We start from the raw sequence: 60,948 nt of genomic DNA, 5'->3' as shown, positions 1-60,948 counted from the left end.
AGGACATCTCATCTGGTGTACCCCCCACCCCAGGGAAGCCTCTGCCTGGCCCAGGAGCACCAGTGCTGGCACTGGGTTCCCCAGTGAGGACTCTGCTTTGCCCAGGAGTGGCACTAAGATACCCAAGGGCTGTACTGAGTTGCCCATTGATGGCACTGAGGGCTGTCCAGGGATGGGATCAAGTTGCCCAGGGGTGGTACTGGGTTGTACAGAGTTCCTAGAATCCTGGAATGGTTTGTGTTAGAAAGGACCTTAAAGCTCTTCTAAAGCCATGGGCAGGGACACTTCCACCAGCCCAGGTTGCTCCAAGCCCCATCCAACCTTGCCTTGAACACTAAGGTGGCACTGGGTTGCCTGGGGTGGCCCTGGGTTGCCCACTGAGGGCACTGAGTTCATAGGACCATGCAATATCCCAGGTTGGAAGAGACTCATAAGGATCAGTGAGTCCAGCTCCTCACAGGACTACTTTCAACTAAATCAGGTGGCCAAGAGCATTATCCATCATCCAACAGCTGCACATGGTTGCCCAGGGGCTGCACAAAGCTGCCCAGCGAGGGCAGGAGGTTGCCCAGGGCAGGATCTGGGATGCCACGTGAGGGTGTTTACTGGCCCCAGGTTGCCCCCCCAGCACCCTGTGCTGCCCTGTGGCCATTGCTGTGGCCATCACAGGGAGGTTCAATGGTCAGAACAGGTCACAGAGCCCGGTCACAGGTCACAGAACCCCTTCACCCACCGTAGAACCCAGTCTCCCTCTGCAGAACCCCACTGCCCATAGCAACAGTGCCCTGGCCCTGTGGTGCCAGCACACTGGGGCTGGGGCAGAGCCAGGCAGTGCCACCACCAAGCGCAGCACCACAGCGATGAGGAGCAGCACCCCCACAACCCCACACCCCTGAGCACAGCCACACTCACAGCTACAGGGGAGCCTGTGCTTCCACTGGGACGGGAGGACCAGCAAAGCAGGTACTTCTCCTCAGCCCCAAATGTCTCTTATAGCATCCAAATATACCCAAACTGGGTGGTCAGCAGCTCCTGCTGTGTGTCTGTGTTCAGGGAGGGTAGAAAGTACCACCCTGGCATGGCTTATCCTGAGGGGGATGCAGGGCCATTTAATTCAGCTGGAAATGCACGGAAAAGTAACTCCAGGCCATTCCCAAGGGTTTTTTCTCTCCTGAATGCTTGTCTGTCAGTGTCTGAAAGGGAAGGATTTCTTTGCAGGGGTGGGAGCCAGGGAAACCATCTCCCACTCTCTGAATGCTGTTTCCTAGGTGTGAGTTTATAATAATAAAATGGATGATAAATAATAAAATTTTTGATAAATAATAATAAATAAGTGGCTTGGAGCTAGGGAATGGCAGTGGCTTATCCCTAGCAGGGAGAAAAGGGCTGGAGTGACTGGTTTGTGGGAACCCCCACACGGTGGGTTTTGTTGGACCTGAGCACAGACATCTCATCCTCAGTTCTGCCAAACTGGCTCAGAGGGCTGCGTTTGTGAAAGCTTTTTTTGCTAAATTTAAGGGTATTAGGGGAAGAACATGTCCCTGCCACATAAGAACTTCACTAGATTGAAAGGGAAAATGAAGGTATAATAGGAAATACGGAATAAGAAATAAAGGAATAAGGAAAATGAAGGTATCAGATCTGTCATCCTTCTTGGCTGCCATGATTTGTTCCTCTCCTCATTTCAAGACCTGACACTGGATACCACCAGCAGAGTGAAATCCCTGTTTATCCAGGTACTTGGGATGCTGTCAGAAGGGATTTGTTTTTGAGAGATTTAGGCCTGTACAGGCACAGTGTGGGTACCTTGGGCATCACTGGCTGTATCACAGGTTGTGTGTGTTGCTGTGAGAAGTGAGACAAGGGCAGGAACTGACTGAATGAGGTTTTCTTCTGCCTCCTTTGTGCAGGACACGTCCCTGACAGCAGCATTCCACAATGGAGCTCTACGGCTATCCCTTAAAAGCAAAGTTTACCTATCCAAAACCACCCCCCAGCAAGATCCTGCCTGCCACCAGCACCGTGGCTGCAAGCTACAAGAACCGGATTCCTTACCAGCCGGAGAGCATCAGCCTCCCCTGGATGCCCAACGCCTACTACAAAGCAGCTGCCCTCAACCCAACTCTGGCTCCCCTTTCCGAAAGCTTCCCAGGGCTACCCCCCACCAAGATAATTCCCTTCATTTCCGAGAGGCCGGACGGTGTCTTCACCCGGCACACCCTCGACGACTGGCACAGGTCCAACATGACCAACTACAAGGAGTCGGAGACCACCCGGCACAACGCGGAGCGCCTGCGGGCCGACCTCAACCGCACCATCAAGGACGTGTACCAGCAGGCCAAGAGGACCCAGGGGGAGAGCACCAAGAACCTGGGAGAACGTGTCAATGACATAGAGTACTGGAAGTCGGAGCTCTGCCTCGAGCTGGATGCCATGATCAGGGAGACCAACTCCCTGACGGACATGCAGAAGCGGCTGGAGAGAGCCCTGGCCGACACCGAGGGCCCCTTCCAGGTAAGGACCCTGCCCTGTGGGCCACGAGCTGTGGCCTCCTGCCAGAGCATCTGCAGCCATTCAAATTCGACTAATAAAGTTTCATTACAGCTCTGTAACATCTAGAAAGTTTTTATTAAGAGCCCATTAGTTCTGTCAGGAATAAACAAATCCCCTGCCATCTGCTGCGTCCCTCCCCCCCGCCACCGGCGCAGGCTGAGCACATCAGGACAGGATTTGTTTAGCCAAATATTTTTATCTCCAAAATCCTGGTTTGGGAGATAAAAGCCCGTGTCTCACCACGAGGCTCTGGTGAGGTCAGCATCGAGCCTGACACAGGTCCCTGTATTCAGCTGTGGTGGCAGCAGGGACACGTGGGCTCCCTCGCATCGATTTAATGCTGATGTTGCACTCGGCTGCTCGTCGTCAGCTAAGCCAGAGCAGTTTTTCCCGTGCTGTCATCTCTGTGCACACCTATAATTTCTTTTCATACATTACTTGACATGGGCACCACCCCTGTAGGGAACCCTGCCCCTGCAGCCAGCACTGATGGCATGGCATGTCCCCAACAGGTCGCTCACAAGTGCTTGCTTAACCGGGAGAAGAGGATGGGCATCGACCTAGTCCACGACGACGTGGAGAAACAGCTCATCACAGTAAGTCTGGCAGCACACATCATGTGTTAGAGTTATTTTTACCTAAACTACCCTAAACAGGTTTTGCAGCCCTGTTCCCTGCCTGGCTCCTTAGTGCTGGTGAGGTGCTAAGCTCTTCAACCCCCCAAAACCTGCTGCATTCCCCCCAAAGAGAGGAAGGAGTAGCTGAAAACCAACTGTGTTCGTGTGGCATATTGGGGTCCCCTGCCCTTCTTCATGGAGTTTGTGAGACAGCCCTGCCAGCACAGGAGCAGTATCTATCTGTGTGATATATCTCTGTATCTATAGAACATTATATATATATTGCACACAGATGCACACACAGATATGCAGAAGGCACTGTGTGCCCAGCAGCCTGTCTGGTTTTCCCAGCTATATTAGCTGATCTAATAAAAGATTTTACACCTCCCCCCAGCTTTGCTTTGCTCAGAGCAGTGTGGCTGCAGTAGGACTGTTGCTCTGTGTGCTCAGGCAATGGATTTGATAGAAATTGCAGAAACATGCACTCCTGCCTGCCTTTATATAGTCTGCTTTAAACTGTGAATAAAATCCAACACAATGAGAGCTGGCACAGCAAAGGGGATCCTAATGCAGGGAACAGTGAAACAGAATCACTGCAAAAGCATCACAAAACTGGGAAGGGAATTGCAGCCCCTGGGACTGTGATGCCACTGCTTTGTTGGAAGATTTTTCCTTGTAAGTCAGGCCCTAAAACATTAAAATCTTGGTTTAAAAGTCACAAGGTTTTAGGAAAGTTATCAGAGCTGATATCTCCATAAAGGCATTTTGGTTTTTAAGTGTCTGGCTCATATTCAGGCTATGGTTTCAGCTGGCTCCTGCACACAGGAGGGCTTAAAAATTCCTGAGTTTGGAGCACTGATCACCTGCCTCTGGAAGCTGGGGCTTCACAGGTGCAACAGGTTTGTGCTGGAGTCAAGTGAGCTGAGAGCAGCACATGCCTTCCCCTGGTAGGGCTGAGTGTTTCTTAGAAAGGACTGGGGATTTTGCACCAAAGGCCATCTCCTCTTGTCCCATATGGATGGGATCTCTTGTGGGGAGGAAGATATGTTGGGACTGGGGATGGGGATGTGCAGCACTGCTGATCCAGGCAACCACTGTGCCTGTTCATAGCAGGTCAGAATCTGGACCCATCTCCCTGTAGTGGAGCTAACCAGCCCTTGACATGGATGTCAAGATGAAAAAACACTTGAGAGCCCACCCTGAAAGTGATTTCAGAGGCCATGGCAGTGGCCACAGCCCCCTTCTGTCCCCTCCTGTCACTGGTTTGGGCTCAGCTGCACAAACATGTGCATTGGGGCTGGGGGGCCCTTTCTGCACCCCCTGTTTGCTTTGGGGGAAAGGCAAGCAGGGAAGTTCTCACTGTGTGCAAGGTTGGAGAGGCTCGAGGGGATGAGTGTGTCCAGGCCATGGATACTGATGGAGTTGTGTTTTACCTTTGCCCAGGAAATCAAGATCATCAGGTCCGTCCGGGAGAGGCTCCAGCAGTGCCTGAGCACCGTGAATGCCCAGCTCATGTAAGGAGGGGCTCCTCGTCTCTTGCTGCAGGACTGCTGTGCATTTTAATGTGAACCCCAGCAGGGCCCTACCCCACCCACTCCCTGCAGGTGTCAAACCCCTGCAGGCTCCATGGGAAGCGGGCAGGGATGCACACAGCGGGGTGGGCAGGAAACCATTCCCCCCTACACCCCACTGAGACCTGCTGTGTCTGGGCTGAAGGTGCAACAAGGAGGCCCGGCAGGAGCTGGAGAAGGACCTGGCTGACAAGCAGATGGGCCATCACATCGACAACAAGTGCTACCAGCTGAAGAACACCTCCAGAGGCATCCACTACTACCGAGGGGTGGAGCGGATCGATGCCACGTGAGTGCAGGCTGGGTGGCACTGGGGGGCCCAGGGAGGCACAGTGCCTCTCCCTGGCAGGGAGCTGGGTTTTCCCAGGCACATCCATCCCACCATCACCTCCAAGGGGTCGTTTCTCTCCGCTCACCATAAAGGGAGAACAGCCCTCCATCCAACACTCAGCAGGGGAGAGCGAGTCCAGCCTAATTAAACATTACATCAGGGTCCAGAGATCAGCCTGCAAGTGAATTCAGCCCAGCACCTCTGCACAGCCCATTAAGTTTGTGCATGTTTTCAAAGATGTGTCAGTGCTTGCCTGAGTGCTCTTCCCTGACGTAAAGTCTGGGGGGTTCACCCCTGCCTGGAGAGAGCCTGGCAGCGAGCTGGAATGACACACAAGATGAAGAAATAGAGACTGTTGTCCTGGGACAGGGTTCAGCTGCTTTTGGGTGCCAGGAATTCGGCTTTGGCTCTGTAGTAAATGAACTAAGCACTTGCAGAGATATGCCCTAAGTGGCAAAGGGCTGAGGGAATAAATCTCCTGCTCACACAGACACACACAGTTTATGGAGAGGCACAGATTGTTTCAATTTTTCTAACAGTTTGAGTGGTTATTCACAGTAGAGCTCAGATGTATTTAGACAGGCAAATGAATTGCAAGGGATTGATGCTAAAATTCAGAGGGGGGGTAAAATGTGCCGAGAATCAGCAGGTTTTAAATGGAGCTTATGTGGTATTTAAGTCTTTTGTTGACCTTGTTCTGGACTACTGCATAGGCAGGAACTTCATCCCAAACACGCAGACAGGGAATGGAGTGGGATCTAATGCTTGTTCAGTTTAGTGTGAATCTGAGATGGGCTGTGAGCAAAATGAATTGACTTCGATCTGTGTGTTGTCATGGAGCTGGGAATCCCTTGACAATTAGTGCCTCAAACATGGAAATAGGGGATCTGTTTGGAATCTCTGCTTTTTCTGGGAGAATCTTTGGTTTGTCTGAGCTTTCATAGGTTGTCTTCATGAGCAGGTCATCATTTAATAAACATCATTGAACAAATAGGGTCCAGATGTTTCACTTTCATCTGATTTAATTAAGAGCATCGATTTAATCTACATTTGACCCTCACTGCTCGCTGGCAGGATCCATCACAGAATCCCAGGATATGCTGAGTTGGAAGGGACCCACAGGGATCATCAAGTCCAACTCCTGGCCCTGCACAGGCCCATCCCCAAGAGTCACCCCCTGTGCCCCAGAGGATCAGCCAAACCCTCCTGGAGCTCTGGCAGCCTTGGGGCTGTGCCCACTGCCCTGGGGAGCCTGGGCAGTGCCCAACCAGCCTCTGGGGGAAGAACCTTTGCCTGAGATCCAACCTGAGCCTGCCCTGACACAGCTCCAGCCATTCCCTGGCTGCTGTCCCTGGTCCCCCCAGAGCAGAGCTCAGTCCCTGCCCCTCCTCTGCCCCTGCCCAGGAAGGTGGAACTGCAGTGAGGTCTCCCCTCAGTCTCCTCTTCTCCAGCTGAACACACCAAGTGCCCTCAGTGTCCTCCCACGCCTTCAAATCAAGGCCCTTCCCCATCCTCACTCCCTCCTTTGGATGCTCCACAAGAGTTTAATATCTTATACAGTGGTGCCCAAAACAATATTCCAGGTGAGGCTGCCCCAGGTCGGAGCAGGGCGGGACACGACCGCCCTCCGCAGCGGGGGCTGATCCGGGGCCTCTCCTTTCCCCCCCTCAGGATCTCGGTGCCGGAGACGTGGGCCAGGTTCACGGACAACAACATCTTCCGCTCGCAGAGCCAGCGGGCCACCTCGGCCAAGCTGCGGGCGAGCACGGAGAGCGTCCTCATGGGCACGGCCGACGAGATGTGGCGCCAGTTCAGCAAGGTCAACGACGCCTTCACCAGCCGCATCACCGAGACCGCCAACGCCAAGAGCAAGATCCAGACCCACCTGGCCAAGGTAGCCTGGCACCCCTTCCCGCTCTAGCTTCATCCCAAGGGATGGTTGTCCGTGTCCTGCCTCTGCCAAGCAGAGGAAGTGGAGGTCAGTGATGGGCTCGCCAGTGGGTCTCATGGGAGGCTTCCTGAGAAGTGCTTGAGGCTGTGTTGATTGAGGCTGGGCTTGCTGATGCCACATCCTTAAATGAGGAGCCATTAAAAACTTTCCCTCTGTTAGGGATGATGGATGGATGAGCAGTTCTTGCAAGCAGTAATTTTGGGAAGCTGGGAATTCAGTAGGTCCACCACTGCTCCTAAACCTCCTCTGATGTGACAGCAATAGCAAAGAGATGCTTTTCCCTGAAAACTCTGCTGGATCTGTGCCTGGATATGTGGCACAGTGACAGTGGTCTGAGCCCAGGGTCTGCTTATGGAGCTTGGTTTCTTTCCTGCATCCAGGCAGGAGAAAAGGGAAATGATGTCATCACTTGAGCAGATATTTTTCAATTAATACACATGTTTGTGTTTCACGCCAGACACGGCAGGAAATCTTCCAGATCGAGACGAAGATACAAGTCATCCAAAAAACCATAAAGGACAAAGAGGTTCAGTTAAAAGTGGCTCAGACCCGGCTGGATGAGCGCACGAGGAGACCGAACGTGGAGCTGTGCCGGGACACTGCCCAGATCCGGTAAGGCAGGAGGGCAGGGTCCCTGAGGAGGCACTGGGGGTGGCACTCAGGAGCATCACTGGGTGACAAAAATCAGCTTTTTTTTCCTTTTCCTAAATCATCCTTCCATAAGTGCCCTGGTGGAATCCAAAGCAATGAGCAGTTGTCCCAGCCTCGGGGTGCTGGGGCAGCTCTGCACCCATGACAGAGGTTGTGCACCATGGCCGGGTACAACCTGGTGCCACCCCACAAGGGACTGGATTTTTCCCACTTGGGTAAAACTCAGCCTCTCCTGCCTCACCCAGGTGGCTGGATGTGCTCAGTTTTGAAGGATAAGCCCTTTATTCTCCCTATTGTGGCCCTCCAGTATATGAAGGGGGCTTATAAAAAGGAGGGAGAGGGACTTTTTATATGGGCAGATAGTGACAGGACAAGGGGGAATGGCTTCCCACTGCCAGAGGGCTGGGTTAGATGGGGTATGGGGAAGAAATTCTTCCCTGGGAGGGTGGGGAGGCCCTGGCACAGGTTGCCCAGAGAAGCTGTGGCTGCCCCATCCCTGGAAGTGTCCAAGGCCAGGTTGGACAGGGCTTGTAGCAACCTGGGCTATGGAAGGTGTCTCTGCCTGTGGCAGGGGGTGGAACTGGATGATCTTGAAGGTCCCTTCTGACCCAAACCATCCTGTGATTGATGTCTGTGATTCTATGATTCAACTCTCTGACAAGCTCATGTTGAGAGCCCTTAGCTCCTTCCTTTTGGGTAACTCCAAGAAGGGTGCACCACATGGAGAACCAGTAAGAGCTGTCCTCCCCACCCTGGGGACACTGGGGACACTCCCCAGAGGGCTGTGGCAAAGCAGGTTGCCCTCAGTGCCCTCTGTGAGGCACCCAAACTTCACACCTCCTCCAGGAAGCCCTCTGAGCATGGTTCCCTTTAAATAATGATTTAAACCCAGCCCCAGAGCTGGTTCAGCATCTCACACGCTGTTGTTTTTTCCATCCTCCACTTGTTTCACATTCACTTTTAGCCTCTCCCAGCTGCCCTGTTCTGCTGTGTGAGCCTGTGTGGGTGTGGGTAGGGCCCCAGCACAGGGAAGTGCAGGAGGGTGAACCAACAAACCCTCAAACCCAAGCAGAGGTGGGAAACCACAGCTGCTCATCCCTCTTCTCAGTGGGACGAGCTGCTCTGGCAGACACTGCACACACCCAAAGCCTGGCCCTGAGATCAGGGTCAGGTTGTTGTTTGGAGCATGGTGCTAATAACACCAAGGCTGTGGGTTTGACCCATGTATGGGCCATTCACTGTCGTCCCTTCCAACTCAGAAGTTCTGTGAAATCTGTGAAGTTTGAAAGCTGAGTAAGTTTGAAGCCTTAGAGCAAACTTACCCCTTCCTCTCCATGGAGGAGCTCTTCCCTCAGCATTGTATCTGGCAGGAATGGGGGGTCCAAATCGGTCTGATCCTGCTGATGGGGGAAATCCTGTGCTCAAAGGGCCCATCAGCAATGCTCTGCTGGAAACCACTGCCGTGACGGGACTGCTAATGGGGGTTCTTACTGTCTTCCAGCCTTGTCCAAGAGGTCAATGAAATCAATGAGACCCTCAGGAACCTTCACCAGTGCCTCAGAGCCTCTGAGGACATGCTGCAAATGCTGGTCCGTTCCAAGGCTGTCTTGGAGCACGACCTGGTCATCAAGAACAACTCGCTCTTCATCGACCAGGAGAGGTGCATGGGGATGCGCAAGACCTATCCCAGCACCGTGCAGATCCTGGGATATGTCTCGGCAGGGCTCACCTGAGCACGGGGAGTGTCTGCCGGGGGACACATTCCCAGTTTTGTTACGGTTCTTTGCAAATAGATTGTTACGATTTCACGGCCGCGTCAGAGTTTCATTTCCTCCTCTAAACCCTGAGTAGAAGTCGAATGATTGGTTGGTTTGGTGTGTGGTTCATACCAGGATAATTCAATCCCCCCCCCTTTGGTTTTTCTCTTTCACTCTGTGCCAGAAAGGAGCTGAAAATATCCTGTATGACACTAAGAGTAAATCCACCCACAGGGATCCATTCCTACCCTTCCAGTCTGTGATTTTAGGACAAAAACTGTCGTGTCTTCCTCTTTCTGAGTGTGTGTGATGTGGAAAAAGCACAAGGGGAAGTAAAGCTACTTGTCAGAGTAATTAGCTGCTGACATCCCTGATGTATTTTTAATGGTGCAGCCGAAGAAACACAAACTGTCCCGGAAAGAGCTGCAGGATGTGCTGTTCCTGAAGAGAAAAATCAGCGGTTTAAGCTGATTTCTAATGATAATTGTCTTGCTTTGGAAAAATTTAGAGTGCCATCGAAAATGAGGAAGTATATTTGACTAGTTAATTGTAGAGAATGCTGTGGATTTAATTTTGGGTTCCTAATTTAGCCTCCTGTGTGTAGTTTGTTGGTGGAAGCAGCACTTTGAAGATATAGAGATGAGTCAGTGCTGAAGTCAAACCCCCCAGCTGACACACAACCTGCTCTCTTGCTGTGGATCAGACTGATTTGACCAAGTATTGGAATTTTCAGAGGGATAAGTCTTCAATCAATCTGAGGCTCAGTGTGAAAGTCACTTTGCAAATTGTCTCCTTAGACTCACGTGTCACTTAGACACTCTGGAGTCTTTCACCCTCAGCAGCTGAGCTCAGGCTAAAGCCTGTAGGCACCAAGAATCCCAAAGGAGCAGAAGCTCAAATCCTTCCCCTCCCTCAGGAATCCAGGGCAGGGACCTCCCAGCCCAGTGTGGGGACTCCCAGGAGCTGAGAACATCTTTCCTTGTCTCACATCCCCAAGGGACTCCACCTCACCTGACAGACCCCTCTGCCCTCCCTGCTCCCCCCGGGGCAGCTCCTGAGAGCTGTACCCAGGTCCTGCCCAGCCTCAGTGTCTCGGCAGGATCTCCCTTCCCAGCAGCCCTAAACAGGAAGCAATTGTCTTTCTAACATTTTATTTTTTTTTTTACTAGCACTTTTGTCTCAAGGAGACTAAAAATAGATTTCCTCTACTTTGTGTGTATCTTGGAGCCGGAGTCCGTCGGAGGGAGCAGCCACCCCTTCTAAAGGAAAGATCCAAATGTAAGCAGGAAAAACTGCCCAGCTGATCACACCTTCCCTTTTTCCACTGATCTGCCTCCCCAAAATAAACTGATGGCAGACTGAACTCACAGGCACCTCTAGTTTTTTTAGCATCCTCCCCAGCTCTGTGCTGTTACTCTCCCTGTATTCCTTTCCTGAAGCCTTTCCCAACCTCTGGCGATTTTGGCTGCTCCACTGGTCTGAAGCCTTGCTCCAGACAGCTGGTTTTCAGGCAGAGCTGCCTGTTTTTTGGGTAGTGGGCCCTGTGAGTTTGTGCCCAGCTCAGTGTGGGGCAGCAAAGGCACCCAACAACCCCTTCCTGAAAGGTTCCAGCTCTCGAGTACCTGGAGCCAAGTCCTGGCACCAGCAACAGCTTCGCCTTCATTTCACTTCATTTCACTTCATTTCACTTTCACCTTTGTTTCTGAGTCATGTAAAAAACATCTGAGCTCTGTTTTTCAGCGAGGGCACACCAGTATCAGTCAGCACTTAAAGCCTCCTATTTCCTCCAGTGTTGCTTTCAGAGCTCCCCAAACACTCACCTTTCCCACTGGCCCAACTCCTTTAAGGCTTTCTCCTGACAGTATTTATGTGGTGTCACAATTCCCCAGCTCTTCATTTTCCCTTGCTGTCCTGCCCTCCTGATGCTCCTTTACACAACACTGCCAGAGCATTTCTTTCCTCTGTTCCAGCCACGACCAGAGGAATTTCAGTTGCAGCTTCTCTAATTTCTCTCACAAATACTTTCCACTTTCCTGCAGCAGATTTCCCAGACGTTAGAGAATTCCCAGGTCCCTTTGGGGTTTTGTTCTCTCCACGCCAGTTTTCCATAAGTTGACAGTATTGATGTTACTTCTGGCAGCTGATACTCCCAAATCTCCCCCAAACACTTTGATCACTGAATCCTACGTGTGCTTCCATGTGAGCTTTTTTTTTTTCCCATGACTGGAGCCAGCCCTGCCACAAAACTCCTGTAAAATGGCTCTCCAGGGAGGGGTTTGGGTGAAATTCCAACAGACACGTGGCTCATGGCCGGGTCTCCTGCCCACAGATGGATTTGTCTCCCATGACAGAGCTGCTGCTGAGTGAAGCTGCTCAGTCCAACCCCTCAGGGTTGGGTTTGGGGTTCAAACAGCCTCTATTTTTGATGTATTCCAGGAGCACGAAACAACATTCTGCTGATGTGTGAGATGCCTTTGCTGCTGTACCATGATATGATTTGCTTTTGTAGATCATTTCTAAATCCCATCCCTGGCCACCTTTGTGCCCTGATGTGATGTCTCCTTTCTCCAGTCTGAGGAACAACATGCTTGCTTTTATTGCTATTTATTGCTGGTTTATTGCTGGCTTTATCAGCCAAGTTGCTGAGAAGGTTAGTTTGTGGAAATTCCTTTGTATCTTACAACCATATTCCCACCCTTCTGCATCATTCCTTTTGCATCAGTCTTGCAGAGCTGTGTCTGTAAATTAATTGTTTAGTGACTGGAGGAAAGACAATAAATTAATAAAACCAGGACACTGTTGATTTTGTCAGTCCAGGATCCAGGTGAACACTCCAGGCAGGTCTATCAAGAAGCTTTTCAGAAAGGAGGTTTTGTTGCCTAAGAAAATACAAACAATTGAATTTCCTGGAAGAGTCTGATACAAATTTGGGTGAAATCAAAGCTTGCCAACCCCCTGTTAACACTATATTACATAACTAGTGCAGATTATTATGCTTGAGGGAGAGAGAATTCCCCAAAGAGCATCAAGAGTCAGAAAAAAAACCCAAACCCAACTCATTGCTATTGTGGAAAAAAAGGGAGAAAACTTTGGCAAAATGCTAAAGGAAAATTTGGGCAGTGGAGGATCACAGAAATGATTGTGCTGGCTCAGAGCAGAGTCCAGTGAGCAGCCTCTGCCAGAGCCAACAGGAGATGCTCAGATAAAAGCACAGAAGGCAGCAAGCACTCTGTGATATTTTCCCAGTCTACTTTCCCAGCTCCCAGCAATTAGCATCTCAAGGACTTCCTGAGCTGCCAGGGCTGTCCTTGGATTTGATATCCCCCCATGGATTTGTTTCACATGCTCTCGTTGCAGTTGTTCTCTGAGCCCGTGCGGAGTCGCAGCATCCGCTGTGATCCCCCAGCAGGAGCTGCAGGGCACGGAGCATCCTCCCCCTCAGGGCAGCAGTGACCACTCTGGGGACCCCGGAGGAGACTCCAAAAGGGACCAAACCCGGGACTGCTGGAGCCAAAAGTGTAAAACTCAATAGTTTGGGCAAAACGTGGCTCAAAGGTGGTTTAGACCTGTGTGCCCTGCAGGTTCAGCCTCACGGCAGGCTGGTTGCTGGTATCTGCTCTCAGAAGATGAGCATGAACCACCAGTTCTGGAAGTATGTGAGTGTGTTCAGAGTCATGTCCCAGTTGGGAAGCTTGGTTGACTTTTTGTGGGTTTTGGGGTCAGCGGGCAAATTTTGGTTTCACTGAAGTCAGTGGGATTTTCTCCAGTGATTTCAGCCTGGCTCCATCAGTGCTGACGACTGGCTGGGAGTGGAAAGGAAAAAAGTTGGGTAAAGTTGGTTTTGGGGCATGAATGCAGACAGGACTGAGATGTTTTATAAATTCTTCTTGGTTTGGTGAAAAACAAAAGTCAGGAAAAGTAAGTAAATTCCTCCAAGATGTATTAGACCTTTTGTTACAGATGTTTGCTGACTGTAAAAGTCTACTCTCCTGTTTTTTTCTGCTTGAAATGTGTTTTCCAATAGCCATTCCACCAGTGTATATGTATTTTTATATATGTATATATATGTGCATATGTGTTGTTTGGGGGAGCATTATAGATTCTCTACAAAATGTGAGTCAAACCATATCTTGCTCTGCTCCTTTTCCCAGTTGCCCAGTTGTTTAAAAACAGGGTTTTGCCCTCCTTGTTCCATTCCCAGCCCCACACGAGCTATGGGATCACTGATGGCAGGGCAGATTTCTGCCCCTTCCCTTTGCATTTCCAATCCTCTCTTGCTAATGGTCTTGATCACCAGGATAGGAAACAGGAAGCAAGTCCCTAAAATTGTGATGACAGAGCAAAATCTTGAGGTTAAACATGAAGACATAGAGAGGAAATCTTGTCTTTGTAGTTTGAAAATGCTTGTTTTAGGAGTGGTTTCATTCACCTGGCCCAGGGTAGGGGACGAGCAGAGCTCCTGATGTGCTGGTTCAGGTGATGCCCAGACACAGTTCAATGAGGCTTAGGTCCTTTTCAATCCATCACTGCCATGTCAGATTAGCATCTGAGCCCCTTAAAGTGTTATAAACCCCACTTTCTCTCCTCAATTCTCATTAGTTTATTCCAGAATTTCAAGCTGAAGCGTTGTGTCTGGAGCGATCCCACGGAATAGATTCAAAGCAAGAAATCCACGTTTCACCCGGTGTTTACACAACCCGTCAGCCTTCAGGGTATTCCCAGCACAGCCTGTGGCCAACTTTGTTTGTACACAAAACATTTCTCCAATTTATTATGGTGCCTGCTTTCCTTTAGGCTGTGATGGCCGAGCTCACCCCGAGTGTGAGCAGGGGCAGCTTTGGAGCCCATGATGGGAAACGCCAGGAGATCCTCCAGCCCACGTTGGGTCAGGTGGTGACACCTCTCCAGCAAAACCTCCAGGGCTCTGTGTGAACATCCTCACTTTCTCACCTCCTTTTCTCTCCCTGGACAGTCACCATCCAACATCTCTGGCTCGTGGTGCTCCCTGCAGCAGCAGAGTCCCTGGCACCAGAGCTGGCACAGCACGTGCTCAGCAAGTGCTTTTCCAAAGCCCTGCTCTCTTTGGATGATGTACATTTCCAAGAGAAGTGTCCATGGAGCACAGGAGTGATGTGCGCTTCTCTCTGGGATCCCTCCACTGTTTCCAATCCATGACTCTCAGCCAAAACAGGCTTCATGACCTGCAGGCTATTCTTTCCCCTGATTTCAGTTTCAGATATTTCTGCTTTTGGCACCTTTTCCAGAACTGAAACTGCAGTGGTTTTGCTTGCCCACATTCATGGAGGAGCTGAGGAGCAGAATGTCACCCCCACACCTCCCCTACCATGCATCATCTCGCTCTGCTTTCGGAGAAAACGTTGGATATTTTGTCCAGAGACAGCAGCAACTGAGATTTCAGACCTACAACCCAAATCAGAAGAGGGTCTCTAACAGCAGACTGGATCACAGCCCCGGGGGATAAGACCCTTCTCACTCTGTGTTTGTGCAGCCCTGAGCGTGGGGGCTCCTTCTGCACAGAGGAAAACCAGCCCAAAATAGCCTCGTTAGCCAGGAAAGTACCGATGGTGGCCCAGATGTTTCAGTCCCCTGGGGTTTGCAGCCACAGGTGGCACTGGCAGGCAGCAGCGTCCCAGGGTGCAGGGGGTGGAAGCAGCAGAGAAATGGGCTGGCATTTTTTGGAGGGGAGGGCAGATTGCATCCTTTGGAATGTCGTTCCAGCCGCTGGCCTCCCTCCCCCGACCCCTACGGAGCGCTCTGAACTCCCACTCGCTGGCTAACGACGGGACCCCTTGCGTGAGTGTGAGGAGCCAGAGCCAGCGCTGCAGGGAACACGCCTCTGCCTGCCAGGAGGAGGGAGCCAAGCACGCTCCTCTCCCTCTTTTCTCCCAAGATTTCCAGTCTCGGTGGCTGGATGCCGACTTCCCTCGTCTGTGCAACAACGCGGGATTAGCTTGGAGCTGGTGTGTGAGGAGGGGAAGAGGTGAAGGGGAGGTTGGTGTGAGTGCTCAGGACTCCCAGGAGCGTGCAGGTCCCCGGGGGGTGGGGGCTGGACTGTGTGTGAGCTTTATATCAACAGATTAGCTGGGGGTGAGGAATGAGTGAGGGCTGCTGAGCAGCCACTCCTTCCTCCCCGAGCACCTAAGTCTAGAATCACAGCATAGTTTGGGTTGGAAAGACCTTCAAGATCATCCAGTGCCACCCCCTGCCATGGGCAGGGACACCTTCCACTAGCCCAGGTTGCTCCAAGCCCCGTCCAACCTTGGACACTTCCAGGGATGGGGCAGCCACAGCTTCTCTGGGCAACCTGTGCCAGGGCCTCCCCACCCTCACAGGGGAGAATTTCTTCTCAATATCCCATCTAACCCTGCCCTTTGTCAGTGGGAAGCCATTCCCCCTTGTCCTGTCACTCCATGCCCTTTGCAGCCCCTTTAGGCACTGGAAGGGGCTTTAAGGTCTCCCCAGAACCTTTCTTCTCCAGGCTGAACAGCCCCAGCTCTCCCAGTGTCCTCCAGCGTTTTGAAAAATCTCACCCTCCATTTAGTGAAAAGTTGCTCAGTTCCACCTCATTTGGCTTTCAAGTGTTAAAAAAAAAAAAAAAAAATCGAGTCCAAGAGCTACAATCCCTCCAGCACAGCCCATTCCCCAAATCCTGTCCCACGGAATCTGTTCGGGGCTGCACGAACGGGGGCGAGGGGACCCCCGATGTGGTCAGCTCGGACAGCTTGTCCTGTCCCTGCAGCCGCGGGCACCGGCCGGTCCTGCCCGGCTACCCCGGGGACACCCACTCACGGGGCCACCACCTCTCCCCCTCCTTCTTCCCTCCTCCGGGGGTGCCGGGGGTTCCATCGTGGGGGAGAGAGGGTGGTCTTCGTTCCCCCCGTCCAATCTCCTCGCTGGCCGGCGGGAGCGGCCGCGCTGTGCCCGGGGCAGGGAGCGGCTCGGGGCCGGGATGCGGAGCCCGGAGAAAGGGATGCGGAGCCCGGAGAAAGGGATGCGGAGCCCAGGGGAAGGGATGCGGAGCCCAGGGGAAGGGATGCGGAGCCCGGAGAAGGCAGCGGGGCGGTGAGCGGCTCCCGAGGGGAGCGGCGGGGCCGGGGCCGGGGCGCTGCCGCGTTTATAGGCGGGCGGCGGGCGGAGGGCTGAGCCCTCCCCGTCCCACAGACGCAAGCGGGGCGGTGGCCCCGGTTAAAGGGGAAACTTGACAGCGCCGCCGCCCGCTCCGCTCCGCGCCCCGCTCCGCTCCCGCAGCCCAGCCCCGCTCGGCTCCGCAGCGACGTGAGTACCGAGCGGGCCCCGCGATGGGCGGGGGGCCACCGGGGAGGGGAGGGGAACGGCCACACCGAGAGGGAGAGGGAGACCCTGGGAGAGAGACTGGGGGAGCCCCCCTTCTGCCGTCCAGGGTTCCCCTAGGGAGAAGGGTCGGGGCAGCCCCCTCCGCTCTCACTGAGGGTCCCGAAGGGAGGTGGGCTGGGGTGAGCTCCTTCCTTCAGCCCGGGAGGGGGTCCAGGAGAGCCGCTTTTGGCGTTGCCAAGGGGAGATAGCTGAGGAAAGTCTCCCCCACCCCTGGAAAGGGTCCAGGAGAGCCTCTGTTGGCGGTGCCGAAGGGAGATTGGCCGAGGGCACCCCCGGAGAGACGGGCCGAGGTAGCTCGCTGGGGTGAAATGGGCCGAAGTAGACGCCTCCTTCCCCCCCACCCCCACGGGGGTCGTCCGAGAAAGCCTCCGCTGGGGAGAGGGCCGACAGCATCACCCCCGGTGGTCCCATGGGTGGGTGGGCAAGGTACCACCCCCCTTGCCGCGGAGTGGGGCCGGGGCAGCCCCTCGGGTGAGATGCGCCGACATCGAGCCTTCCCGCCGCGGGCGGGGGGGCGAGGAGCACATTCCCCTTGCGGAGAGGGATCGGAGCCCCCCTCGGGGGAGAGGGGCTGGGGGAGCCTTCTCGGGGAACCGTCCCCCTGGGTATCCTGGAGAGGGGGCTGGGGGAGCGCCCTCGGTGAGGTGATTGGGGATCCTCGGTGAGGTGACTTGGGGGATCCGGCTCGGGGCGAGGCCTCGGAGGACCCCCGGGGGTATCGGGAGCGGGTCCGGGCAGAGGGCTCGGACCCCCGTCCGTCGGTGAGGCCGAGGGAGGGGGCCCGGGCGGAGGGTGCTGCCCCAGCAGGATGCCCCGGAGCCGGCGGGGCGGAGCGGAGCGTCTCCTGCTGCCCCCGGCCGGCCGGCCCGGACAGACGGACAGACACACACACGGAGACACGCACACGCACTCAGCAGCATCCCTGTCCCCCTCCAGTTCTGCCCTCCACCGCCGCCAAGATGCTGCTGTTGCTGCTGGGGATCATCGTGCTCCACGTCACCGTGCTGGTGCTGCTCTTCGTCTCCACCATCGTCAGTGTAAGTACGGATTTTCCCCTGGCACCGGGGTGCCAGAGAGCCAGGGACATGGCATGGCAAGAGCAGGAGGTGGTATTTTTATTTATGGCCTATTTTACAGCCTGGCTCTTAGCAGGAAGCTTTCACTTGCCGCTTGCTGGTCTCACTAACAGTGGGATTTGGGGATTTCGGAGTTTGTGCTGTCAGGTGTAACTGGTGGGGGGGTTTTGTTGTGTGTGTTGTGGTGGGTGCTCAGGGCATCCACGTTAGTACAGAGCAGTGTTGAAGCCCATCTCCTCATCGTCCCTGCGTTGGTCCATATCAGGGAGCAGTCTCAGAGCACCCAAAATCCCCTCCATGGGGGTGATGCTGCTTTCACTCCCCTTTCATGAGGGAGCCCCACCTGCTAATGGGCTCCAGCCCACAGGACCAGTACAGCCAGTTCGAGCGAAGCCCCTTGGCACGGGGCTGATTTGGGCACTGGCTCCTCGGCACCGGCAGTTCTGCTCCCCAGCTCTGCTCCTCTGGGGCTGTGAATTAGGCACAGACTGTTTCCTAACCCAGACGGGCTCCTGCTGGTGATTTCCAAGGCTTAAACTTTGCGAGGAGCGGGAAGACTGAGGGCTGGATGCGGCACAGAGCCTTCCCAGCACTGTCCTCGGGCTGGAGCCCAGTGAACACGTCAGCTGCTCGGGAAAAAGTTTGACTTGGTTTTAAGGCAGCCGTTCTGTGGAGCTGGTGACTCGCAGGGTTGCTTCACCAGGGGCTTCTTCGCGTATTTTTTTCTCTCTCTCTCTTTTTTTTTTTTCTTTTTTTTTTTTTTTTTTTTTTTTGTGGTAATAGTAGTGGAAGACGTTACAAAAATCTTCCGAGTCGTTAGGAATCACGTGGAAGCATTCAAATATCCCGGTCGGGAGGAGGGAAATGCGCATCCCCTCGGGACTCGCTCCGTGTTTAAAGAGCATAAAGAGCTTCTGTTTCTGCCGTTGAGGCGAAAGCAGTTAAAAGCAAATATCAGTATTTACTTTCCAAACCTCTCTCTAAAGGAAAGCGTGTGCCTGGGAGCTCCCGGCCGGGCAGACACGTGCCGGGGTGTGCTGGGCTGCTCGGGGCAGAAGCTTTGAGGGGGGGACAGGGCGTCCTGCTGCCCCCAGGGCCCTGCTCACCGGGCTGTGTCTCTCTCGCAGCAATGGCTGGTGAACGGCGAGCACACGGCAGACCTCTGGCAGAACTGCACCTCTGGAACCATCTTCCACTGCCTGGCATCATCCAACAATGGTGAGTGCTCCCTGTTGCTGCCCCTTGCTTTTATTCTCCTCCTGGCACTTATGGAATCAAGGGGGGGTTGCCTGTGAGGGTTATTTGCGATTCCTTCTTGGTTTTCCCTGTGTCCCTGAAGTTGTTCCCTCCCACCCCATCCCCTTGCCTCCTCTGCTCTGTCCCCACACGGAGGGGAATGGCTCTGCTGTAGTCCTGGAGGGCTACAAAGGGGGGATTGCTCCCCCCACCCTTACGAGTCCTTGAAGCTGTGATGGGGCTTAGCAAGGAAACCAGACTCGATGCCCATCACCCTGCCCTGTGCCCTCAGGCTCCTGGCAGCACCGTGGCAGGGTGTTGGCACACTCAGCCACAGTGCAGGTGACTTGCTCGAGGCCTTTCGAGGGCTCTCCTGTTACTAGCCCGTTTTTCCAGTTGGATGTATGAACATGAGGTGGTCCTTGGAGCAGGGCTTGCTCTGTTGCCCTGCTGGGAGCAGAGGGGCTGTTTTGGGCACTCCTCCCTCTGCTCCAGTGTGAGGGGGTTTTAAAGATGCACACGGTGCTCCAAGGACAGCCTGTTTCCAGAGGATACCCCATCCCTACCCAGGAAGCTGCCCTGTGCTTTCCTGCTGTGGTAGGCTGAGTTTTTGGGCACAACCCTTGCCCTGTGGTTTGCTGTGGGATGTGCTGAGCGCTCGAGTCCTTCTTCATCCCGCTGCTGAGAGGGCTGCCGTGGCACCCCCACATCTGGGGGGCTGAACAGCCACCTCTGGACCAAGCTGGGTGAAGGCTGATGTCACACTGGGTGACATCACCCAGCAAGCTGTTTGCTGAGGTCAGCAGGGGAGGAGACACCATGACACAGAGTTTCCAGGGCGATTTATGGTACCAGTAACACCAAATCCATGCTCAGGGGGTCAGGGAAGCCCGTGCCTCAGTTTCCCCAGAAGACAGAGCTAATGCCACTTGTTTTGTTAGCCTGGTTTTTTGCTTTCCTGTGGAAACAGATTGTCCCAGTGCAACCTCCAGTGCAAGCAGCTGTGAATCCCAGCGCTGTCACTGGAGGCACAGGCACTTCATGCCGGAAAACAGACCCGAGGTAGGAGCAAAGTGATGCCCCGTGGCCTTAGTGAGGAGGGAACAGTCACACCGAGAGCACTAGATGCTTCCAGAGGGTCTTGGAGCGATGGGAGACTGTCAGAGGGGTTCTGGAGATTGGGGATTTTGCTCTCCCTAGTGCTGCGAGCAAAACATTCGCGTTACCCCACGCAGGAAGGTGGATGCTGGTATCTTCCCTTTGCCTTCCCCGGGCTGACAGCAACAGCGTGTCCCTCCCTGCGCGGGCCCAGGCTCTGGTGACGGTGGGAGTGGAGCTCCCACCGCTGGTCTCTGCTGACGCCTGGTGGTGTCCGGGACGGCCGGGAAGCGGCTGGATCGCATCCCAGGCGAGGAGCCTTCTGGAGTTAGCTGGTGCTGGCTATCTGCAGCGTAGGCAGCCTGTGCACGGCCAGTCATGCGAGCTCCGAACTGCTGAGCTTGTGCTTTGCAGTGAAAGGCAGCGACTGCCCCCAGGAGCCCCGGAGCCGAGGGCTCTAAAACCTCCCCAAATCTTTTTGCTTTTCAAACCTGCGTGGCTTTTTCTGGATGTTTACAGGATGTTTGTGTGTTGGAGCTGCCAGTGTGGAGAGGGGCTTGTCTGAAATGCAGCTGGCTGGTTTCCTCCTCGCCTGACTGTCCTGCTGCGTGTTTTGAGTCTACGTGGAGTTGGACTGGATGGTCCTGATGGGTCCCTCCCAGCCCAGCATGTTCTATGATTCTATGACTGAACCACTTAAATTTGGGCTTCCCCGTGAACCCTTTGCAGTGATGATTTTTTATCATTAAAGGGACTGTAGTCAAGATGACCCTGTTACAAACACAGTCGAGTTGCTGAGTTGGGGTGATAGCCCTTATCTATGGAAGGTGTCCCTGCCCATGGCAGGTGGGTTGGAATGGGATGGTCTTTAAGGTCCCTTCCACCCAAAACCATGATTTTGTGACTGTGTGATTCTGTGATAAGGTGCCCCAGTGAGCTGCTCATTGAGCAGGAGTGCATCATGCCCAAGGCTTCAACAGCCCTCTGACAGCTCTTATTTATCCAAAGGTTCTGCTCTGGCATCACGAGAAGGGGGTTTTGCTTCAGCAAAAGCTTGTGCCCCATCCACCCTGGGGCAGGAGTGTGGGAGCAATGCAGCTGAGGACCTTCACCTTGTAAGGCCCTGGAGGCAGGATCCCGAGCTCACTGCTGCTGTAGGAACACAAAAGGATTTTTCCTGGGCTTGCATAAGGCTTTTAAGATCTGTTTGTAGAAACAGACAAAAAATGCCACATATCCTTTCCAGCAGGTCCTGCTCCCTCCCTCCCTGCTGTCCATCCCTTGCTCCCACTGCTACCAGGGGAGCTGCTGTCCTATTTGGAGCAGTAGCAACACAGGGCAAGGATGCTGGGGCAGAGCCACCTCTGAGGCTCACACTTGTCTCCTGCCTCATCCTTATGCTCCTCATATGCTCTTTCCTAGGAATAAGCTTACTTTCAAAAATAGGAATGATCCTCTGTCAAATACCACAAACCATCCTCGGTTCCATCCCTCTCAGGACACGGGCTGTGCTGCAGGAGGATGCAGACAGGCCTAAGAATTCCTTTCCCTGTGCCAAGGATTGTACTTAATGGTTAATCCTGGAGTGCCAAGGTCTGCTCTGGGCTAAGAGCAAGGAATCCTCGTTTGGGAACTTTGGCAGAACTCACTCTTTACACAGAGGCAGTTTTTCTTCTGGCCAGCGCAGTGGCTGCTGTGGTGGGGTTATTCCTTCCTCTCTTTTCAAAAGCAGTGGAACTCAGTAAGTGGAATTTGGGGAATTAGGTAGTGCTGGGTCACCTCTGTTCATCATGAATAGGGGCTTTGGGGGTTGGTTGTGCTGTGATGTCCCTCTTGGTCTCAGCAGGGATGAGCCTTCTCTGTCCTGTCATGGATGGGGGCTTTGGGAGTTGGTTGTGCAGGTGGAATTTGGGGAATTAGGTAGTGCTTGGTCCCCTGTGTTCATCATGGATGGGGGCTTTGGGAGTTGGTTGTGCTGTGATGTCCCTCTTGTTCTCAGCATGGATGAGCCTCCCCTGTCCTGAGGAGGCTTCAACAAGAAGCTGAACTTGTAAAACCAAGTGCCAGTGGGATTTGCTTTTGTTTAACACTGAGGCAGGTTTGGGACTGTGCCCCTAACCCTACAGATAACCCCATGGGGGTGGAACAGGCAGCAGAACAACCCAAGGGCTGAGTGCAGCACTGCCAGACCACGGCTTCCTGGGACATCAGGCCTTGGGTACAGGGTGGCCCTGGCCTCCGTGGAGGCTGAGCTCCCACCTCCCAAATTCCTCTGGGAAGGGCTCAAACCCTGTGTGAGGGCTGAGCCACCCCTGGGGAGGGAGCTGAGGGCAGGTGCCCACTTCTTCTCCTCGTACAACCGCCCGCTTGTTGCTTTGATTTTTGCATTTGCTCGGCACATAATGCCTTTTTTTTTTTTCCGAGAGGCCGAAAACTATGGAAAAAATGTTGCAATCTTTGCTTCGTTTGCGCTGTCAGACATTCCTGGAAAAGCCTTATCTCAGGAATTCGGCTCTGAATCCCAGGATTGTGCGTCGGCAGGGCCCTGTGCCAGCCCCGGCTGCGCGGTCCCGCTGCCGGCACGGGGCACGCGCCCGGGCCTGGGCTGCTCGAGTGCTCTCAAGTAGATTCCACCCCAAGTGTCCAAACGGTTTGATAGGTTTTTTTCCCTCCAAAAATGGCCTTTTTTCTTTCCACAACTGAATTATTTGTGCAGACAAGAAGACCTTTTTTTCCTGCTCTTCTTCTGATTTTGGTGGGAGCGCTGCAAGTGGGGAAGCAACGGGGGCATCCGTGGAGATCCCTGCGTCCTTCTGTAATGTCAGGAGATGTTTTTCCTGTTGTCTTTGCACAGTTCTTCCTGTTGCTGCTCTGTGGCTTTCCCATGACTGGCTTGTTCACAGGCAGGCTGGTGTTTTTTGGCTTTTTTGAAGGGAGGAGAAAACCCAAACCCTTGGGAAATGCACGGGCTGCCAGTCCACAGGATTGCTGAGTGCTGAGGGCTGTGTGATGCACCCACTGATTTACTGATGTGATGGCCACGAGCTAAGCCCAGGTGGGTTGCCCAGAGCAAAGATCTGCCCTGGACCACCTGGGCCTCCCATGGATGGGGCAGCCACTGCCACGCACCAGGGATTGCCCTGCTCCTCTGCACACCGACTCTGCCTTCTCCAGAGCCTCTTTCCCCTGGCAGATGGGTCCCTAAGCAGCACTGCTGGTGTTGTAAATGCATTTTCTTTGTGCTGGAGGAGGCAGGAAAGCTTTTCATCCCTGATACAAGGCAGAAACATCTGGACCCTGACCCATCTGCTGCTCCCAGGAGGAGTTGTGCTGCTGCTTCTCCGCTTTAAAATGCATAACTGAAACATCTGAACCTGCTGCTTTTGCTCTGTCAGCTCCCCCAGAGTGGCTTTCCAGCCTTTATTCTTTCAGACTCTTTCTTCCAGCAGTGCTGGACTCACATAACATGGGAAAGGTGGGATGGAGAGATGTAGGTGCTGTTTAACTTGTTGCAATCCTTTTTACGACTGAAAATGGTGTAGCAAGGCTTCGTTGAAGCCTTGTGCTGAGGAAAATTATTTCTCAATGTCTAATTCCATTATTGATAGTGACTGTAAAGTATCTCAACACAAAGAGATGGGAGGGAATTCCCCTCCAGCCCACTGGGAAGGCTGAGACTGCTCCAACAGGAGAACGTGTCAGCGGTGAGGGGACACTTCCTAGCACAGGAGGGGAGAGTTCAGTCACCCCAGCAAGTCAGACCTTCAAAGATTTGTTGATATGAAGATTTAAACAATGATTTCAGCTTTTTCTTGAATGCTAAAGTGACCATCTGCCTACATGATGTGCACCTGTGGCCACAGTGCTGCTGCTGCTGCCTTTTGCTTTGCTTCTGCTGGGCAGTTGCAAACTGGAACGAAATTACCAACCAGCAGGAAATTACCCTTGTTTAAAGGTGCTGGATGTGTTGGAGAGAAGGCCTACAGTGAATACTGGAGAGCTTGTTTGTGTGAGAGTGCACAGCCTTTATACTTCAGGTTCTGGCCATCAGCTGGTTCCACCCAGTTATGGACCCCATGTAGAGATATCTTGATTTGGGGACATATCTGGTCCCTCAGGCTCTTTGCAGTTGGCAGCAGAGTAGCAAAGAGGCAGCTTTTAGTGGGTCCAGGACACCCACTTTGTCATTAATGATGGGTGGCACCAGCCTAACACGGGCAGGGTTGTACCCTCTCTGCCTGCTGTGGGTGACAGTCACTTGTCCCTTAGTTGTTTGAAATAAACTGCAGGGCATTCACAAAATCCCAGAATGGTTTAGGTTGGTAAAGCTCATCCAGTCCCACCCCCCGCCATGGGCAGGGACACCTTCCACCAGCCCAGGTTGCTCCAAGCCCTGTCCAACCTGGCCTTGGACACTTCCAGGGCTGGGGCAGCCACAGCTTCTCTGGGCAACCTGTGCCAGGGCCTCCCCACCCTCTGAGTTAAGAATTTATTCCTAACATCTAAAACTCTCCTATTCCAGGAGGGTATTTTGTATTTCAGATCAGTTTCTCCCACAGCTTTGTTGCCTTTGATAGGAAAGGGATTTCCTCTGCATAAACCCATTTTTTATTGTTGTTTGTTCTTACAAAGAGCATCTGATAAAGAGAGGTAGGGAACTGGTGCTGTGTTTTTCTGAGCTGCTCCAGAGCTCTTTGGCTCCCATTTTTCTGCATAAGGGGAGGTCAGACAACCTTCCCTGCTGGATCTGTGCTCTGGCCATGGAAGAGGAGTGAAAGGAAGGACGAAGGTGACCTGTGGGCTAACGATGACTGTCAAACCAGAAGAAAGAATGAGGGAGTCCCCTGCAGAGTGCAGTGCTTGTAAAACCCTTAATCCAACATTTTTTTGGCCTTGATGAGACTCTTGGATGTCCCTGAGGCCACAGGCTGAGTGTCCCCCTACAATGTGCCTGTGGGTCAGGGCACCACCACTGCCCATCCCTGCTCCTGCTGCCTGGACTTGAAATCCCTGCGAGCTGGTACCTAAGCCCTTTGGAGGATCTGAGCCTGGAGTGATGGATCTGCCACCTCAGCTCACTCTCACACACCAGCCAAAGGGAGTCAGAGCCACCACGCCGAGGGTCTTGGAGAGGAGCTGGCTTGGGCTTTGTGGAGCTGTTGGAAGGCACTTTTCATGGTGCCAGAGCTTTCTGCTGCCTCAGCTGCACCAGAGGTTGCCCCTGTGGGACGTGAGCTCTGATGGTGTGATGGGATGTCTGAGTGTGGCAGCTCTGGAGAGCTATGGACAGCTTGGCCTCATGGACTGCCTGGATGGAGCTCCAAGGAGAAGGCAAAGGGAGGAGAGCCAAGAGGAACAGAGGAGGAGAGGAGAAAACAGAGGTTTGAGAGGTTCATCTCCTTCTGAAGGGGCTGCAGAAGAGGCCCAGGAGGTCTCTCCAGGGGCAGGAATTACAGCACTGTGTTCATTCATTACCTCCTTGCAGTGCTGGTGTTTCCCACCCTCTCATCCTCCAGCCCTTACAAACACCTTGGGAGCCCTTTTCCGGTGGGATTTCCAGGAATGCCTCAGTCCAGCACCCTGTGGTCTTTTGGGTGCAAAACCTGCTTTTCCTGGTTTGAGCATCCAGCAGCACCAGCCAGGGTGGGTTTGACTGTGTGCCTGTGGGAGGTCTGGGGCCAAAGCAGGATAAAGTTGCGATGTCATGGAGCTGGATTTCCCTGGGAAATCCCAGGGAATCTGAGCAGAGCTCAGAGGCTCTGCTGGATGGCCTGTGATGCCGTTCTCCCCAACAGGAGAGATGTTCCCTTGGAGCTCTGGGGTGTGGGAGGCAGCAGAGGGGTCTGGGCAGTGCAGGAACAGCACTGCAGGGGCTGAGCCTTTTTGGCTTTCTGAGCTGCTTCAGCGAGTTGCTGAGGGGCCTCGGTCTGAAGTGCAGCCCCAGAAGAATGAGGCAATTAAACTGATATTTCTGCATCTTCAGCTCAGCCTTTTCCAGCCATCTTAAGGGGTGTTTCAATATCAAACCTGCTGCTTTGATGCCACCTCTCCACTTTATAGGCCAAAGATGTGAGCTGGGTTCAGGTTCTTGGTCAGACCTTGAAACCTGGGAGTCTGCTCTGGCAATTCTGCTCAGAAAACATGGCTTTTCCTGGCAGACCAGGCTGGTAACTTTGTGCTGTTCCTGACCCTGCTGATATTTAGTTTGCAGCATTGAAGGGGCAGGTTTTACCATGCAGTTGTTGATCACGAATTTCCCCTCCCTCTAGCTTTGTATATGTTATAATTGCTACAATTACCTCCTTCATAGATGTTTTCCTCCCCAGAAGTGGTTGCTTTTTAAGTGTAGAGTGCATACACAGTTTGCAAAGGGAAAATCTATCTGCAAAATATTCCCATCAGTGGCAGGTCCCAGCACTCAGGTGCTTTTAAAGCCCAGCACTAATTTAATGATGTTTTACAGTGATGGAATAAGGTGATTGCTCAAATAAGCGTCTTTGCAGTTTGCATTTTATTCTTTTTCCTTGGCTGGGTCCAAAGAGGGTGGGGGGTGTGTGATTAAACCCTGGGGAGGCAATGCCTGTCCTTTAAGGCCGTGGGCATGTTTCTCCCTGTCAGTCCTGTCTGGGTATAAAACCTCCCTGCAAGCAGGGCTGGGGCTCTGCTGGAAGGGGTTGTGTTTGCTGCTGTATTTCTGTGGGATTCAGCTGCAATTTCTGCTCTAGGTACCAGTTTCTTCTCTGGGTTTCTTTCTTTCCTGTTGGACTTTAGGGCAGTGAAATGTGTTCTTCAGCATCCCAGGGGCGAAGTCTCCTCCCTGCTGCTGTCAGCAGTGGTGTGGGCACATCAGGGCTTGCAGAACTTCGGGGAAAATTCGAATTTATTCTGTAAAAACTTCTTGCTTTGTTTCTGACTGCTCTGAAAGGGCTCTAAAGCCCCTCCCGACGGGTCCTCTCCGGAAGCAGCATGCAGGGTGTTATCTGTCCTTTCCACGCTGCTTCCTTTTCTTCCTCCTCCTGAAGAACAAAGATACAAACACAGAGCAGCAGAGATGCAGGAGAAAAATGGAGCAACCGACTTGCTGGCCAGGGGAAACCACAAATAACGGGCTGGGAGTAAACAGTGCTGACAGCCCGTGGGGCAGCTCCCGGGGCCGGCCTCCCTCCGGGAAACCGTGTTTGGGAAGGGCTGTGGGCAGGACACGGCACTGACAGCAAAGGAGTTAAAAGGATGTGGGGCTGAGGAGGTGAAAATCGATCTGCACTTATAGGCTGATTTTAAACGAATTACAGGCAATTAGCTGTCCTAACACAGCTGAAGTCTGTGGTAAGCTGGGCTTGGAGTTAAAGGAGAAGAGCAGCTTGTGGATCTCTGAGTCCTGGGCTGGGGATGCTGCCCCTTGTTCTCACAAAGGAGGCCAATCAAAGTCAGCAAAGGGCTGGATGGGAGCGGGTTCAGAGCTCTGGTCTGTGGAATTGTCTCCTGGTTTCCCTGCTCACAGGCTCACTGCTCTCTGGCTGCAGAAACCCTCTGGCCCCGATGGGCTCCCCCCTCAGTGCCCACTTTTATATTCCTCTGGCACTGCCCTTTATTACAACAGGATTTTGCAAAGCCCCCATAAATCATTTGCATTCAGAACCAAAAAACAGGCACGGGGAGGCGGATGCAATTAAAGGGCAGCTCAGCTCAGCTCAGCTTTCTGTCTAGACAGACTTCTCCGAAAATAACCAGCAGTTGGAGCATCCACCTCCGAGCAGAAAGGGCTCCTCTCCGGCCCGGATCCCGTGGCCTTTGAAATCACAAAAGACTTGGCTTTCTGGGGCCTGGATGAAACTGCAGGGCTTGACTTTGGCTCAGCCAGTGCACGGGGCTGGATGTGGCTTCAGGGCTTGGGAAAGGGTGAGAGGAAAGCTCAGCTTCCCAGAGCTGGGATCAGAGTCTTTCTGTGCTGAAGTGTGGAGGGAGATTGCAGTTCAGCAGCTGCACCACCTACCCACTTCCCCAATCCCTTCTGATATGATGATTTTTGGTGGTGCTGGATCTGCCTCATCCCTGTTTCCCAGAGGTGGATCATGGCCAGAGCTGAAGGGGCAGGTGGGGGTGAGGCAAGGGGGTTTCCCTGCCCGGCTGTGTGAGATAGATGAAATATATTGGATATCTGTGTGCACATCCCACCACACAGGGCTTTCCTGGAAGCAGTGGTAGCTGCTCCTTCCTAAGGAATGGCAGCAGCTGGTGCAGGGGGAACCCAGTGCCCTGGAATGAGTGAAGTGCAGCAGCTTGTTGATGCTGCAGAGTAGTTTGGCACGGGAAGCGTGTCAAGGAGGGGAAGGAAAAGGCTGTCTGGGATGAGCAGGGGCCTCTCTGGGTGGTTCCAGGGACTTAGTTTGCTCCATTACATGAACGTCCTGAGGCAAGATGCAAAGACAAGGGGCGGAATTGCTGGTCCAAAGTCAAACAGCAGACGTGACTGAGCGGCACAGGATGTTCCCCTCAGGCATGGATTTGTTGGGAGGGCTCAGGCACGGATCATTATTGCCATCCCAGCTGAAGGCTGTGCCTCGCTCTCCAGTTCCAATTCCTCTCTCACCTCCCTGAGTGCAGCTTGCAGGGATTTGGTGGGGAGGAGTGGTCAGTTCTCTGGAGCAGACACTGCCCTGGACAGTCCCAGTGGCCTCATTTGCTGCTCCAGGTGTTAGAGGTGACAGCACAGCTTCGTTTGAAAGTTTTGCTACATTTCAGCTATTTGCTGCAGAAAGCTGGTTCTTGCAGTCAGGGAACTGAAGTTGGTGGGAGTAAAACTGAGCCTGAGGCTTCAGTACTCCCTAATCCCACCTGAGGACCCAGCCCAAAGCACGATTCTTCCGCCTTGCACTGCGTGGTTTGTGCCTCATTTTACCCGAACTGAGTCCTGCTGGTTTTCACAATGAGTTAATTGATGTTGCATCCTCAGAGACATCTCCAGGAAGGCTGCAAATACACATTTTGGTTTCAGGCTTACTAAGGAAAGGGGAAGGCAGAGGTATTTGTGAGCGTGGCCCCATCCTGGGGCCCTCAGGAGCTGCCCCTTTCTGTCAGGCTGCAGCAGCTCATGGGATGGAGCCTCGTTTTGCTTGTTTATGTGTATTTTTTTTTGCGTGGGGAGTTACACACCCACTCAGCCTGGAAATAGCTGGGCAGTGAGTCATGCAGGGGCTGGTTTAACTGGTCTGCTCTGGGAGGCAGCTGCGTTTGGCAGCTGGGGAAGGCTCTTCCAAAAGGTTTGACTCCACAAGGGCAGAGGGTGTTTTCACTCCCTGTGTATTTATTTGCCCTCGGAGCTTGGCCAGCACGGTGTCTCACAGCTTGCTGCACATGGCTTTGTGTTTGTAGCACAGCTGAACAACCAGGGCCTGGCACGGAGCTGGGGGAGAGAGGCTTTGTCTTCTGCAGGCTTTAGGTCAGGGCTAATCTCCCTGCTCCTCTTTAATGGGAAATGCTCCCCGAGGCAGTGCCCGGCCCTGTAATTTGTTTTACCCCATGGAATCCTAAATCCTGGGGAGCATCCTGTCCGTGCTGAGCGCTGAGAACCTCACCAGCTGGTGCAGCACTGGATGTGGTCTCATCCAGCCTGTCACTGTTTGTCACTGTTAACAAACTCCCTGGGATCCAGGGGTGGGATGGTGGCACAGGACCTGGTGCCAGGGCCACGGGCGCAGTGGTGGGCTGTGATGTGCAGTTCCCACACTGAGGTGTCCATCTGTCTGTCTGTCCCCAGAATGGCTGCAGTCTGTCCAAGCCATGATGATCCTCTCCGTCATCTTCAGCGTCCTGTCCCTGTTCCTGTTCTTCTGCCAGCTGTTCACGCTCACCAAGGGCGGCAGGTTCTACATCACCGGAGTCTTCCAGATCCTTGCTGGTGAGTGGGGGCTGAGGGATGGGGCTGTCACTGCTGGGGATGGGGCTGCCAGGCACAGAGAGTGGTGTGGGAATGAGCACAGTCCTGGGTGCAGGGGCAGGAGGGCCATGGAGCTGGTCCCTGCACGGTCTAGCGAAGGGAAGAGGGGTGGAATAATTTGGGTGTGTTGAGGTCCCACACGGCCCAGGATGGGATCTGTCTGTCAGGGCATATCCAGGCTCTTCTGCCCTTGCACCATGGAAGGTGCAAGAGGGTTGCTGCCCCAGCCAGGGAGGTTTTAGAGGGACAAGGTATCAGACCCACTGGGGGCAGAGCTGGGGGCAAGCAGGTCATGGGGACTGCCAGACTGAGGGCTCTGCCTGCTCTCCTCAGGGCTCAGGGTGGGACATGGAGGGTCCTGGGTGGCTGTGCTGGCTCTGGGACACACCTGTGCCGGTCTGGGTGAGGCTTCCACAGCTGCTGGTGGGGTGGGGGAAGTCCTGACAATCCTGTTTTGGCAAAAGAGGACCCAGTGATTATTTATAAACTTGCCATGAGGGGGCCTGGTGCTTTCCACATCACCAAAGAGCTGCTGGAGCTGCAGGCTGAGCCAGCTGACTTGGAACTGTCAGCTACTATTTTTAACTCTTGAAGAACTTGGTGCTGGAAACGAGCCACAGTTCATGTCCTATGTTGCAGTTCCCAAATATAGATGCTGTAAAGCCTCTCACTCTGTTTATGTTTCCACATACGAAACCAGTGGAGAGGATTTTCAAGTGTTCAGGCTAGAAAAATTTAATTGTGCTTCAAGGTTCTGGCTGCATTATGACAGGGTGTCTGGGAAGGAGATTAATCATTTCCTAGAGCTTTAGATGTTAAACTAGAAGCCACCCAAGCCCACTAAGTCAATGGTAAAACTCATCCACTGGGTATAGACAAAGTCTCTGAGTATCCTCTAAGTGCCTGGCCTTCAAAAACCCTGAAGAAGTTTAGAACTAACCTTTATTGGCATGAAATCTATGATAAGTGCATCTGCTTGGCCATAATGCAGGTGGTGAGTTCAGATCAGTTCAGCATCTCTGGAAAGGTGGATGTGTAGAAAACCCATTAGAGCCATGGAGACAAGGAAGGGAAATGGGCATTAATAATGCAATTACCTGCCTGAGAGCCTGTCTAATAGACCTGGGAGCAGAAGGCTTCTCTCTCCTGAGTGATTGCTGGTGAATCCTCATTGTCAGAGGAGGAGAAAATGGGGATTGCAGCCCTCCTGTCTGTGCTGTGCTGGGTGTCCTAAAGGGATGCAGCGTCTTTCCTTGCTGAGCCTGAGGTGTGGGTCAAATCCATCCCCAGCCAGTATGAAGGACAGAAGAAGTGTGACCTGATCCCCATGAAGCTTCCAGGGCTGGAGGAGGGGGCACAGGACAGCTGTGATCTTTGTGACCCTAAATTTCAGGGTTGTTGGTAGGAAAGTGCCAGCGCTGCCAGGAGATGCCCCTGGAGGTACAGACAGCTTTGGTCACAGGAGCTGAACCTGATGTGGTCTCCTTGCAGCTTGTTGTGGAAAGCCAGTGCTGTCTGAAGCCAAGGAAGGAAGTTCCTGAGGCCTTCAGGCTTTGCAGGTGTTCATCCATGCCTTGCCAAGCCCTGGCACCACAGAGCCCTGCAGCAGATCTGCCAGGGATGGGGTCTTACCCGCCCGAGTGCTTTGTTCTCAGCTGCAGCAGAGCTGGAGAGGACCTTCCTCCTTCTGGGAGGGGATGAGGAGGCTCTGCCTGAAGCCCTCCATCACCCTGCACCTCCTCCCAGGGTGCTGCAGCCTGGCAAGGCTGGAGGTCTCCAGTTTTGGAGCCTGGCAAACAGCAGTGCTGGACCTGAACCAGTGGGTGCCAGGGGCAGGACCACTGGGTGCTGTTGGGTGGCAGAGCTTGGTAGGGGTGTCCTGAGAGCCAGGGAGGAGGGCAGAGGCTGGTTTCCACTACAGCTTAGCTCAGGGACAGTGGGGAGTGGAGAGCAGGGCAAGAAGAGATGCATGAAGCCAGTGGGGTCTGTTGTGCAGTGGCCAGGCAGGATCATCACCAGCACCTTCTCCACACTGCTTGGAATCATGGAGACTACTTGGATTTGCCCTGATGGGATTTGCAGCTGACAAAAGGGCAACAAAAGACCCTTGACCCTCCACCTTTGCTGGGTCAATCACATCCATGGGTAACTCCTCACGGCTGTGTCATTCCAGCCTGGGAGAGACGTTGGTTGGGACTTATCGGGGTTTGACCCAACTTTTCCATTCTTCTCCATCCTCATCGTCACTTCTATCCCTTCTCTCCCAGCCCTCCCACCCTAGAGCTGTGGGGTGGAGAGGGTGGGCTCAGCCTCGAGGGCTGTGCCTGCCACATATCCCACAGCTTTTTGCAAACCCCTGGGTCTGGAGAGCCGACCTGGAGCTGGCACCAGTGCCCAGCCTGGTTCCTCTGCAGGGCTGGGGCAGCGCCAGCACACACAGACCTGTGGGAACAGATCCCAGGACACGTTTGCCCTCCTGACCTGCCAAAGCAAGACTAGAGCGTTCCTAAAATCCCGCTCCAAAGTGGTGATGCATTATTGCTTTCACTGGTGCAGGCAGCTGGATCCAGCTGTCCCTCACTTCCCAGTACGTTCTCCATGCCCAAACCAGTGCAGATGCTGTACAAGTGCAGTCCCAGCCATCGCCTCCCTTCTGCCAAATTCCTCCTGGGGACAATTGCTGCTGTGTTTTCGCTGTCTGGAGGTGACTGGGGTGGCCACACGCCCGTCCCTGTCCCACAGGCCGGGCAGACAATGGCTCTGCTCTCTGTGCATGGGCTGGGCAGTGGGAGTCGGCTCCGTGCTGGCAGAATGGAAACTGCTCCAGCAGCGCCTTCCTGAAGCGTATTCCCACTTGTGCACTTTCCCAGAACAAAAGGAGCAGTGTCAAGTGGAATTGCAGCTCAAATATCACGGTGGTTAAATGTAGGTGGTCCTGAGGTCCGTGCAGGGGATTTGGAACTCGGCTCCAACAACAGCCCCACGACTGTATAATGGAACTGCTGGGATTGACTAAAAGGGCTTGTTTTCGGGCAGGAATAGAGGTGGCTTTGTGTGAGCCCAGCGCTCACGGGGGCTTTGCAACAAAGCTTCAACTCTGCCTGCCAGGGCTGGGCCTGGCTGGACACCCCTCGGGGACCCACAGTGGCCCCTGGCTGGACAGGGTGGGTGCCAGCAGTGGGGAAGAGGGACGAGCCACGGGCACAGTGGGGCTTGCAGGGAGTGGGGTTTGCTGGGAACAGTGTTTGTAGGGAGTGGGGTTTGCTGGGAATGGGGTTTGCAGGGAGTGGGGTTTGCTGGGAATGGGGTTTGCAGGGAGTGGGGTTTGCTGGGAACAGTGTTTTTAGGGAGTGGGGTTTTCAAGGAACAGGGTTTGCAGCGGAACGGGGTTTTCAAAGGAACAGGGTTTTCAGGGAATGGGGTTTTTAGGGAACCGGGTTTTCAAGGGAATGGCCTTTTTAGAGAAATGGGTTTTTCAGGGAACAGGGTTTTCAAGGAGTAGAGTTTCAAGGTACTGGGGTTTTCAGGGACTGTTTACTGAGGTTTTCAAGGAACGGGGGTTGCAGGGAGGTTTTTCAAGGGAACAGGGTTTTCAAGGCAATGGGGCTTTCAGAGAGTGGGGTTTTTAGGATGTGGGGTTTTCAGGGAGTGGGGTTTGCAGGGAGTGGGGTTTGCAGGGATTGTGGTTTGCTGGGAGCAGAGTTTGCAGGAAACAGTGTTTTAAAGGACTGTGATTTTCAGGAAATGGAGTTTTCAGGGAGTGGTATCTTCAGGGAATGGGGTCTGCAGAGAATGGGGTCTGCAGGGAGTGAGGTGTTCAGGGAATGGGGTTTTCAGGGAGTGGAGTTTGCAGGGTGTGGGGTTTGCAGGGAGTGGGGTTTGCAGGGAGTGGGGTTTCCAGCTGAACTCCTGGCACAGCTGTGAAGGATGGGGAAATCACAGGGCACAGAACCTGCTCGGCCAGAGCACCCTGAGGCCCAGCTCTTTGTGTTCTTTAGTACCTGGACAGGTGATAAAGAAACTTTATTGCTTAAGAAAACCCCAGGTTCATGTCTGACCTCTTGCAGCACCTCAAGAAGGTGGGTCAGGCTGCAGCCTGAGTTTTAAACAAGCCACCCAGAGCAGTGGGGCTGGTCTGGAGCAGCAGCTGGACCTGGGGTTGCCCAAGGGATGGGTGAGCCCCAGCAGTGCTCCAGCTTTCTCTGCTCCAGGGCTCTGGATCTGCTTGCTGAGCATGGCAGAGATACCCCCTCTCACCTGTAGAGCCAACAGCATCATCCCCCAAATCAGGAGACAGGAGATACTCAGTTTTCCAGGAGACAGGATACAAGGGGGCAATAATAAACATCCTCCCATGCTGGTGTTGGGGCTCATCCTGTCTGGCTCATTCCAGTGGGGGATAGTCCATGCATGGTATAGGCATAAAACCTATATTGTATAAGTTTCCAGCTTTAGCTTGTTAGTACCTTTGTACACTATTCCTAAAATGCTGTTTATCATTGTTAAGAACCTCAACAGAATGAGCTAAAGAGTTTTTTTACCTCTGAAAATGTACTGAGAAAGAGACTTAACACCTGACAGGCAGTCAGAGCTACTCAGGAGCCTCGAAATTGTTCCAGAGGGTGCGACACTGTATAATGTGACTGTATAATGGACAGAGGAGATGAGGAGGAGGATGAAGAGATGAGGATAGGGGTCTTCTGGGACTTCCAGCTCAGATTTGGGAGGTGTGGTGAGGGTGGTGGGAGGGACGGTTTGGGAAGTGGGTGTAGCAGTGTTAGGTAATGCTTTGAATTGTTAATTAGGTAATGCTTTGAATTGTTAATTAGGTAAGTAAATAAAAGCAAGAGGTTTTTGTAACTCAGTTATGCACGCTTTGGAAGAAATTAGATTCTTGTGATAGCAGGGAATGTTGCTTTCTAAGCCTCACAAATCGAGTGTTAGGGGGTTTCTTATGGTCTCAAGCTGTGCCAGGGGAGGTTTAGGTTGGATATCAGGACGAACTTTTTTACAGAGAGAGTGCTCAGCCCTTGGAATGGGCTACCCAGGGAGGGGGTGCAGTCACCGTCCCTGGAGGTGTTTAAGGATAAACTGGATGTGGCATCAGTGCCATGGGCTGGGAACCACGGCGGGGTTGGCTCAAGGGTTGGACTGGATGATCTCTTGTAAGAAGTTTCAGGCAGCAGTGGCATCACTGACCCCTCCCCTGTGTTGCTCCCGGCAGGGCTGTGCGTGATGAGCGGCGCTGCCATCTTCACAGTGAGGCACACGGACTGGCACCAAGCCTCGGAAAACACCACCTACGGCTTCGCCTACATCCTGGCGTGGCTGGCCTTCCCCCTGGCGCTGGCCAGCGGCATCATCTACGTCATCCTACGGAAGCGCGAGTGATGCCCGGCGCTGCTGGGGTGGGACAAGGGCACGCGTGGCGTCCACGGAGGAGACGGAGGCGGGGGAAAATAGACGAGAAAACGGGAAAGAAAATTAACCAAAAACAAACAAAAAAAAAAACCAAAAAACAAACCATCACCCACCCATCCCCCCCCAAGAACCACCACCTCCCCCCCAAAAAAAGAGAAGGAATAAACCTTCCCACCAAACCCGACCCCCCCCCTCAAAAGGAAACACTCAAAGGGTTACTTGTTAATTGAAGATGTATATAGTATCTATGGTTTAAAAAACCTATTTATAACACTTTTTACATATATGTACATAGTCTTGTTTGCTTTTGTTGACCATGCGCTGTTTTAAAGCCTGAAGCAAGTGCCTAAGGAACTATAACTCCTAACAGTGTAACAAGAGCGCAGTGATTTTCTTCTCTCGTGCAAAATCCCCCCTGAGCTGAACTCTCCTCCCCTCTCCCAGCCCCTGTTGAACCGTCAGAACCCCCCGGCTCTGACTGGTTTCAGGCTGGTGTAAATCAGAGTTAGGCCTGTTTACTCAGCCAGAGGGCTGCTCCCTGCTCCTGCCACATGCTGTGATCCTGGTAACCAAAGGGCACGTCCAGATCTGACGGGAGACGCTTCCAAAGGGTTGGAAGGATTCCGGAGCAAAGGCTTTGATTGCCCCAAGTGCCTAAATGACTTACGTGCCTAAGTCCCATTGCCTTGCCACCACACCCGCTGGGAATTTGGGCTTTAAATCACTTAGGCTGAGTTGCAATCCAGCCCGGGCCATCCTCTGGTGGGGTTGAGGTGTGTGCCAAGCCGTGCCAGGCTGAGCCACCAGGAACTGCTGCTCCCACCCGTGAAAACGTGCTCTGTCCTTGCCATGGAGCGAAGCTGCCCATGAGAAAGAATCCAACCCAGCATTTCCCCGAAAGGAACCCCCAGATTGTATGAAATGGTGCTATCTATTTACCATTCCTTACCCCGCTAAGCCAGTTAACCTTAGTCACTGGAAATTCAGTTAACGACCTTGAGGTGAAACAACCGAGCTAGAAGCGAGGAATAATTCTGTGTAATATAATGGAGCTATAACTGCTTTTGTACTTAGATTTGCTCTTACTATTATTTTTAATAAAGCATTTATAACCGAGGTTCCTTTTTCCCCCTCCGTGGTGCAGAGGAACAGAAACAGCTCTGGCTGGAGCGGTCGCTCCCCGGTGCCAGAGCGAGATGTCTGTCCTCTGTCTGTGTCAGCAAAGTGTCTGGCCATGAATTGAACAGGCACCAGCACAGACCCCAGGCTGCCTCTGAGGACTCCAGACACTCTTGCTGTTGTTTTTTTGTTTAATTTTGGGGTTTTTTGGGGTTCTGCTTTTTTTTTTTCCGCTTTGCTTTTTCTGATTTTATACCGACTGTGTGGACTAAGAAGCAATGAAATAAAAGTCAGAATAACTCAAATGCTTCTGCTTTTTGGTGTCTTTGGGGGGTTAGAGGTGGGCTGTGCCCTACCAGCCTGCTTCCATGGCCATCCCATGGAATCATGGAATCACAGAATGGTTTGGGTTGGAGGGACCTTAAAGATCATCTCGTGGTGATGATCTCCATGGGCTGGGACACCTTCCACTAGACCAGGTTGTTCCAAGCCCTGTCCAGCCTGGTCTTGGACACTTCCAGGGATGGGCAGCCACATCTGCTCTGGGCAACCTGTGCCAGGGCCTCCCCACCCTCAGAGTAAGGAATTTCTTCCCAATATCCAGTTTAAACCTACACCCTGTCAGTTTAAACCCATTCTCCCTTGTTCTATCACTAGATACCCTTTTCCAGAGTCCTTCTCCAGCTCTCTTGGGGCCCTTTCAGGTACTGGAATACCACAGTAAGACCACCACCAACGTCCCAAAGCCAGTGGGATGGTTCTGGTCAGCATGAGCTGCCTGGGGGGATCTGTCTGGCTCTGCCACTTGGCACAAACAGCAGAAGCCTTTCAGTCCTGAGTGCCAACCCCCCCTCCCCGTGGGGGATTAGCACGTTGTGCAGTGTGTGCAGCAGGCACGGCTGGCACAGGACCGCTCGCGCTTCCGCTCCCTCATCCCCTGGCCATTAAACACCCCAGCTGATGTGGCAACTGCTGCTGGCAGAGACACCATGGCTCTTGCTAGGCTGCCCCTTGAGGCCAGCTATTAACATCAGGCCATGCCCCAAAGCCCTCAGCTCAGCCACACCCCCAGGGAAAGGAGCAGGAGCTGTGTGGAATCCCCTGTGCCAGGGCTGGGCAGCGCAGTGTGACCCTGATGGCCAGGGCTCCTGGTGGTGGTCTAAGAGCTGGGGGTATTTCATGGAGTCACAGGTGGTTTGTGTTGAAAGGGACCTTAAAGACCATCTTTTCTAACCCTCTGCCATGGGCAGGGACACCAAAGAATCACAGACTGGTTTGGGTCTGAAGGGACCTTCAAGATCATCCAATTCCACCCCCCTGCCATGGGCAGGGACACCTTCCACCAGCCCAGACTGCTCCAAGCCCCGTCCAACCTGGCCTTGGACACTTCCAGGGATGGGGCAGCCACAGCTTCTCTGGGCAACCTGTGCCAGGGCCTCCTCACCCTCACAGTACATTTCCCTTTGTGTTCATTTTGCTGAGCTCTGATGAAGCCTGGGGGGGATTTCACTTGTTGAAGCAGCATCTGAGCCCCTGTGAGCTGCAGTGCTGGAATTTGGGGTCATCCTGGGTCCTGTTGGGTTCAGCACCTGGCAAAGGGGACAAATATTTCCCTTCTGAGGAGCAGGCAGGAACACAGGTGTTTTTTCCCCTCCTGTGGGGAAATTAAAGATGCTCTTCCTCACTTTGCATCAACATCTCAGAAGGCACAAAACAGGGAGTGCTTCAGTTTTGCCTCTGCTCTTTGGCCATTCACAGTGTAAACAAGTGAGTGGCATCAGTTCAGATCTTGGGGTTGCACAGTTGCTTCATTTCAGGGATGCATTTTTGGAAGAACGTGGAACAAGGTGACTTTCCGAAGTGGAAACAGTGTGAAGGGTTGAATCTCTTTTGGAAAGGTCTGAAGGGGAACTGCCTCTGATTTGAAGCAGAGCTGACATCCCCTTCTGGGGAACTGGCATGAAGCTGTGTCAGGGCAGGTTTAGGTTGGATATTAGGCAAAGGTTCTTCCCCCAGAGGCTGGTTGGGAACTGCCCAGGCTCCCCAGGGCAGTGGGCACAGCCCCAAGGCTGCCAGAGCTCCAGGAGGGTTTGGAGAACACTCTGAGGGACAGGGTGGGATTGTTGGGGTGTCTGTGCAGGGCCAGGAGTTGGACTGGATGATCCTTGTGGGTCCCTTCCAGCTCAAGAGATTCTATGATTCCGTAATTCTATGAAACTGTCCCATCTGGTCTGACTGCTGGGTGGGATGATGCTGAACCCTCTTTCCCTGGCTCTCCACCGTGGCTGCAAACACATCCCACAGCTTGATGGCCAGCGGAGACAGGACCTGCTGGGCAAGACCTTCCACCACGGTTGCTGTGGCCTCCAACGGGCCTCTTTTGACGTTTTTCTTTGCCCTAATCCCCCCATCCCGGCTCTCCCGGTGCCGGGGCGGGACCCGGGTCCGCTCCGCTGGCGGGGCGCGGGCACCGCCCGGTGGCTGCTGCGGGAACTGCGGGACCGGGACCGACCCTGCGGGGACCCCCCGAGAGCCCCCCGAGAGCCGCCCCAGCCCCTCCGAGGGGCACGGCCAGGGCCACAACAGGGTGGGATGTCCCTGGGATTGTCGTCACATCCCTGTCACAGCATCCTGGAATCACGGAATGGTTTGGGGCGGAGGGACCTTTAAGCTCATCTTGTTCCACCCCCTGCCATGGCCAGGGACATCTTCCACCAGCCCAGGTTGCTCCAAGCCCCGTCCAACCTGGCCTTGGACACTTCCAGGGATCCAGGGGCAGCCACAGCTTCTCTGGGCAACCTGTGCCAGGGCCTCCCCACCCTCACAGCCAAGAATTTCCTCCTGGTATCCAATCTAAAACTACCCTCTGTCAGCTTGAAGCCATTCCCTCTTGTCCTGTCACTCTGTTCCTTGTCCAAAGTCCCTCTCCAGCTTTCTTGGAGCCCCTTTAGGCACTAAAAGGGGCTCTAAAGTCGCCCTGGACACTTCTCCAGGCTGAACAACCCCAGCTCTCCCAGGCTGTCTCCATAGGCTGCTGTTCCTGTGGCCACATGGTAGATGGGATGCAGCTCCCAGCGCTCATTAGCAGTGGAGGGCTGTCCCTCTCCCGAGGTATCCCTTACTGGCCACTGGGAACAGTGGCTAAAAATGCAAATAAATAATAAATTATAATTAATTAAAATTATAATTAATAAAATTATAATTAATTAAATTATAATTAATGACATAAATTTAAAAACCAGAGGGAGCTCCAGAGGTCTTTAGTCCTGTCTGCTGCTAGGGGTGGGCTCCCCTCCTTTGCAAAAAGCCTTTCCTGAACATCCCAGGCCTCAGTCTGGTTCTCATTGCATCAAGTGGCCGTAGTGCCCATACCCTAAATCCCACCCCAGGAATCCCCCCCAACAGGGATGTGGGGATCACCAGCACTCAGGCTGGAGGGCCATCACCCACAGGGTGTGCTCTGTTCCCACCTCACCCATAGGGTGTGCTCTGTTCCCCCCACACGGCTCTTCCAGCTCACAAAATTTCAGCAGACATTAAGGCAGGACCCAGCCTTTCTGCCCGATTAGCTGTGAGCACACTCAGAGCTAAATGAGTCTCCAAAATTTCACTGCTCCCTGGGGCTACAGCCCAATTAAAATCCAAACAGCCCATAAAGCAGCGAGCTGAACACAACAGCAGCAGCACGGCACGAAATGGCAGAGGGGTGAAAAAAAAAAATTAGGGAACTTTCTTTAATGTGTGTTGTGTCATAAAAGCAATTGTTTAAATGGCTTTTGCAGTGCTCTCAGCAGTAAATACTTCTGGAAAATGCGCTGAGCAGATCTCATCCTCCTCTTTCATTTATTGCCTTGTAAATTGAAAAATTATGGTGGGAATAAAAACTCCTGGGTGCCCGGGCGGTTCCAGCCCCGCTGGCGGCCGGGCGGGGGCAGCCCCGGCCCGCGGTCCGGGAGCGCTCCCGGGATGGGAGCGGGAGGGCCGGAGAGATCCCGGCGGCTCTGGAGCCCCGGGAGATGGTCCCTGGGCAGGACTCGCTGGGACTCAGCGCAGGCGGGAGCGGCCAAGCCTGGGGGGGAGTTGGGGCTGTTCCCTCTCTGCCCCGCTCGGGTGAGACCCCTCCTGCCGTGCTGCCTCCAGCTCCGCGGTCCCAGCACGGGGAGGAGGTGGGGCTGCTGGAGAGAGTCCAGGGGAGGCCACGAGCTCCTCTGCCCTGGAGCCAGGCTGGGAGAGCCCGGCGATGTTCAGCCTGGAGGAGAGAAGGCTCCAAGGACACCTTAGACCCTCTTCCAGTGCCTAAAGGGGCTCCAAGGCAAGGAGGGGAAATCCAAGAGGGGGACTTTGGACAAAGGATGGAGTGAGAGGACAAGGGGGAATGGCTTCCCACGGCCAGAGGGCAGGGTTAGATGGGATATGGGGAAGGAATTCTTGGCTGTGAGGGTGGGGAGGCCCTGGCACAGGTTGCCCAGAGAAGCTGTGGCTGCCCCTGGATGCCTGGAAGTGTCCAAGGCCAGGTTGGAACAACCTGGGCTAGTGAGAATTGTCCCTACCCATGGCAGGGGCTTGGAATTGGATAATCTTAAAGGTCCCTTCCAACTCAAACTGTTCTGTGACTCCTTGGTTCCCTGCAGTCCTGAGCACACCAGGAGTGTTTGGACTGGGCTCGACCACACTGCACATCCAGGTCAGAACAGCTGGGGAGGGTCAACCAGCTGTCCTTGACCAGGTTTCTACCAGACCTCCTTGGCTGAGGTGTCAGCCAGGTCTCCTTCCAGCACTCACAGGGCACAGTGGCCTCTGCTGCTCTTTGGCTGCAGCTCTGCAACCCAATTCCTTCTACCACCAGCGTGGGCTGTGCACAGGCAGGGAGGTGCTGGCACTTGGGCAACCCAGCTGCTGTGGTCATCACCAAGTACCAGCTAATTAGTTAACTCTGGCTTGACTTCTCTGGTCAGTGTTGCGTTAATTCAAGCAGGGGAGGTTTTCTTCAGCGGCCCCGTAGTGGCTGACAAGGAACAAGAGGCTTCAGCCTGTCCCAGTGAACAAGTCAGCTCATTCAAGGGTGGCTCAGAGTGCCCTGGTGTAGACATGTGAAGATCAACTGAATGGGAGAGACAGACCCGAGTTCTTGGGGGCATCTCCAAGTCACCTAAAGATGCCCCAGTCCCTTCTCATCCTCTTGGCTGGAATGTGCTGATGTACAAGGAAAACACCTAAAGCAGATCAGCATTTGTGACTGTGAGTCTGTGGCAGGGGCCAATATCTTGCAGAGAGTGTCAGACATCCTCCTGACGAGCTCGAGTCAATTAGCACAGTGGCAAAGTTCGTTAACAACCTGTAGTTAATTATCCTACCTGATCTGTGTGGAGGAAGCAGTGCAGGTTAATGACCCTGGCACTGGAAATGGAACAGCCCTAGCACAAATCATTGTTTGCCTTTCCTTTTCTACCTTGGCTGTACTTGGCTGTTTTTATTAACTAAACGAATGAACCACATCCACATTCGTTTCACTGCTGCCAATCAGCAAGCACTGTGCTGGGTGGCAATGTTTTTTCATCATTTTTGTGGTTTTATGTGGCATGAATAATGTCAGATAACCCATCCTGGGTGGGAGGGCTCCAGAGATGTTCACCTCAGCCCTGCTCAAGACTGGCAGAAGAAGAGACTAAAATCACACGTGATTTCAGCAGGTTTTATTATTTATTAATCAAGTAAATTAAAATAAATGTTATAACAACACCACTGCTATGACAGGGCTTTGAATAAAGCCATCCACTCCAGATCTCCCCTGCCAGACATCCCCAAGCACAGGGGTGTGAGGGCTCAATTTTCCCAGGTGACTTCAAGCGGGGATATGAGTAGGGAATGCACATTTAGATCCCTACAGGACTTGGCTGGAGTGGGCTCAGCCTGCTTTCAGCATCCTGCAACACTACTTTTTGCATCCATCACCATCTCTGAGCCCTCCCATCCCTCTCCCACCCTCATCCTCTCCCTCCTGGCTCTGCCCTCCAGCGCTGACCTTGCAGCCCTTCCATTCTCACTTGGTCAACTTTTTCGCCCCGTAATTATTTATCATGATTAGTGGTGCTGCCCCTTCCTGCAGTGATTTATGGAGGGTTTCCTCAGCTGCAGGTCCCTCCAGGCTGGGGCTGTGGCCAGGAGATGCTGAGCCCAGTGCTGGTGTGTGAGTGCTGCTGGCCCCGACTCGAGGGCAGGAGGGGCCCGTGGAGCTGCAGAGACACCCAGGGGGGTGTGGTGGGTCTAACCCTGCTTTCAGCCAAGGGTGCTCTATCCTGGGGCTGAATGGGACCAGCTCTGCTGTGGTTTTGTACCCCCAAGCCCTCGTGGTGTCTGGCATTGCCTCCACCCTGGACTGGGCTGGAGAAAGGGCACCTGTGACTGCCAGAGCTGCAGGAAGGTGCTCAGAGCTGGGCTGGAAGCAGGCAAGGCTCCCGGGCTCATCCGCAGGGTAGGAGGGAGCAGGTTGGTGGTGGCACTCCAGGATTCATCCTCCTGCTCTCCCCCCCCACCAGCCAAGGGCCATCCTGCTCCACATCCCCCAGCCTGGACTGTTCCTTGGCTTTCCATCCTCCCTGAGCTCGAGCCACTTCTCCCCGCGCTGATGAAAGGATAAAAGCGCCGTGTTGTCCCTGGTTTATTCGCTTCCTGGGGGATAATTCAACATATTTAGCTTTCCCCAAAGGGTGTGCTTTCCTGGGGGAATCTTTGGCTAGCACTTTGCAGGATGGTTTTATTGCCCCTCTGCAGGCACTGGGTGGGGAGAGGCTTTATTTTAAAGTGCTTTAACTGCTTCATTACAGTCTTTGTCCGCCGTGTTTCCTTTCATATCCACTTTTCCAGCTTTCATTTCCCAGGGCTCCCTCTTATCTGCCTTTGGAGACAGCCCTTGTAAAAAAAGGGGAAAAAAAAAAAAAGAGAGAGAGAAAAATCAAACCCCAGAGCACTCTCCCTGGGCTGCTTTCAAGAGAAAGGCCCCTGCCCCCCTTTCAAACCTCTTTTGAGAGAAATAGATCCCAACCCTGCGTACGCCAGAGCCCCCAGGAAAGCCTTTGAAGTAAATTAAACCAAATTAGTGTCTATGATATAGATGAGCAGAGGAGCTCCCCGCTGCGGCCCTGGCCTGGCCCTCGGCGTAATCTTTAACCCCTCTCCCTTGCTCCACTCGCCTCTAATTGACCGTGAAGCACCCGGGGGTGGTTTGGAGGGGATCCCATCTGCCCTGTGCAGGGCAGGACTCCCGACCTGGGAATGGGGAGTGTTTAATAGGCTGAGGACGCTGGGATAATGAATTACTGCCCACCTCCCTTGCCTCGCGTTCAGGATCTAATTCTTTTTTTCTGCTCTCTTATTCCCCCTTAATGAGAGACCCCCTGAGCCCAGGGGCCCCCCAGCACCTCCCCAGTGCCCTGGCTGTGCTGGGGAGGTGGAGCTGCACCCCACCCCTTCTCGGCTGAGGAGCAGCTGGAGCAGGAGGTTCCTGAGCCCTTGTGCTGGGGCAGCTCCAAAGGGTGGGATTTCCCAATGTCCTGAGGCTGTGACAGCCTGCAGGGTGGGCAGCTCCAAAGGGTGGGCTTTCCCAGTGTCCCAACACTGACAGCTCCAAAGGGTGGGCTTTCCCAGTGTCCCAACACTGTGACAGCTCCAAAGGGTGGGCTTTCCCAATGTCCCAACACTGTGACAGCCCTGTGGGATGAGCAACTCCAAAGGGTGGGCTTTCCCAATGTCCCAACACTGTGACAACTCTGTAGGGTGAGCTTTCCCAATGTCCCAGCACTGTGACCACCCTCTGGGGTGGGCAGCTCCAAAGGGTGGGTTTTTTCCAGCACCCTAAGCCTGAGACAGCCTTGGAGAGTGGACAGCTCCAAAGGATGAGCTTTCCCAATGTCCCAACACTGTGGCAGGTCCAAAGGGTGGCTTTTCCAGCACCCTAACCCTGTGCCAGCCCTGTGGGGTGGGCTTTTCCAATGTCCGGATGCTGTGACAGTTGTGCAGGGTGAGCTTTCCCAACACCCAGCACAGCCCTTTGTGTGCCTGAGCCAGCTCTTGAGGGACCAGCTGCGTTTGGCATGAGCTGAGCTGAGTGTGCTGGTGTTTAACTTGGCCAGAAGAGGTGTGTGTGGGGGGAGATCTGTGTGTGTGAGGGTGTGAGGGATTTGTGTGTTGAGGCTCCTTTGGCCCTTGCTTCGTGTTGGGAAAGCAGCACGTGGCCTTGCAGGCTGCAAACTGGGCAGGCCCACAGGAAGGGCAGAGAGATACCCTGTGGAGGGATAATTGAATATGCAAATTCTATATCTGCAGGAAGCTTTGCATATGCAAAGAACTCACTGTTTGCAGGAGGCCACTGTATATCATAGAATCACAGAACAGTTTGGGTTGGAAGGGACCTTAAAGCTCATTCTCCTGCCATGGGTGGGGCACCTTCCACTAGACCACGTTGCTCCAAGTCTTGTCCAACCTGGCCTTGGACCCTGAAATATGATTTATCCTTCAGCACCTGAAGATGCCCATGCTTTGGTGCTTGGCCTGGGAACGTTGTGCCAAGGGCTGGCTCCATCACCACGAGGAGCCCTACCCAGCCTCCAGGTCCTGCTCCAAAAATGCACTGACCTCCTGGAGTCTCACAGAATCCAGAGAACAGTCTGAGTTGGAAGGGACCCAGAAGGCTCTTCAAGCCCAGCTCTTAAGTGAATGGCCCATCCAGGGATCAACCCCACAGCCTTGGCTCTGTTGGCACTGTGAGCCAACAACCAACCAAGCCCATCAGGGTAAATATTCTGACTTGAAAGGAAGCTGAAGATCCACAAGGACCTTCAAGGCCAGCTCTGAAGTGACTGGCTCACACAGGGATCAGCCCCACAGCCCTGGCTCTGTAGCAGCAGGCTCTAACCAAGTGAGCTGATCTCAGGGAGTTCCTGGGTTGCATCCCCCAGCCCTGGCTGGATGTGCAGGACGAGCCTGGAGTCAGCTCTGAGCCCTGTGCACCTGCTGGGCATGGTCTGGTGCTTCTCCAGGGACATCAAAGGATGGGTGCAGGACCAGTCCCTCCCAGGGAGAGTGGGGAGCAAATGCCAGGGCTGGGGGGCTCCTGGTCCTTTGGGCAGGATCCCTACCAGAGAGGAGTTTGAATTAAATGCTTCCCACACCTCTCCAAGGCCTTCTTGGGTCCCCCTGAGCCACTGACAGCATTTTGGGGTTCACTAGAGAAACCTGTAGTGGGGTCACCTGCTCATTTTCCTGAGAGGTCTCAGAGCAAACCTTGGGGACCACCCTGGGACAACTTGATTGTGCTGAGACGTCTTCCTGCAGTTGCAGTAGTGTCCAAAGGGCTTTGAGCTCAGCTGGTGGCACCAGCTGTGTTTCTGCTGGCAGGGAGTGACCAGAAGGTCTGGATTTGGCCAGTGAAGGGATAGGAACCCAAGCATGAAATTTGCTCTTAATACCAAAGGGCTGCCTGACCGACTGTCCTGGTCTAGGGGAGGATGTTCCACGGCCCCACAGCAGCCCAGGCATGTTTCCTCTGGGGCTGCTCTTGCCCAGCAGTGCACAGGGCAATGATTTCAGTCCCTGCAAGCACTCATGTGCACAGAGGTTTCAGAAGGGGCTGCATATTTTATGAGTGTGGCTATAAATAAATCATGGCCAAATTAAATCATGAAGCAAAAATAAAGCCCTGTGGAGCTGACAGGCAAACAAACCAAAGCCCTGATCCCTGGGAAGTGCAGGAGGGGGCGATAGGTCCCTACAGCACTGGCAGCAGGCTGGCCTAGGGAGCTCCTGTGCTGACACAGGGTGTCTGGGAGTGGAGCTGGGCATCCAAGGCTGGGCTTGTCCCCTGTGTGGGGACACAAAGGGTGTCAGGAGGCTGACCCGGGCTCTGGGGCAGTGCAGAGGCACTGAGGTGTGAGCCACCCATTGCACTGAACCCACTGAGCCATCCCTGCACTGAACAAGCACCCAGAGCATCCTCCTCCTCTTCCTCCTCTGGGCTGGCTCAGTTGCATATTCTGTGTAAGGATTCACAGGCAGGACCAATTTTACTTTAAAGCATCAAGTTTCTGGCTCTAGGCTGAAGATTCACTTCAACATAGACCAGCTCAGGTTGGTGCTTTGCAGTGGTCAGCACAGCCCGTGGGATCAACTTTTTGGGGTGGATCAGTCCATTTGCAGGGTGGATTTGTGCCCTCCCAAAGCCTGGTGCTCAGCCCTTGGTGGGACTCTGTGGGGGATTTGAACACAGATTTGCTCCAGTCCTGGGCTTCTCTGGGTAACACCTGGAAAAACCCAACAGTCCCACAGTGGGGCTTAGCTCAGGGCAGAAGGAAGAGCCAATAAATCTCTATGAAAGTAAAAGGTGTCATCATTAACCGAGGCTGTGCAGTGGGTGAAGTGATTACAGAGGGCGGGTGGCCCCACTGTAAGGTCACACTGGGTTATCTGATGCCCTCTGGGGCTGGGGAGCAGCCTGAGACCTTTCCCACCATGCCTTGTAACATCAGGTGTGGTGCAAGACCTCCCCTGCATGGAAAACCTGAGTTTGTACCCAGGAAATGCAAGGAGAGGGTTTTTTTTTTTAGCAGCAAAAAAGAAATTCTCGTTGCTGAGGGCGGTGGGAGGAATTATTGGCTGTTGTGTTTTGAGTGAATGTTTGAAGTGCTCAGAGGAAAAAGAGATGAGAGGAGAAAGCAAAGGGCAAGAATAAGACAGATTGGCATTTTCCTGTGGATTTACAGGGTTTCCTGCTGTGCCAGGGTCACCAGTCACTGTGCCATGGGCAGTGCAGATGGGCAGTGCTCTCGGTGGCTGAGCATCCTGCTGGTGTTTCCAAAGCACTCCCTGTGCTTCCCACACCTCCTTGATCCGTGTCTTCCTGCCCAAACCTACCTCTTACCACCAAGACAAATAGATTCAGCTCTCAATCTGTCAATAACCAGGGTGAGCAGCCAGGTGCAGGCATTCAGCCAGGACAGCCAGATTCCCCTGTGTGCTGCATCCCAAACGGGTGCCTCATACCTGCATTTACCAAACCCACACAGCCATGGCTGCCCTCTGGAAACAAGTAGCACAGATTCAATGTTTCCTCCCTTTCTGAGAGGCCAAAGTCTGGGATGTGACAGCTGCTGGAGGCTGTGCTGCAAATGGAGCAGGACTGGCCCCAGGGCAGCACTGCCTGGACCTCGACCCTCCCCTTCCCTGCAGGGGATGAGGAGCCTCAGGGGTGTCAGAGCATGTCCTGCAGCTGGACCAGCAAATGTTTGAGGTGTTGCTGTCCTTGCAAGAAGCAGAGTGACAGCAATTGCAGCAGAGCTGGGCTTACCCAGGGCTACCCAGGCATTGGGATCCTGGACCCTGCCCTCTCCTAACAGCCCCAGGTGCTTTGCCTTCAGCCTGGAGCTGTTGTCCTGCCCAGGTGAGCAGGGTGGGTGGGTACTGTGGCTGTGGGTGGGAGTGCAGGAGGTCCAGGCTGGGCTGTCAGCCTCCTGCCTGCTGTGCCATGTGGTGCCACCTCAGTTTGCCAGCCCAGCAGTGCCCAGGCTGTCTCTGGCTGCTCATGGTCCTGTCGAAACTCTACAAATCCAACCAGGGATCCAGTGGCAGGAAAACCTCTGGCCAGCAGATGCCACGATGTGGCACTTCACTGCCATGGAAATCAGGTGAGGAAGAGTGGTGGTGGTGGTGATGCAAAACTGCAGCAGAGCAGGGTGTTCAGTGGAATCAACCCTCTTCCCTGTCCTTTGTGTTTTGGGCTACAGTGTGATTATAAATAATAGGTGGGGTGAGCAGGGGGTGAAGCAGGAGGGTAAGTGGTGCCCAGGCTGGCACTGGTTTCCCATTAAACAGCTGTTTGGAGCATCCCAGTGCCCCCAGCCAGCACCCCAGGGATGGGGTGATGCCTCCCCTCTGCCTCCTGGGGTGGCTGGATCCCAGCAGTGCCCTCCAAAACCCCAACAGGGAAGCTGGGGCCGTGGGGAGAAAGGCTGGGGAAGGCTGGGGAACCCCAAGTGCTTAAATATTCTGATCACTCCATCTTCTGGGAGATAATACTTTTAATTTTCGTCACACAAAGAATATGTCCTGAACCAGAAGGGGTTTGCCTAATTCATCATGCTTGCTCTCCACACAATACCAGGGCTGACAAGCATAACATTTTAAAATGAGAGAAGTGGACATAATTAATGCTCATGAATTGCAAACACTTCTTTATTAAAGGGCTTTTGCTTGCCCCCGGACCATCTGCTTCATATCACTGGGACGGGGTCCTGGGGCTATAATAACTTGCAGCTTTAATAATTTTACCTCTTAATTAAAGCTCATCTCGAAGTGCAGGAGCACAGACATGTTGCCCAGCTCAAATCTGATTTTTAACGGGGGAAACCTGGAGGGGTGGGTAATAGAATTTGCATTTTTGTCCTTTGTAACATCCCTCCAATGAGGCTGAGGGAACCTGCTGCCTGGAGAGGAGCAGTGAGGTGTGAGAGCAGGACCTCTGCTCCCCTGGGCTGGCCATGGATTTGGTGCATGGGATGCAGGGCAGTGGGATCACTGCTGCTCACCCAGCCCTCAAGGGATGTTGCACCAGGGCAGGTTTAGGTTGGATATAGGGAAGAAATTTTTTCCAGAGAGAGGAATCAAACTTTGGAATGGGCTGCCCAGGGAGGGGGTGGAGTCACCATCCCTGGAGGTGCTGAAGGTGAGACTGGATGTGGCATCAGTGCCATGGGCTGGGAACCACGGCGGGGTTGGATCAGGGGTTGGACTGGATGATCTCAGAGGACTTTTCCAATCCGGTTGATTCTGTGAGTGAAGGCCTGGATGGTGGGACTGTGTGTGACAGGATCTGCCAAGGATCAGCCAGACTAAGACATTAGGCAAGCTCCTGCCTAAGCAATAGAAGGGCTGATGGCATTTTTCCCCTGCAAGGGGATCCCAAGCCTGTGTTCCCTGGTGCTGAGTTCCATGAAGCCCAGGGCTGTGCCGGGAAGGTGGTCCCTGGATTAGCCTGGTGCCGTTGGAGCCTTGGGGCACCCCATGCAGGGGACCCCAAACCTTTCCAGGGCTGCAGCAAAGCTCACACCATCCACATCTGCTGTCCCCACAGACTGGGGTGACCTCTGGGGGGGCTGTGCTCCATTTAGATGGGATGAGTTGACAGCCCATGAAATACGGTGGATTAATTCCCACTTCATTGTGCCAGACACGGGGCCGAAGGTCGAGCTCCATTAAGAAAACTAGGTCTGAATTAATGCCCTGCAATTCACACGTCTCAGGCCTTCTTCTGGACAGAACATTTTATTTTCAAATGCTGCTTTAATTGCATCTGTGTTAATTGAGTGCTGTAGGACTTGATTCAGCAAAGGCACACTAAGGAGGAACAGTTTGGGTGGTGAATGACTCTTTGTCCCAAGTGAAAAATCAGTAAATAACCTAAGATTCAGAGAGACATCTTGATTTCTCTCCTCTCTCCTTTCTCTTCTCTCTCCTCTTTTTCATTTCCCCTCTCCCTTTCCCTTCCATTTTTCCTTTCCCCTCTGCCCTTTCCCCATTTACCCTTCTGCTTTTTCTTTTCTTTCTTTTCTTTTCTTTTCTTTTCTTTTCTTTTCTTTTCTTTTCTTTTCTTTTCTTTTCTTTTCTTTTCTTTTCTTTTCTTTTCTTTTCTTTTCTTTTCTTTTCTTTTCTTCTCTTTTCTTCTCTTTTCTTCTCTTTTCTTCTCTTTTCTTCTCTTTTCTTCTCTTTTCTTCTCTTTTCTTCTCTTTTCTTCTCTTTTCTTCTCTTTTCTTCTCTTTTCTTCTCTTTTCTTCTCTTTTCTTCTCTTTTCTTCTCTTTTCTTCTCTTTTCTTCTCTTTTCTTCTCTTTTCTTCTCTTTCTTCTCTTTTCCTTTTCCCTTTCCCTTTCCCTTCCCAAACCTTCCCTTCCCTAAGCTTTCCTAAGCTTCCCAAACCTTCCCTTCCCAAACCTTCCCTTCCCAAACCTTCCCTTCCCAAACCTTCCCTTCCCAAACCTTCCCTTCCCAAACCTTCCCTTCCCAAACCTTCCCTTCCCAAACCTTCCCTTCCCAAACCTTGCCTTCCCAAACCTTGCCTTCCCAAACCTTCCCTTCCCAAACCTTCCCTCCTTTTTCCTTTTTCCTTTTTCCTTTTTCCTTTTTCCTTTTTCCTTTTTCCTTTTTCCTTTTTCCTTTTTCCTTTTTCCTTTTTCCTTTTTCCTTTCTTTTTTCTTCCCTTCCCCTCCCAAACCTTCCCTTCCCTTTTCCTCTCTTCTCCCTCCTTCCCCTTTCCTCCCTTGTGGCTGAAACGCTCTGAGTAAGCCACAGACAACCCTCTAAGTGATCTGGTCACCTCCATCAGCCTTGGAAAGACCCTTGGAAAGACAAGGCCATGCTCAAGGGGGGGAGACAAAACCCCTGGTCCAGGCAGCTGAAAAAACACCAAGTGATTGCCTGTGGCCCTGGCAGAGCCTCTTCCCCAAGGAATGTCCCCTGGCTGTGCCCCCCCGAGCCAGGTTTGGGGCTCAGGGGTCCCTCCTGCCCCAAGCAGCAATGCCAATGAGATGGGGGTCGGCCTGAAAAGGCTCCAGGTCTAATTCCTGCACTGTCCTGCTGTGGGTTTGTCCTGGAATGCGTGGGCACAGGAAGTTTTGGGAGCTGTTGTCCTGCCTGGCACCCCTGGAGGTCCCCGGGTCTGTGATGCTGCAGCCAACAAACAGCATCTGCAGCAGAGTCAGGGACTCCAGTACCAGCTACAGTCCTGGCTTTCCTTTATATTCTTGGAAGTTCTGTCAAAAACATTTATTTTAGTCGTTGCAACAGTTCCCTTTTGTTTGTGCTTTGCCCAACGAAGCAGCTGCTTTTCAAAAACGTTTTGAAGACCAACCTTCTGGTTTTGGTTACAGCAAACAAAACAAACAGCTGCTTTTCTGTAACCAACATTTACTTTAAGGGAAATTCTTGCTTTTAATGAAAATTGGAACAAATGATTGATCACAGTTTTGTTGTTTGTTGGTTTTTTCTCTCCTGCAAAAATTGTAATTTCCCGTGACACGTCTCCAGCCCAATTTCCATTTGGATGGGGAGTGCACAGCCAGCTCTGCCTGTCTGGGCTCACCCAGGAAATTAGGCAGTGTCTGGGTTAGATTTGTGACCCTGCAGGTTACTGGGCTCAGCAGGGTGCAAGCAATTACACAGGGGAGCTCCTGCTCCTGATGGCTCCAGTTAAAAGCTCTCCAAGGAAAACACACGTGGATGAGTAACTGAGGCACTGTGCTGAACCAGGCTGCAGTTCACAATTCCACTTATTTATTATAATTACTCTTCCCCCTCGAAAGGAATCCCCCTTGAGAGGGGATGGACAAATGACCTTCCTGTGCTTGGATCACTCGTTTCCTTCTCCAGAGGCACAGGAGCAGGGACTCATGGCAGCTCACGGCTCCTGAAGCTCATCCATGATGGATGGAGCTGGGTGGGAAGGGCTGTCCCCACAAACTGTTAGTCAGCCTTGTTGTGTGTCTCTGAGAACCTTCAGTCAGGTTCCAGGAGAAGCTTCCCTTCACCTTCTGTGCTTCCCACCCTCTGCCCGAGGTCCTTCCAGCTCCCGGCTCTGAACTGGGTCCCTTTGGCAAAACAGGGTCCCTGAGACAAAATTCCAAGGAGAATATTGCCCATACTGGACTCCAGACCATGCCCAAAGCATCTGGGTTTTTCATCCCTTTGGTGGCATCTCTACTGGGCAGGGAATAAATCCCCTGTCACCCAAAACCACCCGGGCCAAGCAACCCAAGGGATCTTCAGTTTTTTAATCTCCAGTGGTTGTGTGGGACCTTTTGGTCCCTGTGGGCAGAAACCCTGATGGAATGGTGGGATGACAGTCCCCTTTGCAGGGGCCAGAGGGGGACGTGGGGGCAGAGAAGGGTGGTGGGACAGAGGAACAGGGACCTTGCAGGGAACTGGGTGGAGGGTTTGGAGCTGAAATCTTGAGTCTTCCCTCTGCTTTCCCACTGGGACTGTGGGCATGTCCTGCTGTCCCTGAGCTGGGGACACCACAACAAGCCCAGGAGCTGCAGGGAGGGCTGGCTCTGTCACCTGAGCTCAGGCAAACAGTGCTTATCCAGGAGATGCTGGGAACTGTCTTTTGGGTTGTATTTTCCAATACTTAGGAGGGCTAAAAACGAGTTGTGTGTGTTTCTGGAAAGCTGAGGTGCCCAGGAGTGTTTTCTGGGAGCTGAAGAAAGCACTTATTATGAATGTTGGGTGTAGGAGAAGTGGGAAAAGGCTGGAAAAGGGCTGAAGGCTTTGTAGGGATGAAGAAGGATTAGAAGGAGAGTGGGACATGTGAAGATGCACTGGAGGGTTAATTCCCAAAGCAGAATCAAACCCCGAATTCAACAGCAACAAAACACCTTCAGGTAACATAAACCCAGTCCAGCAACTCCCCAAAACCCTGCAGCCCACCAGCTGCTCCCAGCAGAAGGAAGAGCCTTCACATTTTCTCCTCCCAGCAGGAAGAGTCTCCAAACTGTCCCAGGGGTCTCGGGGCCGTGGGAGCAGTCGGAAGGTGCTGGGATAGAGCCAGCAGGTCTGTCCCAGCCGTGGGGCACCAAGGAGACCCTGCAGCCCTCACAGAGCAGAGCTGGAGCCTCTGAAGGTCGAAGGGCTGCCACGAGAGGGGGCGTCTGTCCTTGCGGTGGAGCTCCCAGGGAGCACGGGGAGCATTCCAAGGAATTAGTGCAGGCCCTGGGAGATGCTGCACAGCCCGAGACTGTGTCCTGAGGAGCTGGGAGGGAATTACAGACCACGACCAGCTCAGTTGCCTCTTAGAACTCTGCAAAGTCGGTCCATTCATGTACAAAAAAAAAAAAAAAAAAAGGCAAAAAATCGCTGCCAAGCCCTGGTTTCAGCCAAGTTTGAAACTCTAAAGTGTAATGAAACAAAAGAAAATTCCTTTGACCCCAGTGCTGTGCTGGAGTGGTTTGTACCAGGACATTCAGGGGCTTCTCGGTGTGGATAGTTTATTCCAACAGAAATTTGTGTATTAATGTAATTAATGTGTGTTCATGTAATTTTGTCACTTTGGAACCACTGAATAAATGGGAATTCTGGAGCAGAAAGTCCTGCCCTGCCTGGAGGGGCTGTTTGCCCTGTCCTGCTGTCAGAGCTCTGGTGTTTGAGGCTGCCCAAGCACAGCAAGGGCACAGCAGGTACTGCTGCTTGGGGGAGTTTGGGTTCTCTGTGCAGACCTTGGGCATCACTAAAGGACTTTGAAAACAGTCCTGTGCCTGTTTCTGCTGCACCTCAGCTCAACATCATGGCCCAAAAATGAGCTTTGCTGGTTCTCACAGCCCTGTGCTGCAGAGGAGACAAAGCTTTGGGAGATTCCTGCTCTCTCTCCGAGGACTTCTGTGCCTGGATCTTTATTCTATGCCCAGTAAAGATTCCCTCAGAGAGTTGAAAGCCCCAAATGCTTTGGGCATGGCCTGGAGTTCAATATGTGCAATATTCTTTCTACAAATTTGTTGTTTTTTTAGGAATTTTGTGTCTTGGCATCCCTGTTCAGGCGTTAAGAGATGGGAGCTGGAAGGACGTAGAATCCCAAAATGATTTGGGTTGGAAGGGACCTTCAAGATCATCTCCTTCCACCCCCTGCCATGGGCAGGGACATCTTCCACTAGCCCAGGTTGCTCCAAGCCCCATCCAACCTGGCCTTGGACACTTCCAGGGATGGGGCAGCCCCAGCTTCTCTGGGCAACCTGTGCCAGGGCCTCCCCACCCTCCCAGACATCAAACAGAGGATGGGAAGCACTGAGGGATCACAGAAGGAAAATGAATCTTCCCATTTCTCCCCAAATGTGTTATTAATCATCTTTCATTTACATATTCATTAACCATAACACACACCATATTTTTATTAATGTGGCAAAGAAGTAATTACGGGTGAAAAATGGGTTGTCTGTTTGTTTTATACAGGGATCTTGTTCCTCATTTGCATGATTTTAAAAATTATGTTCCTTCTTGCCACACAAAAAAAAAAAAAGAGGAACTGTTTGTTGGGGATGGATTCCAACCTGAGACCATGGAAAGGGATACTTGGATGAGCAGCTGGGAAACAAGGAGTTGCATGTACTCACCAGCAACTGGTATTCTTTTATATTCTTTCATATATATTTCTATATATGTTTCTATTTATGTTCTTTTATTTTCGGCCAGGAATTGGTTGTACTAAGTCAATCCTGGGCTGGGACAAGGGAAACCAGGCTGGTGCAGGTATTTTCCATCAGGTGGTGCTGCCTGATGCCTCCTGGTCATGGGGTTTGGTCATGGGGTTTCAGAGGGTGTTTTGTGAAGGGGCTGCAAACCAGCCCAGAAGTCCTCCCTGTGCCTTTCCATTCAAGCAGGAGAAATGTGGGAGTGAAACAAATAAGTGTTCAAAGCCAAATTCTGAACTGATTATAAAGGGGAGCCCTCCAATGGTCAATAGCTTCTTTTATCCTCATGGAAGTGACACGAGGTTTAGGTTTAAAATGCTTGAGGAGCTGGATCCCCAAGTCCTTCCCACTTCCTTCCCTGCAGTTTTATGAGGAATATTACTGGATTTCAATACACTTTTTGGCAAGCCAGCCATGAGCCACTAGTTCAAAGGGGAAGCTGTTTTTCCTACTGCTATTTCTTTGGTCCAGAAGATTAAGCTGGACTTAAGCAAAATGATGTGGCAGAGAAAAATACACTGATGATTAAAGTCTTGTATTATGAGTTAGGGTGGGTGAGTGGTGGTGTTGGGAATGTTGTCTGGATTCTTGCTGACCCCAGACATTGAATCTGGTTTGGGAAGGGTCCTTCTCATCCCCACCCCCAGCTGATCACGTTGGCAAGTGAAATAAGGGTTGTTTGCTTCTTCCTGCAGCCAGGGCAGCAACCCAGTTTTGAGGGTTCTTCCCACACAGGGACTGGGGCTCAGAGACTCTCCAGCTCAGCAAATTCTCTTCCTACTGATGACTGGGAGCCAAGGGCTGTGCAGGAGAGGCAGGGCTGTGTTCTTGCCTTGCCTCCTGTAATCCTTGCCTTGGGTACTGCTGGGCACTGCACACAGGGCAGGATGGGCACCACGTGCCTTCTCTGCCCCTCGTGCTTTATTCTCAGCCTTTGGGAAAAATTAGGGTGTTTGAAACTGTCTCTGCTCTGGGAGAGGCTGTTTGCAGATAAAGAACATTTTACCACAACACTGGAAGCTGTTGCTGACTTTGGGAACCAGAGGAGCTCCCCTGGGAGCTCCAGGGGGATGCTCAGAGTATGTTTGTGAGACCAGAGACCCTCCTGCACACATTTCTCCCTAGATAAGGAGGAAATCATGTCTTGAATCTGCCTGGGAAAGGGAAAAGGTGCCTGGGCAGTCAGTTCATTGAGGGACGTGTATTTCTGTCTGTCCTCGTGACCTTCTCATCTCTGATTTCAGCTGAATCTGACGGGGAGGTAAATATCCAAATAACCAGTTTGTGAGCTTATGGGGGAAATTGGCTGCTGAAGGGGAAAAGACCCAAACCCTGCTGAGGTTTGGACACACTCAGGTTTGCTCTTGAGTCACAACAAGCTTGTTCTGCAAGGAGAGTTGTACAGGGAACAGGAGAGGAATTTTACAGGCATGGGCAGAGATGACAGAAATCTTCACCTAATTCAGTCACAAAGCCAGGCCAGGGACAGACACCCATCCATAGGAAAACAGAGGTGGTTCACTCTGCTGCCCACAGCATGCCTGGTGGGAGCTCAAAACACCTCTTTGCTCCTAACAAGAATGTTGTGTTTATTTCTTATTTGAATATATATTTTCAAGCCCCTAACTGGGAAGGGGAAGTTTCCTTCAGAAACCATCTCTGAAGTGGGTGAAGTTTGGTCCCTTCCCTTGGGAATCCAAGCCTGCCAGCACAGGGAGAGCTGGCAAAGTTTAACCAGGAATGAGACACTGCAAACATTTGTCAAAAGCATCTGGCTCTGGGCATAAACCTTTATTCAGTGTGCTCTGGTGGTTCCAGGCTGCCCTGCTCCCCCTGATGGCACAGGGCAATCCATGACACCTTCCACTCATTGCCAGCAGGCAAAGTGCCCCACAGAGCTTGGGTTTGCCATTTGGAAGAGTCAGTTCAGTGTATTTTTTTTCCTCATTAACAATATTTTTGATAGACTTCCGTTTCTCCACTTTCTGGTTTGTATTTCTTTCCTTTTTATTTAATGATTATTCCTGCTTAGAAATGCTTCCCTGTCTTTGGTGTTAATGTGTCCTGGAACAGTGCTATGAGTAGGATGCACAGCCCAATTTCTCTTCCCAGTGTGACAAAATGTACAAAACCCAGATGATCAGAGGTTCTAAAAATGCTTCTATAATAAGTAAATCAAAAGAAATCACAGGGAGGGTGCAGGGTTTAAAATCCAGGGAGTGCTGGAGATGCAAAGCATCCCATGGATTACTCCAAGATCCCCAGCAGAACTCCTGGAATATCAACAGGGTTGTATTACATGAACATCAATTCCTCTTTCAAGGGGTTGTATATCTTATACAGCTGTATCAAAGCTGTTCTTGATCACAAGGCTTTGCTTTAATTAATTATAGCAAAGCTGTTTTCCTGCAGTTTGGAACAGCCCATGCCAACATTGCACTGAGGATAAAACAGGAATATCACAGAGTGCTCTGTGGTATCTGCTAAAAATTGGTGAGTATTGCTATTTTCATTTTCTAAAGAGAAAACTGAGGCATGTGGGAGACTTTGGATGCCTCTGAGTGGCCTGGGAGAGTAAGTGTGCTCCTCTTCCTGCTTTCTGTCCCTCCTTGTCCCATCCCTGGAAGTGTCCAAGGCCATGTTAAACAGGGCTTGGAGCAACCTGGGCTAGTGGAAGGTGTCCCTGCCCATGGCAGGGGGTGGAATGAGATGGTCTGGAAGGTCCCTTCCAACCCAAACCATTCTGGGATTCTGTCTTGATGGCATAAATTCCCTGGGGCAGGAGGAATCCCAGCATGACTGAGCTTCCCTTGGCTGGACCAAACTGGTCTCACCACAAGCAAGGGGGTTGCTGTGACTGACCCTGAGGGGTTTTCAGGACTTGCTTACTTTATTCCAGCCAATCCATCAATAGCCATGACAGGAAATGATTTCACCTTCTTTATAAAGTCTGAGCAGCTGCTGCCATCACATCCCTGGGCTGCCTGAGCTCCAGACCTGCCCCTGAGCCTCCCACTTTTCCTCCTCCTCCCTTCAATGGGCCATCGCTGGCTGAGGACCAGCAAACTCTGCATTCCCATGGGGGAGCTCATGGGCTCACAGCTCAGGCCCCAGCCCTGCAGAGCCTTGCAGAGGCAATGCCTTTAACCTAAAGCTGCAAGGAACGTGCCTCTGTCGGATTTGCTGCCGAGTCACTCACAGCGAAGCCGGAGATTTATCAGCAGTGAAGTCGGGGGAGCCACTTTTCATCAGCTCCAGCTCTGCACCATAACCAGCCCTGGTTAAACCAAGCCATCTCCCCCAGACCATTGCAACCAAGCATTTCTTCCCTCCCTTGTTTCCAGCAGTGCTTTTCTTCTCTCCCAAGCCCTTAAACAACGAGCTGGCGATCGGCAGAAAACTCCGTCCGCTCCAATGAAAGTATCGATGCTCCTGTGTCACTCCATAGCACATCTGGGGTCCCCTGGGCCCACAGCCCAGCCCTGCCCAGCCCTCCAGGCCAAGAAAAGCAGGAGGAAGAGAAATACATGTGATGACAGTTGAGCTCTTGGAAGCGAGTCTTGGTCTGAAACGAGGCAGGAAAAGCATCTTGTGCCCACTGACAGGCGGAGCTGGAGAGAGGGAACGTGCAGCGTTCACACCGTCAGGGCAAAGGGCTGCAACATGAGCAGCACCACTAATAGAGGCAGATTTCCTGCCTAATAATGCTCCAGGAAATATCTGGGCATGTGCTGATCAGCCTGTGTGAGAAGCAGGAGGAGGGAGACTGGGAATCAGGCTGAGGTTCAGCAGGAGCTGCTCCAGCCCTGTTTGCTGGGCACAGCTCTTGCCCATGGGTGTGTTGGAGCTTTGGCAGGCCCACAGGTCACAGAATCACAGGACGTGCTGAGCTGGAAGGGACCCACAAGGATCATCCAGTCCAACTCCTGGCCCTGCACAGGCCCATCCCCAAGAGTCACCCCCTGTGCCCCAGAGGATCAGCCAAACCCTCCCTGAGCTCTGGCAGCCTTGGGGCTGTGCCCACTGCCCTGGGGAGCCTGGGCAGTGCCCAACCACCCTCTGGGGGAAGAACCTTTGGCTGAGATCCAACCTGAGCCTGCCCTGACACAGCTCCAGCCATTCCCTGGGTCCTACCAGAGGTACCTCAAGTCTCCCTCGTGTTTTAGCCAAAGTGTTTCAGGTTGAGCTGTGTTGGCCCAGAACCCCCTCTGGCCAAGGGCACAGAGATGTGCTTTGGGCCTGTGCTGGAGTTCAGCTGCTTCCAGAGGGGCTGAAATGTGCTGTTCACAGGGGCTTCGATTCACTGCTGAGGGGCTCGGGGTGCAAGGACGGACTCCTCCTGAAGGCAGAAGAAGTTTGACTCCATTTCCTTTGCAATGAACAGTTAACCTGAGTCTGAACAGCACAGTCAGGGGTTTATTGTCCTCCAATGCCACCAAGCAATTCCCTGGGCTGCTTTTTCCAGCCTTTTTAGCTGCTCACTCTCCCCTCCTTCCTGCACACCACGAGTCTCTGGGTGGTTTTTGCACGCTTGGCTGTGGCTCAGATCCCTGTGGCCCTCTCCATTCCTCAGCCCTGGGGGCTCCAGCACATGCACTGGGTTCTGGTTAACTTTTGCTCCCCCGGAAACTTGGAAAACTTCTCCGGCGATGTCGGAAATCTCCCGCAGTTGATATTTATTGAGGCTTTTGCTGCCTGTGAGAAATGTGAGAGCCAATCCAAGTGATTGATAGGTCTGATCTGCTTTGCTCCGTGTTTTCTTGGCCAGGTTGAGATCTGGCTTGAACAAATGAAATCTGGAATTCTCTTCTGAGCAGGAGCATGGTCAGCCACAGCTTCTGGCTGGGGTGGGAGCAGGGACAAAAGAAAGGCACAGCAGCACCAGGCTGTGGGAGCCAAGGGGCTTCTGCCACCTGAGCCCCTGCCTGTCCCACTTGCACAGTGGTGGCTTCCAGGGACACTTCCAAAGCCATGGTCAGCAACAGCAATAAGTTATTTAGGGTTGAGTCCTTCCACCATCTACATCTGCCTCTGATTTTTTGGGAATAAGCCATAACTCATCCCTTCAAAGCAAAGCCAAGCTGCCAAGTTTCAGTGCATGTCCACTAAGTCTGGAGAGGGTTCTGTGTCTGCTGCTGTACCCCTTCCAGATCCTTTTGATCACAGCTGTCCTTCCCACAGATCTGCCACAGCAAACAAACAGCCTCAGCCCACACGTGTTAATCCGTGAAAGGCATTCTGTGGGAGGTGTCAGAGCTCCCTGCAGCTCAGGACTTGCAGGGAGGCACTGCCAAGGGGGATCTTTCAACCAAAAAAATCTCAGCGCTTTTCTCCTGCGGGCAAACAGCCCGGGGAGGGGTGAAATGTGGGAGCAGGCAGTGGCTGGGGATGGCAGCAAAGAGATGCTGGATCCCAGGGCACCCCTTCCCGGGGCTGGGGAGGGGTGGGGAATGGCAGAGCTCTGCTGGGAACGTGGCAGAGCCTGGGCATGCTGGGCTGTGTCTGGGCAGAAGCCCCACATGGAAACCAAGCAGCAGAACCACTGGTTTCAGAGAGGCTTGGAGTCATGTAATCAAGAGGAAAAACTGTCCAACCGTGGTTGCAAGGCTGGTGCTGGGCAGCACAGTGACCTGTGTTTGGGTGGCTGTTCCCATCCTCTCTCCTTAGGTAAATATAGTTCCTTGCTTTTTTCTGCCTCAAATCAGGCCTTTTCAAATAGGATTCTCCTGCTCATGTGAGGGTTTATAAAAAGGGTGTGAGCAGTGCCCTTGGGGTGACTCACTGACGTTCCTCTGCTGCTCCAGGGCTGGTGTCTGTGGGGCAGCAGGTCCCAGATTTTCCATCAGGGAACTCAAGAGTGGCTTTCAGGTGACATCTCCACGTGTCTGCAGAAACAGCCTCAGAACAGGCATTGACAACCAGCCACATCTCTTATCACAGCACTGAGGGCAGGACAAGGCTGCAAAGTCTTTGTGATGAACCTTCTATTGAGACCAGGTGGGAAAATTAGGGCTTGGGTTGGGAGGCTCCTCCTTAAATC

General features: G+C 52.9%; 2 protein-coding genes across 2 annotated transcripts; both read left to right on the top strand.

Annotated features, from left to right (window-relative positions):
• The first annotated feature begins 755 nt into the window (after positions 1 to 755).
• TEKT3 (tektin 3) lies at positions 756 to 9,476 on the top strand. Its single transcript, XM_051797529.1, has 8 exons — positions 756 to 963; positions 1,911 to 2,514; positions 3,066 to 3,149; positions 4,614 to 4,684; positions 4,887 to 5,030; positions 6,744 to 6,966; positions 7,481 to 7,635; positions 9,176 to 9,476. The coding sequence occupies exons 2-8, from the start codon at positions 1,939 to 1,941 to the stop codon at positions 9,405 to 9,407; spliced, it is 1,485 nt and encodes a 494-aa protein (XP_051653489.1). The 5' UTR covers positions 756 to 963; positions 1,911 to 1,938; the 3' UTR covers positions 9,408 to 9,476.
• Positions 9,477 to 16,608: 7,132 nt separating this feature from the next.
• On the top strand, positions 16,609 to 36,997 carry PMP22 (peripheral myelin protein 22). The gene is made up of 5 exons (XM_051797575.1): positions 16,609 to 16,727; positions 17,742 to 17,842; positions 19,009 to 19,099; positions 29,973 to 30,113; positions 35,377 to 36,997. Exons 2-5 carry the CDS (start codon positions 17,765 to 17,767, stop codon positions 35,541 to 35,543), a joined length of 477 nt encoding a protein of 158 aa, XP_051653535.1. The 5' UTR covers positions 16,609 to 16,727; positions 17,742 to 17,764; the 3' UTR covers positions 35,544 to 36,997.
• Positions 36,998 to 60,948: the final 23,951 nt, after the last annotated feature.

The sequence above is a fragment of the Manacus candei genome, unplaced genomic scaffold, assembly GCF_025592945.1.
Source record: "Manacus candei isolate 608988 ecotype Guabito, Panama unplaced genomic scaffold, ASM2559294v1 h1tg000047l, whole genome shotgun sequence".
Classification (NCBI taxonomy): domain Eukaryota; kingdom Metazoa; phylum Chordata; class Aves; order Passeriformes; family Pipridae; genus Manacus; species Manacus candei.
Note: the sequence above shows the minus strand (reverse complement) of the source record. Positions and strands in the feature narration are given on the sequence as shown.

Excerpts from the sequence above, each read along its gene's own strand:
- TEKT3 (XM_051797529.1), top strand. The coding sequence starts at position 1,939 with ATGGAGCTCTACGGCTATCCCTTAAAAGCAAAGTTTACCTATCCAAAA. Across the intron at positions 3,150-4,613 it reads TGGAGAAACAGCTCATCACA|GAAATCAAGATCATCAGGTC; the intron begins GTAAGTCTGGCA and ends ACCTTTGCCCAG. Across the intron at positions 6,967-7,480 it reads TCCAGACCCACCTGGCCAAG|ACACGGCAGGAAATCTTCCA; the intron begins GTAGCCTGGCAC and ends GTTTCACGCCAG.
- PMP22 (XM_051797575.1), top strand. The coding sequence starts at position 17,765 with ATGCTGCTGTTGCTGCTGGGGATCATCGTGCTCCACGTCACCGTGCTG. Across the intron at positions 17,843-19,008 it reads TCGTCTCCACCATCGTCAGT|CAATGGCTGGTGAACGGCGA; the intron begins GTAAGTACGGAT and ends TCTCTCTCGCAG. Across the intron at positions 19,100-29,972 it reads CCTGGCATCATCCAACAATG|AATGGCTGCAGTCTGTCCAA; the intron begins GTGAGTGCTCCC and ends GTCTGTCCCCAG.